The 72,089-nt window shown below is 34.4% G+C and overlaps 3 protein-coding genes and 2 pseudogenes across 7 annotated transcripts; 4 read left to right on the top strand and 1 right to left on the bottom strand.

Moving 5' to 3' along the window:
• Positions 1-5,121: 5,121 nt before the first annotated feature.
• Positions 5,122-13,618, top strand: LOC145954897 (protein FAR1-RELATED SEQUENCE 11-like; annotated as a pseudogene).
• A 5,461-nt stretch (positions 13,619-19,079) lies between these two features.
• Positions 19,080-24,725, top strand: LOC145954896 (ATP-dependent DNA helicase PIF1-like; annotated as a pseudogene).
• An 870-nt stretch (positions 24,726-25,595) lies between these two features.
• Positions 25,596-30,987, top strand: LOC109789872 (Pentatricopeptide repeat (PPR) superfamily protein). Of its 3 annotated transcripts, none has more exons than XM_083068133.1 (3): positions 25,596-28,673; positions 28,790-29,323; positions 30,768-30,987. In XM_083068133.1, exon 1 carries the CDS (start codon positions 25,807-25,809, stop codon positions 28,336-28,338), a length of 2,532 nt encoding a protein of 843 aa, XP_082924259.1. In that variant the 5' UTR covers positions 25,596-25,806; the 3' UTR covers positions 28,339-28,673; positions 28,790-29,323; positions 30,768-30,987. The 3 variants fall into 3 exon arrangements, with proteins under 3 accessions (XP_082924259.1, XP_082924258.1, XP_020204501.1); XM_083068132.1 differs by lacking the exon at positions 30,768-30,987 and adding an exon at positions 29,840-30,761; XM_020348912.3 differs by lacking the exon at positions 30,768-30,987 and having other exon boundaries at positions 28,790-29,591.
• Positions 30,988-41,577: 10,590 nt separating this feature from the next.
• Positions 41,578-45,554, top strand: LOC109789873 (uncharacterized). 3 transcript variants are annotated; one of them, XM_020348914.3, is made up of 6 exons: positions 41,578-42,133; positions 43,209-43,753; positions 43,887-43,945; positions 44,474-44,563; positions 44,690-44,866; positions 44,992-45,554. In XM_020348914.3, exons 1-6 carry the CDS (start codon positions 41,658-41,660, stop codon positions 45,031-45,033), a joined length of 1,389 nt encoding a protein of 462 aa, XP_020204503.1. In that variant the 5' UTR covers positions 41,578-41,657; the 3' UTR covers positions 45,034-45,554. The 3 variants fall into 3 exon arrangements, with proteins under 3 accessions (XP_020204503.1, XP_020204504.1, XP_020204502.1); XM_020348915.3 differs by having other exon boundaries at positions 41,582-42,133; positions 43,221-43,753; positions 44,468-44,563; XM_020348913.3 differs by having other exon boundaries at positions 41,582-42,133; positions 44,468-44,563.
• Positions 45,555-46,589: 1,035 nt separating this feature from the next.
• LOC109789874 (Mitochondrial transcription termination factor family protein) lies at positions 46,590-47,714 on the bottom strand. The gene has a single exon (XM_020348917.3). The coding sequence runs from the start codon at positions 47,650-47,652 to the stop codon at positions 46,759-46,761; it is 894 nt and encodes a 297-aa protein (XP_020204506.1). The 5' UTR covers positions 47,653-47,714; the 3' UTR covers positions 46,590-46,758.
• Positions 47,715-72,089: the final 24,375 nt, after the last annotated feature.

The following is a 72,089-nucleotide window of genomic DNA, read 5'->3' as shown; positions in this document are numbered from 1 at the left end:
CAATAAAATTAACCAACATAACTATTTATATTGGTATGCGTGATTCGATTAAAAGTGTGTTATAATAAGCTAGAGGATGTATAATTTGTTTACAAAATACAAAATCTCATGACAAAAACTGAAAATAAAAGGTGTATTTTTTTGTGTGTATTTGTATCACTGGCTCAATTTTAAAGTGTGTTTAGTAATGAGAATAGGAAAAAAATAGTAGAGTAAAATAGTAAAATTAATACTAATTTATTCTCTTTTTTATTTATTTAGTTTTTATCTTTATTTTAAAATATGTATTATTGGGACAATTTGTTTATTTATTAAATATAATATAAGTATAAAAAATGTTGTGGGGTCAATTGCCCCATTCGAACTAATCTACACTTGCCACTAGCACCATGAACACTTCAACACTATCACTCTTAGGTAGGGTAAGATCCACAAGTGACTCATCATGAATACAAAATCTTGCAAGGGTACTTCGAACTCATGGGATTAACATGGATTATATGAAAATTCGAAATTAAGCACACCCTGAAGGTCAAGATTCAATGGTCTATCCCAACTTCCTTAACATAGGACTTACATCATGTACCCCAAAAAACTTAGTTTCATGTATTGATGATGCATGGCCATACACATTACTCATACAATTTCAACAATTATCAAATATCTCAATATTCTCATAACATGTCACATTTTCTCCAAATTCTCGTGTTAGATCCTATTCCATTAAAATAGATCCTCTCAAATATCAAATGTCTCAAAAATGCACATTAAATGCTTCAAGGTTCTCATGTCCACAAGTATCTCAAGCTTGTTAATTATCTCAAATTCAATGCTCAATTGTCTCAAGTATTTTTATTATAGATTATTTTCACAAATCACATATCTTAGGTATATCTTACACTCAAGGCAATCATGCTTAGCGCACAAAGTCTCTCGTTTAGCAAGGAGAGATAAAAGAACAAAGGTTGATCTTTGGCTTTCTCATGCTTAGAGCGAATCACCTCATGCTAAGCATCAAAATATTTTTTGCTCATTATGGCTCTCTTGCATAGCATGACATTGTCTCGCTTAGTGTCTAAATATCCTATACTCATTGTGGGTCCTATGCTCAATGTCAAAATTCATTGTACTCGTTGTGGGTCTTATGCTTAGCGAGATCAGACCTCGTTTAGTGTCTAAACAGGGAGTCACTCTTCATGGCTCTTATGCTTAAAGTGAGGACACTCATACTCAACGTTAGAGTCACCAATTCTATTTTCTTTTTGGATTTCATGTTTAGTGAGAATCTTGTCTCACTTAGCACTAGAGGGTCAAAAATGAATCCTACAACTTTGGGAATCTTGCATTTAGCAAAAGAGACTTGGAAACTTGTGAATTACAGAAATTAGGATTTTTCAACCCCATCTCAAAAAACTCATCATTGGTTCAATCAACACAACTCTTAACATAGAAACCATTGTATCTCAATTCAATACAATTGTGTATGTAACATGCAAAATAAATCCAAATTGCACAATCAGAAGAATCTTAAATCACACATAAAATCATCACAAAAGTTAATTTGTCAAAAACCTCAAATATTTGAAACACACAACAACAAATCCCGCAATCACATGAGTAATCCAAATAACTAATAAAATAAGGAAAATGGGCTTCAAGATATTCACTATCTATATGAGAAAACCAAGCAAACAAATAAGATGACATGAAAACCTACAAAGTTGAGGGTCAACTCACTACCCATATTTCAATCCATGACCATAAGCGAGATAACTTAATTTCTCTAACATAAAAATAATCCTATCGTGGCAATGATTCCAAACTTTGATTTCAAACACTCTCCAACTTCTAGTTCCTCCATTTGCAATTCTAATGAAAAAAGCATTCCTAAGAGGCAAAAAAAAAACAAAAGGATCAAGGAAGACTACGTCGTATAACCCTGATGACTCTAAAGGAAGAGTTGGACTCACAAAGACAAAATTCCATACTTATTTTTACTAAAACACATTAGCTCATTTCTTGCTAAAATCTCACTTTTTATTTCTCTATCCATAAAATCCAAAATACATATTATTTAATTAAAAACCTCAAAATAACATTTAATAAATATCAATACATACATACATACTATTTTTAAAGGAAAATGGGGATGTTTCAACTCCTTCTTAAAAGAAAATTTGCCTATCAAATTCTACCTTTGGCAAATAAAGATGAATATGCCTCTTTCATCTAACTTTCAGTTAGCTATTAGACGACACTCTCATTAGTAGCTTATTCTTAGAAAATTTTAACTAAAAAAATTTTATTCCTCTTAGTGTTTCACCCTTTAGTCTTCAATTCTCAACATCAATTTATCATAGGTGAAATTTTCCATAACTTGGATGTTATAAAATTTGATGACATGGGAAGGACCTTGAACAATTTTTCCCAATTATAAAGCATGGAAGATACTATGAAGGTTTGCAAGAGAATAAGGTGAAACAATTTGATAAGTGACTTCACCTAAATAGTTGCTTAGTTTCGGTTGTAACTTTTTTTTTCCTTTGTTTCTTTCTTCCTCTACCAAAAAAGTATGAAATTACTTGTATCAAAGAATACTCCAAAAAAATATATAGAAAAACAAGTGAAATAATACTCGTGAAACATATAATTCCTTATAAAAAAAATCATAGGTGATAGTGAAAATTTTGGTGGGTAGCTAAAAATTGAATGTAGCTTGAACATCGACCAATATGGTGAAAAAAAATGGTGTTATTTTCACTTATTCTCTTATTTGTTTTGGATTAACTCAATAAAAAATTGATTATTTTTCTTGAAAGATAGTGTTTTTACAGAGGATTTTATTACATCTTCATATTCTAGTTAGAAAGTACATATCTAACATTTGAAAATCTCCTTTGTTGGTATGCTATTTGCGTTTTCCACCACTATGAAAAGTAATAAAAAAAATTTTAAAACATAATTCAATTATCCTATTGTATTTTTTATTTATCTTAATTCTTTAAAATATAATTAATGTAATAGACAATAAAAAGAAATTTATATAAAAAATGGTTAATATAAACTTAAAAAAATTAAAAGTAATACAAAATATAATATTATTTGATGAAAATAATATTCTTTTTTTTATTCATGTTATATATTTTTTATTGATAAAATAAAATAAGCATTTTATTGATAAAATAAAATAAGCATTTTATTGATGAGATAAAATAAATATAATAATGACTAGGAAAGAAATTAAACTAACACTATATTTATGTCACCATCGTCACTGTTGCAACCATTGCCACCATCATTGCCACCTATGAGTACAATTACTTTTCCCCGCTTCAATTATTAATTGGGGTTTTAATAAAAATTCATTAATTTCATCCAAATTAGTTTTTCCAAAAAAAATTTCATGTATTAAAAGCCTCTTTTCTTGAAAAAAAAAAGATTTAGTTTTGCAAAATTTAAAGGGTTGAAAAATTAGTTCAATTATCTAATCATTTAACATCTCTTAATTTCAATTATCTTCTAGGTCCACTATTTAATTGCAAAATGATCACTGACCAATTAGTTAATTAAGAGAAAAAAAAGGTTTGATCATTCCTCAATTTGGAATAAGTATGGAAATATAATTCAATTAATGACAAAGAGCGATAAATAATAATTAAATCAAGATTCCAACTCAAATCACTTGGCTACAAGCCCTAAAAATAATAATTTAGTTCTCCATCTCAAAAAAGGAAAATCCTATCATAAAAATATATGATATAAACAATAAAAATATTTGAAAGGTAAAAATATCTCCATAATAAATTGTCAAAGTGATCTCATGTGATCTCCTCAAAGCTAGAGCCAAAAGGTACTTCAAAGCTTTAGAGAAAAGTCTAGAATCAAAAAGAAAGAAAAAAAAATATAAAAGTTCAGTCTTTGGTAATGTGAAATTCCATTTTATTTATATATTTGTGTGTGTATATATATATATATATGTATATATATATATATATATATATATATATATATATATATAAAAGTATGTATGTATGTATATTGTCAAAGTGATCTCTTATGATTTGAGGTGTTGATCCTCAAAGCTAGAGCCAAAGGATCTTTCAAAGCTCTAAAAAAAATTCTAGAATCAAAAAGGAAGAAAAGAGTATAAAAGTTCAATCCTTGGTAATGTGACATTTCCCTTATTTATATATATATATATATATATATATATATATATATATATATATTATGTCTCCTTAAGGTTTTGATGATAACATGGACATTAAAAATTTATGCCAAGAGTTTTGATAAAGTGAAGTTTATAAAGAACTGTCTTTAAGAAATTCAAAGCATTCAATGTTGTTTTGCAAAGACGGTCCAATGACTTCTTTTACCACATAAGCATCTAGAGTTTTTCAATTTCATTTGTGCTCTAAGTGTTGGATGAATGCTTATTATGCTTAATATGGTGATCTTGTAAGTTGTATGATATATATATATATATATATATATATATATATATATATATATATATATATATATATATATATATATATATATATATATAGGGATTTGTTAATATATTCCCACGCTCTTTTTAAAGGGAGTACTTTGGCATCCTCCACCTTTTCCTTTTGACAAAAAAATCATTTCTCTTTTTTAAAAACAACTTACACTAAAAAGATAAAGGTGTAATTTCATATTTAAATTGCTCACTCCCTTTCCTGTTGAAGCAATGTTGATTTCATTGTCTTTTAAAATCCTTATTTTCCCATTCTCATTAAAAAAATTAAAGGCGCTCAATCCTCCAGCATTATTCCTACTATTGCAATTCTAAACTTGTATGTTATTCAATCATCCCTTGTGATTTATTTGTTTGTTACATTCTTCACCTTTTCTCCTTGAAATTTAATGGCTTTGCACCTGTTACTTCCATTTTATGTTTTTGTATTTGAGTATTTTTTCTTTCTTTTCCTTTGTATTTTAGAATTTTATACACTTTGTTGTTGTCTATCTGTGTTCAATTGCTTTGTTTTTTAACAAATTGCACAAATTATGAACATCGATTACGCTTATGAATGGCAGTTGTCCTATTTTTTTTATTTAAATATAAAAAAATAGATTTAAGCTAAGATCACAATGGCATTTGAAGTAAGAGATGGTGTTGGCGATTGGCCCTTAAAGTTTTTTAAAGACTATGCTTCTATATGTGAAATTGATGGAAATAAAATTTCTTTTACATCTCAAGAGACTCAAGACGAACCATCGCTTGAAGCCAATAATATTTATGATGAAGTCCCTTATGAAGGGAAAATGCTTAATAGCTATGATGAAGCTTATGAATTTTATTATGCATTTGCACAAAAAAATGACTTTTCGATTAGATGTGACCATACTTACAAATATAGTAAGAATCAAACTGAGGATAATCCATTGGTTATTTATAAAAAGGAATTTGTTTTTCATTGTGCTGGTTTTGTTAAACAACACAAAGTTATTGAAGAGGAAAGTCAAAGAAAACGGAAAAGTTCAAGATGTAATTGTGGGGTAAAAATGTTGATTAGCAAAAAGACAATTGGCTTTGAGGAAAAATGGGTGGTTAAATATTTCTATAATCACCTCAACCATGATTTGTTAGATGATAAAGAGGTTCAATTTCTTCTTGCTTCTCGAAACATCCTAACTGTTGATAAAAGTCGTATATTGTTATTGTCAAAACCTAGTTGCCTTGTAAGCCTCATAATAAGAATGCTTGAGTTAGAGAAAGGAATTGATCCAGGAAATCTGCCACTTTTAGAGAAAGATATTAAGAATTTTATTTAGTCTCAAAGTGGTATTGGTAAAGAAATTGATGCTTCAAATCTTCTCAAATTATGCAAAAGTTTGAAAGATAGGGATAATGCCTTCCAATATGATTTCACAATAGATGAAAATAACAAATCGGAGCATATTATATGGGCATTTGGTGATCCAATTTGAGCATATGAAGCTTTCAGAGATGTGGTTGTTTTTGATACAACATTTCAAATAAATCGTTATGATATGCCTCTTGGATTATGGGTTGGGGTTGGTAATCATGGGAATTCAATTTTTTTTGGTTGTGTTCTATTGAGAAATGAGAAGTTTTCTTCCTTCACATGGGCTCTAAAGGTAAATTTTAATTATTTATAGTTGTCAATTTTTACTTAATTTCTAACTTTGAGATTTTAGGCCATTATTTTAATTTTCTTTTCTTTTTTTCACAGTTTTTTAAAATTTTGTCAAAGGAAAATGTCCATAAACAATTCTTACTGACCAAAATCTTGAACTCAAGGAAGCTATCTCAATGGAATTGCCGAACACAAAACATGCATTTTGCATATGACATATTGTGGAAAAGTTATCAAGTTAGTTTTCTTTTCCATTAGGTTCAAGATATAATGAATTCAAATATGAGTTTTATAGGTTGTACCACTTAGAATGTGCAAATGATTTTGATCGAGAATTGATGGCATCCTCACTTGCATGGACATTAGATGATGGACAAGGAAGATGATGCCTCACTCCAAGGATCAAGTTCTTCAAAGGTGGCACAAGGTTTTAGGGTGGATGATGATAGAATGGATGAAAATGGAGGTTGGGTAGAAGGTGTTTGAGGAAATGCTTGAAAAGGGTACTCTAGGGTTGGCTCACTTCATGATGATGAAGGCCACTTCTAGGGTTGTTTCTCTCAAGGTGGAGATGGGAGGGAGGTGGCCGGATTAGCCAAGGGTGACTAAGGAAAGAATATTAAGGCACAAAGGCTCTCTTAATATCATAAATTCCAAAGTATTTACAAGGTGTGGGGTGTTGGATATTTATAGGAGGGGAGGCATCTAGGGTTGCATTTGGAGTAGGCAAATGCATTCCAAATGAAATGCAAATGAACCCTAGATGCAACTTGGTGGCCAAGGATGAAATCTTTGGGTTTAGATTGGCTATATCTAGGTGCATGATAAGACCATGCAACCTTTGCCCTCCACTTGGGCCTAAGCCTTTCTAACACCAAAAATAGACCCAATGACACCAAAAACATGCGTCACCCTCTAATTAACACCCTAGCCCAAAATTAAAAACCTAATTATCTAGAGCACCCCATAATACAAGGGCAAAATGGGAAATACTAGGGAAAATAAATTCTAAGTCCTAAGCACCCCAAAATACAAGGGTAAAATTGGAAAATAAAATAAAAATAAATGCTATAAAAACTTAGGAGCTAAGGCCCAAAAGTAGGCTTACTCCTCCTATGATTTTTCAACACTAACCCATTCCTCTTGCCTCCTTCAATATATCACCTCTTGGACTTCTCGGCCTTAGTGTTATTCCATCATTCCCTCCCTCTTGAAAAGGATTTGACCTCAAATCAAGAGGTTCCTCATGGTGGGCATCATGACCAACAAAAACATAAAAATAAGCATTAGAGGTAATAGTATATGATAGAAATGGAAAGTGTATCCTAAGAGGAGTTCTACTAAAAATGCTAAAAAGATTGTCTAAATTAAAAGGACTAGACTCTCTAATGTTAAGGATAGGATCCTCCCCACGGTGAAGTCTAGGTGTATAACTAAAACCTAAAAAGGTAAAAAGACTAAAACTATAGCACACTAATGTATTAGTCCTAAAAACTAAAATATCTTGTTGGAAGTGCCCAATGTAATGACCTAGGCATGTATTGGAAAATAAAGAAAACTTAACTAAAAAATTACCTAAACAACTTTGTATTGCATAATTTGTTAGATACATATGAGAAAAAGGTGTTAAGAGAAGTTTAGGAAACTCATATAATCTAAGTTTGTCTTGTAGGAAAGTATTCAAGTTAAGTTCAAATAAGTTTGAACTTCCTTCAAGATCAAAAATAGAAGATACAACACCATGAGATGTATCCAACAAACCATACAAACCAAAAGTTGGGTGCTTTATGAAGAAAACTAAAGTACAAAGAGTCTTAAAGAAAGAAGGCTTATCTTCCTTGGGCACCACCAAGGAAGTAGCATAAGAAGTGGGACTAAGTGAAGTCCACTTCTTCTTCACTAAATCTTGAAGTTGAGATTCTTTTTCTTTAAAAAGGATTTGTTTTTGAATCTCCACTTCATGACTAGTGGCAACGTGAGAGAAAGAGTTAAGGTCTTGATGAATGAAGAAAGTCTTTTTAAAATCATTTTCAATGGGAAAGTGACTCTCTTCAAGCATAAGCCCTTTGGAAGAAACATTATCCTCCTTACTCTTCTCTAAGAGTGTTGGTTGTTGTTTTTCATTTTCTAGCCATTCTTTAACCTTCTCTATACTTTTCTTTATTTTTTCTTTCTTTTCTATTTTCTTTTCTTTTTCTTTCCTTCTAAGTTCCTCCTCTCTTGTTGTATTTTCTTGCTCATGCATACTCCTAGGAACTCTAACTTCTTTGCCTTTTTGAGATCTAGTTGGAACAATCCTAGGTTGGGATCCACTAGTTTCTATCCTCTCAACTAATTTTGCAAGTAGTTGTTTTATTTCCTCATTATTTTTTTCAAACTCTTTTTCTTTTCTTCTCAATTCTTCCTCTCTTTTTATATTTTCCTTTTCTTTTTTTCTTAGGTACTCTTTGAGTTGCCTAATTTCTTCCCTAACACTAGACCTAGTACTACAAGAGTTATGACCATGGACACTAGAATGATCACTCATCTTTGATCCAAAAAGGTTTTCACAAAGTGTTTTCAAAAAGGTTTGAAAAAGTTTTCACAAAGAGTGAGTGATAAAAGGGTTTTCACAAGAAAGGATTTTCAAGGTGCAAGATAGGTATGAAAAGGCCTAAGTGTACAAAGTGAACTATCAAGGGAGGTGGACTACTAAGAATCACTTAAAAATCAAGCTTTTTCAAGTAAAAATCACTAAGCCTTTTCACACTTTTCTCACAAAAACAATTTTCACAATACTAAGGTGTGTGATGTGCACGCCCCCCTAGTAGGCAAATGAAGCCTTCTAAATGAAACAAATAAACAATGTAAAGTCCTAGGCAAATATACTACCAAAGCTTTAAAGCATGCAAAGGAAAGCACTTAAAGCATATGCTAGTCGGTTTCCTAGGTGAAGGTTTTCAAATCACCTTCAAACTACACGAAACTACCACCAAATTGAAAAGGTTTAAAAATGGCCAATTACAAACCAAAAATGAATGAAACCAAGGCCAAAAACACAAGAGGCCAAAATTTAACAAGAAAGAAATAAGTAGAAGAAAGAAAAAAAAAATAAGGAAGTCTCCAAGTCTTCAATTCTCCACCCCTTCACAATGAACACCCAATGTTAGTCTTGAAATGGTGTTTGCACTCTTTGAATTGGTGTGATCCTCCAAAGTTCCTTGAACTCCAATCGGACAACCCCTCCACTCAATCCACCAAGAAAGTGTGTAGTGTTTTAGAAGTTTTCCCCACCTAGATCAAGAAGAAAACACAACCCAAGAGTACAAGAGGCCAAGAAAGAAAAACTAAAAAGGCACAATTAAGAAAAGGCTAAACTCAAATGGAATTTATGAGATAAACTTAAGAGTAGAAGAAAGACTCAAAAACTGAAATTAAGGCACATTAATAAAAGGAAAGCACACAAAAGAGTAATTCCTAGAATGACACTAGCATAGAATTTAGCAAGTAGGCTTAAAAGAAAAATTATGCACTTAACATGTTTGATTTATTGTCTCATTCGGCCATTAAGTATTGTCCAATGGTCCAAGAATTAACTCCAAGTGCTATGGTATGAAAGTTGGTCCAAAACTCCACAAGTCTAGCAAAGGTTCCCTTTTTCTTGTTTTTGGTTTCTTTGTTCTTTTTGGGCTTGTCCAAGTCTTGGCTTTTTTTTTTTTTTGTTCAAAGTCCAGCCACTTTTCTCTTTTTTCTTTTGAATTTTATACTATTCCTTTGCTTGGGTTTTACACTTGTTTTTGGTGGTTTTGTTAGCAACTTTTTGGAGTATTCTTTTAGCAACTTACACTAGCTCAATGAGACAAAATTTGAGTGTTTTTCTTAAGTTTTTAATAGCCCACGTCCAGCAGCAAAGATAGGCATATTGAAATCAATTTCACACTCAAATTATCAAACATCATGTAGGCATACAAGTTCACCAAGGAATACACAAAAAATTGGTCGAAAATTTGAAGTAAGTATGTGTAAAGGAATTAAACACACATGATATTTTAAGTGATGTAGAACATGCTAGAACTAATTAGCATGCATGATTGACTCTCTAAAGCACATCAAGGACTCACGGCCATTTTATCAAACAAGTGGCATGCATGTCATTTTTTGTTCATTTCAAAGGCTAAGCATAAAAAACTTGGAATTTCTTTCAAGGTAGTTCAAAGAGACAAGTTTATGAAAAAACCGGATGGATTAAAAAAAATAAAAACATTAATGTATAACATGCAGCCCAAAATTTCCAGCAACTCAAAAATTTAAAGAAAAAAGCAAGAACCTAAATAAGAAAGCCTAAAATGCCAAGATGATTCACAAAGAACATATGGTATGAATCAACACATGAGAAGAGATTTATGGATCATCAAAATATGGCAATTAAGATGATTCATTTAGGCACACTTAGGAGACATGTAAGGAAGACATGACATGACCAAAAAATTTTAGAGATAAAGAGATTGTTACCCTTGAAGAACCAAGGCTCTAGATACCACTTGATGGCATCCTCACTTGCATGGACATGAGATGATGGACAAGGAAGATGATGCCTCACTCCAAGGATCAAGTTCTTCAAAGGTGGCACAAGGTTTTAGGGTGGATGATGATAGAATGGATGAAAATGGAGGTTGGGTAGAAGGTGTTTGAGGAAATGCTTGAAAAGGGTACTCTAGGGTTGGCTCACTTCATGATGATGAAGGCCACTTCTAGGGTTGTTTCTCTCAAGGTGGAGATGGGAGGGAGGTGGCCGGATTAGCCAAGGGTGACTAAGGAAAGAATATTAAGGCACAAAGGCTCTCTTAATATCATAAATTCCAAAGTATTTACAAGGTGTGGGGTGTTGGATATTTATAGGAGGGGAGGCATCTAGGGTTGCATTTGGAGTAGGCAAATGCATTCCAAATGAAATGCAAATGAACCCTAGATGCAACTTGGTGGCCAAGGATGAAATCTTTGGGTTTAGATTGGCTATATCTAGGTGCATGATAAGACCATGCAACCTTTGCCCTCCACTTGGGCCTAAGCCTTTCTAACACCAAAAATAGACCCAATGACACCAAAAACATGCGTCACCCTCTAATTAACACCCTAGCCCAAAATTAAAAACCTAATTATCTAGAGTACCCCATAATACAAGGGAAAAATGGGAAATACAAGGGAAAATAAATTCTAAGTCCTAAGCACCCCAAAATACAAGGGTAAAATTGGCAAATAAAATAAAAATAAATGCTATAAAAACTTAGGAGCTAAGGCCCAAAAGTAGGCTTACTCCTCCTATGATTTTTCAACACTAACCCATTCCTCTTGCCTCCTTCAATATATCACCTCTTGGACTTCTCGACCTTAGTGTTATTCCATCAAGAATGAAACTTGATGGTTTCATAATTTGGTCTAAGTATGGATAGACATATTGACTTGTTTTATTCCTATCATCAATTTTGGGCCCTAGCCTATTTGAGAGACTTCTTTTTTGCTAGGATGACAACAACTGGACGTTCATAATCTATGAATTCATATATAAAAAAAGATTTTTGGATGTCAAAACGATTTGATTGATTTTGGAAATCAAGTAAGAACTTACATGGGTACCTTGATGTAAGTATATTATTTTGGAAGCAATTAGCTTTTTAGTTTCTTATGGTTAATGTACTTTTATGTAGGTTGGTGTTGTTGTCAACATTAGAAATCAAGGTGGAGAGGAGGCAAGAATGTGTATAAAGTACCATAATCCTCAAATTATACCAGGTTTTCCTCTTGAGGAACATGCTGCATCTATACTCACGCCATATGCCTTTGAGTTGCTCCAACATGAGTTCCAATTATTTACAAAATATGCAACAATTGATCTTGGCAATGACTCATGCATAGTGCGACATCATACCAAAGTTGATGGAGGTCGTTTTGTTAGTTGGATAGATGAATAAGAATCAATTCATTGCTCTAGTAAACCATTTGAATTTTTTGAAATATTGTGTAGACATGTCATTTGTGTGCTATCGTTGAAAAATTATTTCCACCTCCCAGCAAGAGATCTTTCTTTCCAATGGAGGCAAGAGAGTTCATTAATTATAAAATATAGTCACATAGTCAGTTGCAATGATAACTCGTCTATTGTCTTATGGTCTCTAGTCCTATGTTTGGAAGTTGAATCTTTGAAGACAAAAGATTGAGTTAAAGTTGCTACCAAAGAATTAGGCAAAGTCATTCAAATTATAAATGTCATGCCCGAGATTCAAGAGAAATCAACTGAGTTGGAACATGGTGTACCAAATAACAGTGGTTGTGAGGTTGAAGTTGAAAATCACATCATTTCTAAGACAAAAGGTAGACCAAAAAGATCAAGGCCAAAAGGAAGAGTTGAAGTTGCAAAAAAAGCTCGTCGTTGTCATTTTTGTAATTGTGGTGGAACCAATCATGACTCACGAAATTGTCTAAACAAAAAGAATAACATTGAGATATTTCCTTCTCAATCTCCTAATAAGTATGTGTTAGCTATTATATATTTTTTAATTGATGCCTACACTTTTTGAGTCAAGAAATGACTAATTGAGAGGTTTTTATTTTTTTTTCTTATGCTTTAATAGGATAACAAAGGGTTGGAGAAAGTAATCTTAAAAGAGAATGAGGATTGGTCAATGATTTAGCTACAAGAAAGAATACTTTTCATTTTATATATTTTTCATTTTTTCATTTTTAAATATGAACTCAATGACTAAGTTGCACAAAGAGTTTAATTTTTCTGAAGTATCAGTTATGGTTAAGAAGTCACTGTTGGTTCTGGTTTGTCGAACCTATTTTTAGTTTTTGATTGTTATTGTGCTATTATGGTTACTATTGTGGTATCTATTTGAGCCTTGTTAATTTGAATTTGGTCTGACACCTATTACATTTTATTACTATTAATCTATTATTATTAGTTGGCTACACATTTGGTCTGTTGTTATTACTGGTTGGCTACACCTTTGGTCATTATTATTCCAATTAGTTGTTAATATCATAATCAATTTCAAGAAGCTTAGAATAGAAAATGGGTGGCTGCACCTTCATTGTTATCCTGACATGGAATGAATGATGTATACCAATGTTGAGAAGGAAAATAGCACCAAAGAGATATTTTTTCCCAAAAAATTTAATAATTGACTTTAAGCTAGACATCTAGATCATAATACTTGTATATCTTTATGCATTTAATTAACAAATGCACATTATTTAGATATAGAATAATGACTATTCTTTTGTCTTATGTGGAAAAGTAGGTTGATTGTGTATTGGTTACACTTATATGGAAATGAAACAAAAAACATTTTGTATATGCTTATCCAAAAAAAGGTTAGTGCTCATCGACACCCTGTTAATATAATTGTAGTAGAGTTCTCTCTTATACATGTCATAAAAGAAAAAAGACTCATGTACCTCACTGCGACATGTAAAAGGATTGGCTGCCCGAAATGCTTTGTCCCTTGTTTTTATGCCAATATTGGAACGAAGTGTGGAATTAAGAGAACATTCATCAAGAATCATGTTCGTGAAAGTGCTTATTCTCTCGAGATCAAAAATACCTAGCATTATCATATATACTCAAGCTATCTTAAATGGATGATCTTTGTTGGGTGACCCTTATAGTAACCTAATGTTAGTGAGTGTTAAGTGATCCTAAGTGTTCTGTAACCTTCATATAAACACTAGTAAGTGTTGATAAGTCTAGAGAAGCTTATTAAGAAAAATACTTAGAAACTCCAATATTGTGTTCTAACTACAAATTTGTAATGTCTAGAAAGATCGAGAATATTTGATTTATACTTAGTGGTTGAGTAATGAATTCCTTTAATGAAAAGAGATTAGATGTAGATCTTAGATAAATAGTGAATGAATATAATCTTTTATGTCCTTTCTCTTTTTCCCTTACTCTTTAAGTTTATACGCTTTGTTCATTTGTTTTATATAGCTAACGCACTTAACTTACTTGGGTTGAAAAAGTTTTAAGCAAATTTTTTTAAGCACACAATTTAACTACTCTTCTTGCATGTTATCTATGCATTGCAAACCAAACTTATTTTTTGAGCACAATCATCCTTGTATTGAGCTTGACCTTTCTTACTTGAATGATGTGGAAGTTTGAAATTTGAGCTAGGTCATGTTTTAGCTAAAATATCGTGCTTCTTTTATAATAAGTGACCTCACAAGAATTAAGGACTACTATGATGTCTTGGATGGATGTCAATGGCCTCCTCCTTATCTAACACAATCATGCTTAAATTAGTATGACCATGCTTCTATCTTGAATTGACTTTTTGGACTTAGTCTTGGGCTTTTTCCTGTGAGTTGGAATTTTTTTCTATCTTACACACATACACCTCATAATTTGGTCAAATTACTCAAATAATATAATAATTGACCTAATTTGACCCAATTCTAACATATAAGTATAACAAAAATATGGTTGATCAATCTCCCATCAAAGTTGTGTGTGTTTCACCATCACCAAAACCCCCCTTTCCACATGATACATTATTTTCAACTAGCTAGTCAATGTGACAAAATAAATAACTTAAGAGTAATTGAGACTCATGTGTGAAGAGATAGAAAAGCTAAAAAAGAATACAACTTACATGCAAATAGGAAAACAAGATTAAAGAAAGATAGTACTCTAAAGAAAATAGAACTAAGAAAGAAATGAAATAATTGGATTTAGAGATGTAGTTTTTTATTATTTTGTTTATAATTAAAATTAATGTAATCAAATTAAAATTTAATTATTTGTTAATAAATATTTACTTTCAAGTCACCTTATTGTAACTAAGTCACGAATCAATGTATTATTAATTTTTAAAAATTAGAAGAGTAAATGTGTTCTATTAAAAATCAAAGGCTAAATTTATATATTAAAAAAATATGAGATAAAAAAAATGGAATTGACCTAAAAAATATATAATAATATCTTTCTTTATTTTGTTGGGGTTATTTTATGGTATTTGTCTGAGGGGATATTTTATGAGGGTTATTTTTATAAAGTTATTATACAAGCATACTCCACAATGATGAGATATTATCCGTTTTGGGCCTTAGTCCTCACGGTTTTGCTTTTGGTCATCACCTAAAAGGCCTATAAATCATTGACGTATGTTTTGTGTTATATAAGTTATTATTTCTTGTCTTATTTTATCGATGTGTGATTTGTTTCTATCCCAACATATTTTTATGGTAACTATACAAGTGTTCTTATCATCATTTTTCTTTTATTTTGAGACCTTAATTAAATAATCTAGTTTAGTTTCACTCAAATTAATATAATATTAATTTTTTTATAAATAAAATATGCTTTAATGTAATTTGTTAAATTTTACTATAATTATCTTATAAATTAATAATCTATAACTTAATATAAAAGGGATATAAATATTTGGTCTCCACTTTTCATCGTCCAATTTTGTCCCTTCATATAACTGTATGAAAAGTAGTTATTTCCTCTAAAAACAAATAACTGCACAACCCTCTGTCTTTAATCTTTTCTCTCTTTTTATCATTTTCTTTCAAATTAATAACCACATAAATAACCTTTTGTCTTTATCATTTCTATTCACAAATCAGCGTATCCTCAGTTTTCAATCTCCAAAACAATAATTCCTTTCTTCACGGGTTTCAACCATTTGGCCACGTTCATAATTCCACTTTAAAGGTATGATGATGTTATCAACTTCACTGCCTATTTTATGCTCTTCACATAAACTATTTTCTAAATTATAATATATGTTTACAATATTGTAATGCATTTATACAAGCATGCTGCTTAAATCCAATTAACCTGTTAACCGAACTAGCCTAACCAATTTTACAGTTTTTTCCAGTTCAGTTCTTTTTTTTTACAAAATTAAAAACAATATGGCTACCCAAAAAATAATTAAAAGTTTGATTCAAATTTTGTGAACCATATTTCTAAACTGAAATCATCCATGACGAATCCAAATCACTGTGAATTTTGCTACCTCTGTTGACAGAAATTGGGATGATTCTGTTGTGCATTTTGAAGTGTCACCATCCCAAATTGTAGATTATGAGCATTTGAAGATCACGTGGTGTTAAAAATTTGGATTTTTTATTCTTCGCTTGGGAACTTGATATATTTTTTGTCTGATCCTTTTCTTTTATATGTTCTAAGGTGTGTAATTTTCAGGGATGATTGTGATTGCCTTTTCAACTATTCATATCTCCATATTTTGATTTCAACCGTCCACATCTCCTTCCCTAAAGTTCCCATTTTCGTTTTGGTGTTTTGACAGAGAATTTTACAAAAAGTTGCATGGAAGTTTCAAGTGAGTTTTTATTTCATTTATTCGTGTGCATTTAATAATTTAATTATGCATACTTTTGGTACTGATTTACTTCTCTTTACTTCAATTTCTTTTCTAACAAAGTTCATGTTTATGCCTTTTTCCTTTTTGTTTTTGTGTTTCTATTTTTTTATGGTGGTTGTAGGTGTCAATAGTTTCAATTTAAATTTAGTTTTGTTTTATCTATAATTTTGACTAACTCCTTTGCTCAAATACTAAAATTATTATTAATTTTAGATTTTAGATATTGATGCATGGTTATTCTTTTATTATATTTTATGCAGTCATCTTTATTATTTTCAAAATTTTGGTCTGCATTATGGTTTTCTATTTCCTACTATGCACGATACATGGTACGTATTATACTTAACTGTTCTTATCAACCCTCATTCTTTTTGTTAAATTTTTATTTGTTTTTTAAGATTTAACAGCTATACCATCTTCAATTAGAATTTATGTAAAATTTTGTCGTAATAGCAAAAACACATAATAGAATAAATGAAGACAATAGACATAAGGGATCCAAAATTAAAATTCCATATGTACATGTTTTCAATTTTATGTTATTACAAATTGTAATCAACACAATAATTATATATCCTTTTTCATAACTGACAACGTTTTATTCTTCCTTCTTTTTCACCAAACTATAATCAACAAAACAATCAGCCCTCTTATCCTTTTCCTTTTTTTAAATTCTAATGAAACATATTGTTTGAGTTGTGCTTATGTCTATTTAATTTTACACCTTAAAATTCAAGTTTACTCAACCTTTTAAAAATACATATTTAAGACTTCTTCATTTATGAATTTATAATTCTTTTCTAAAATCTATTTATTTTTTAAATATTATAAAAAAATAATTTTAAAAGTTTGTATCTTAATACATTTAATAAGTTAATTTCATCATATAAGCGTATTTCAATAAAATTACAAATTTATAATATATCTGTGTTTTACTTTGAACTTTATTTTCTTTTTAAAAGTTTTATAATTATTTATATTATTTTTAGTCCTTTATTCAAAGTTATATTTAAATTTAAATTTTATATAACTGTACATACAAAGTTTCAACTGGTGATATCTATTTTCATCCCAACAAACATATAAAGAAAGAAAAATGAAAATAAAAATAAATTATAATAGCAGCATAGCAATTGAGACATTTGCGAATAAGAAGAAGGAACACAAAGGTTTTAACGAGTATCATCATTCCTGGGGCCAAAGTGTAACCCTTTAATATCACATTCTATTTCAAATTCTGAATTCATTTTTTCCCTTCCTTTTTTTTTTTTCGTTCCTAGAGTATCCACCACCGACAGCAGTGACTAATCTCCTCGCTACGTTGGAGGCACCTCAAAGGGTGGGATAGCTGGCCCCAAGATTTAACGCGACTGCATACACAAGGCAGGATTCGAACCCCTGACCTTGCTTAAGCGTGGATCAACCCCTTACCTTGCTTAAGCGTGGATCACCTCAAAGGTATTTTTTCCCTTTAGACAAAGAGGAATATATAATCATATTTTATTAAATATTTAAATTTAATAGATTTAAATTTACAAAATACATTTAAAAATTTATAATCAAATAAGTTTAATCAACATGTTAAAACTATATCAAAGTTATTTTTATTTATTATTCAGAAAACTAATTTATTTTGAGTTTTTTTCAACAAAGTTTTTTACAAAAAATCATCTTATTCAAAAAATCTGTTTACATTTTTTTTACAATGATTTTTTCTTAGTATTATTTTTACAATCATTTTAATTTTATTCAAGTTTTTAAAAATCCAAATTTAAGATATCTCTATTTTTAAAATTCATTTTTTCCCTTTAAAATGATTAATTTTCATATTTAAACTTACTATCTTAATAGATATAAAAATTTGAATATATAATCATATTTTATTAAATATTTAATTTTTTTCCCTTTCAATTTTTTACAAATATTTTGCATTTGTACGAATTATTTCATTTGAACATATGTTTTTAATTGACACATATATATAGTTAAACCTTCTTTTTTTTAAGGTTAGAATCTTGACTTTGAATATAAAAGGAAATTTAAAATTAGGCTTAATTTAAATTAAATAATATTCAAAATTATTTGTTTCTTAACAAAATAATACTTTGACCATTTATTTAAAATTGATTAATAGTGATTATTACATTTATTTATTTATTTTCTTAATAAATATGAAATATATAATTGTCCATAAATACTAATTGACAGATAATTATATAACAATATGCAAAATTTATATCCTCAAGCACAAGAACAACAACGAGAGAGATGAAGACAAAACTATAGAAATAGAAGGATTCGAATGAACATGGAGCAAAGACAACAATAATTGTCTAGGCGACGAGCAAATTATCAACAAAGGAGACAACAACAAAATCAACTACACACATCATGTTCAACAACTTATCAAAATAATTCACATATGTGTACAACCACGGAGATGTTAAATAATTTGACAAACAACCCTTTCAAGATTCCACAAATGCTAATTTGCATAGTAGAAGAAGACTGACATATGTACGACAATTAGCTCGGACTACTAGATTTCAAAGAATATCTGACATTCAAACAGATGCAAGTTTATATTGGTCACTTTGGTCATGGTTAGTCGTGTAGAATTTTTTTTATATATTTTTTAACAAATAGTATTTACGATTAATAATATTTTTTAATTTTTTTCATCAGGGATTCAAGGAACAAATGACAATGAAGTAGGACCGAGTATCAGAAATAGTGATCACATAAATATTGGTTAGTCATGATTAATTTTAAATATATTCATAATTGTTTATTTCATTTATTATAAAAAAATTGGTCAAATTATCTATTTAAATTTTAGATTTTATTTAATTAATTTAATAAATTCTTTATAATTTTTTTATTGACACATTTTCTTTATTTCGTTTATATAATCATGCATCATAATTATCCACCAAGGTTTCAAGGAACAAATGATATTGAAGTAGGGTCGAGTAATATACATATTAATAACAATGTTAGTGATTATTACAAATTAATTACCATTATCAGAAATATCATATATATTCACACATTTTATTCACTTACATATCATAACTAACAATTTACAATTTAAAAATGCTATTTCTTTTACAATAATACAGATTTCATGGAGGTGGAAAGATCAAATGTGAATACTGTAGAACCAAATATTCAAGGTACATTAAATAACTTTATGACCCTTATTTTGCATTAATTTTCATTCACTTCACTTGGTGTTCATCTTGATCAAACTTTTGTGGCAAATGAATGTGGTATATATAGTTCTCGTGCTCAAGGTTCAATATATCACAACATTGGAGGATTCTATCCAAATGAGGGTTGTAGGTCACGTTTCTTGCAATTGTACATCTATGACATAGATCATGAGTGACAAAATAGGATGCTTGAAAACCCTCAACTTCATCAATCCATAGTTTATAAGTTGCAACAAATATTACATCAGTGTAATCCTTTTATGCATGTTTTTAAACAATTTTCACTACGATCAAATGTTCACAAATGTAGTCTACTCATTAAAGAATGTCTTGTTAATCAATCACAATATCATCTTCCAATCGCTTCACAAGTTGCAGCAATTATTGTTGGTGGAGATACAGAATCAATGTCACGTGGATGAGATATCAATTTGGTCAGTCATGATGGTAATTTGGTGAGGATTTAAGAAACAGTAGGATATTATGATCCACTACAATATGCTTTATTATTACCTTTTGGGACATATGGTTGGGATTTCAACACCCAAAATGATTATGGCCAAAACTTCTCATGTCGAGAATATTATAGTTACATCCTTCAGGTATTTTTACTATATATTTTAAACATATTTGTCAAAATTCAATTATGAAGTGCTAACTAATACCTTTATTGTAGATTCGTCCAAATGATCAATCTACATTGTTAAAGTTTGGTAGAATTTTACAACAATATGTTGTAGACAACTATGTGAAAATTGAATTAGGAAGGTTAAGGTGGATTCGAAAATATCAAATGAATATTCGTGCTGAAGTATACCAAGGCTTGCAAGATGCTTTACATGGAGGAGAAACTATTGCAGGTAATTAACATTACATTGATGAATGTCATATTTCAATAACTTTAATTTTAGATTTAGCAACACCCACAAATTCAAATTATTATTGTAGAAAATGTCGGTCAAATAACAATATTACCATCATCATTTATTGGTAGTCGTCGTGACTTGACACAACGTTATGAAGATGGCATGTCTATTGTGCTTAATGATGGTAAACGAGACATTTTCCTCACAATGACATGTAATCCTTATTGGAGTGAAATATCATCTCAACTCGGCTCTCATCAAATGCCACAAGATCGTCCATACTTACTAACAAGAATATTTTGATCAAAATTTGAGCAACTAAAAGTAGATGTGATTAATAAAAGGGTCCTTGGAAAGGTAAAAGTTCTATATATGTGACAGAATTTCAAAAGCGTGGACTACTACATGTACATATGTTGTTGATCTTTGAAAGTAATGAAAAATTACGTGACCCAGGAGATTATGATAACGTTGTGAGGGCAGAAATACCAAAATTTGAAGACGAACCACAGTTGCATGAGGTTGTACTAAAACACATGATTCATGGACCTTGCAGAACTTTGTTTCCAAATTATCCATGTATGAAGAATGGTCAGTGCAAAAAAAGTTTTCCAAAACAATTTGCCCAAGAGACATGCCAAGGTAATGACTCATATCCGCAATATAGAAGACGATTTAACCAGCCAATATTTGTTAATAGAAATGTGACTATTGATAATAGATGGGTGGTTCCTTATAACCCTTGGTTACTTTTAAAGTACAAATGCTATATAAATGTTGAAGTATGCAGTAGTATCAAAAGTATGAAATATTTATATAAATATGTCTACAAAGGTCTAGATCGAATAACAATGGAGGTTCGTACATGTTCAAATGTAGATGAGGTTCAACAATATATTGATGCAAGATGGATTTGTGCTCCATAAGCTTTGTGAAAGATATTTAGATTTACTCTTTATCGAATATATCCATCTGTTGAAAGATTACAAATTCACTTACCAAATCGTTATCAAGTGCGATTTTACAAGCATCAAAGAATCACAGATGTTCTAAACAATGACCATAACTCCAAAATAATGTTGACATAGTTCTTTTCCCTAAATCACAGAGATACAAATTCAAGGAGTTATTTATATATAGAGATTCCAGAACATTATTGTTTGCATAAGGGTGAAAAGGAATGGTACCGAAGAAGGTCCCAAAAGAGAGTTTGGTAGGATTTATACAGTATCTCCTTCAGAAGGAGAAAAATTCTACCTATGTGTTTTATTATCTCATTTAAAAGGTCCAATGAGTTGGGAAGATTTGCTTTCACCAAATGGAACATGTTTTACCATATTCAAGAAAGCTGTGGAGCATTGGGACTTTTTAGAAAGTGATAATAGTATTCATGAATGTTTAGTTGAAGCATCAAGTCTACGAATGTCTTATGCTTTAAGGAGTTTGTTTGTAACTGTATTATTTTTTTGTGAACCTACTAATGTTAAGCAACTTTGGGATGATTTTTACACTTACATGATGGAAGATTATCCTTCAACAAGCGTTACTGCAAGACCAAGTTTGATTAACATGTTATTAAAGGATTTGAATGACCTTTTGATTCAACATGGAAAACAAATCACAAATTATGATTTGCCAACAATAACAATGGAGAATACTCAAAGTTCTTTGATGCCAAGGGTTATACAAGAGGAGTTATCCATCCAAGTAGGTATGAAGATGTGGAATCGGTGCATAAATTAAATAATGATCAATTATTTGTATTCAATACCATTATGGATGTTATCAATAATAAACAAAGTCAAGTTTTTTTTTATGGATGGACCAAGAGGAACAGGTAAAACATTCCTTTATCCTACTTTAATTGCAAATTTGAGAAGCATGGGACAAATTGTTTTAGAAACTGCCTCATCTGGTATAGTTGCAACACTATTACCAGTTATGCTGTCCTGGTGTTGGGTTCTACGGGTCATTGACCATGCCAAGAGGTGTATGATTAGAGTTACCTGTTGGTTTCAGCCTTTTGCCGGGCAGAGATACTGATAAGAAGGTTAACTAATAACACAGTCCTGGCTAAGCCATTGATGGTCTTGTAGGTTTTTTATTACGGCCATTGCCGTGTCCGAGAGCCATCTCGGTGACTGATAGGCTATCACGTGTCGAGCCACGTGGTCGATAGGACCCTTCCGGTACAAGAAGCAAGGGACAAATTGTTTTAGCAACTACCTCATCTGGTATAGCTGCAACACTATTACTTGGTGGTCGAACTGCACATTCTCGATTTAAAATACCAATCAATGTAGAGGCAGATTCATTCTGTTCAATAAGTAAACAATCTGATCTTGCCAAGCTAATTAGAGAAACAACATCAATCATTTGGGATGAAGCACCCATGACAAATAAATATGCTTTGGAAGCATTAGACAGATCATTAAAGGATATTCTAGATTGTGATACTCCATTTGGTGGTAAAATCATGATATTGGGAAGGGATTTTTGTCAGGTGCTTCCTGTTATTCAAAAGGGTACTAAGGCACAAATGATATATGCATGTATTGTTAAGTCTCATTTATGGCCTATCACAAAGGTTTTACATTTAAGACAAAACATGCGATCATTACAAGATCATAATTTTGCTGAATATCTAATGCGTATTGGAGATGGTACTGAACCTACCAAATATAATGATATGGTAAAAGTATCCCATCAAATTGAAATAACATGGGGAGGGGAGAATTCAATATAAAAACTTATTCATGATACATTTCCCCAATTAGAATCTCATACATGGGATGCATCTTATATGGTAGAAAGAGTCATACTAACACCAAAAAATGAGGATGTTCAAAAAATTAATGACATTATCATCAACCATTTCCTAGGAGAAGAACGTGATTTGTTATCATTCGATGAGGTTGAAGGGGACAAACACAACTTATATCAACAAGAATACTTGCACTTTATTACTCCAGGTGGTTTGCCACCACATAATCTAAAGGTTAAAAAAGGTGCACCATTGATGTTGTTGCGAAACATAGATCCTAAAGCTGGCTTATTTAATGGAACAAAGTTCCTATGCCGTGGATTCTTTATGAATATGTTGGATGTTGAAATCTTAACAGGTCATAATGCTGGAAAGAGAGCTTTTTTTCCAAGGATTAAACATAAGACAACAGAAAATACAGGACTTCCATTTGTACTTATTAGGAAGCAATTTCCTGTAAAACTAAGTTTTGCAATTACCATAAATAAGTCACAGGGATAAACAATACCCAATGTTGGAATTTATCTTCCGCGACATGTTTTTAGTCATGGTCAATTATATGTTACTTTTTCAAGAGGTGTTTGTCAAGCTTCAACGAAAATTCTTATTAAAGAAGGAAAACTTGAAGGGGAAGATGGAAACATTACGAAAAATATTATTTTTCAAGATATTTTGTTATCTCAAAATCAGTTGTTGCCCCTTTTAATTTATAATATTTATCAATTTAGCTTAATATTTGATAATGATATACAAAAACTAATATTTGTTTCTTTTATTTTTTATCTACAGTCAAATTAAGATTCAAGGAAATCTTCTAGTTATATGAAGAGATTAATAGAAAGAATTTGAACATGTATTTTGACAAACAGGTAAGTGATAACATATTTATTCACTTTTTATTATGAAACTTTATTATCACCTATTTTTCATTATATTACTTATATTTAATAGGAGGATGACTTTGAAAAATTATGGAATATTTGGAAGGACCAATATTCACTCTCAACAATTTCTCTCATTGACAACAAGGTTCAATTTAATTTAAAAATGACATCTTCATATTTTGTTATTACTTATTTATTTAATTTTAAATTTTTGTTGTTGCAGGTTCATCATTTAAAAGTATATTCTATTGGATGGAGTTCTACAGTAATAGTAGATAAAACCCAACTTTGAAAAATGGTGAAAAAAGAATTGTTGTCTCAAAAATTAGAAAAGGTAATATAATAATATGATTATAATAATATTTTATATGTGACAATTTGATAGATATAAAAATATAGTTGTAATATTTCCTCATTTAAATCAATTCTAACTCATATTTTTTCACAATGTTAGGACACTTGAAAATACAACATCGACTAATATTTGTCATATTAACAACTTTTGTACAAAACAAAATATCTCCATTTTTTAGGTTGTGGTTATTTATTTCATAAACTATAAAAATTGAAATGAAATGTTATATATATCATATTGATACTTGACATTGTATTATTTATTTTCGTAGTTTTTTAAAGTCAAGAAATTATGGATGATGTATTGTATAAACAATTGAAATTTATTCTTGAAAGGTATGAGATTATTCAATTTAATTATTTTTTAATTATGATATATATTATTTCATTGTTACAAAATGACATTTAATTTCTTTCATAAATTATAGGAAAGCTAAAAATCGTCCTGAAGCGAAATCATTATTTAGTCTTTTTATTAAGAAAATTTTATGATTACAAAATACCATATTGTACAGTACATAAATATGTGTGTATATATATATTACTTTAATCGATGCTTACAAATATAACTATGTAGAACATTTTATCTTATATTTTATGCATTGTTATATATAAAATAAATAAAACAAAATTAAATTGTATTTATTAAATAAAAAACAATAAAAACAAAATTAAAAAAGTTGACAAGTATTTAAAATTTTACAATATTATAATATAATTAATATGCACTTCATCAATAAATAATAATTAAATTAATCATTTAAATAATATAAAATTATTTATATAAGGATATATCAACAGATGAATTCAATTAAATCACGAGTTATTTTAAATTTGAAAATAAAATATATATAGAAGCACGTTAGCTCCGCTAGTAAGTTGTAAAGCTGTTCCATGACCATTAAATTTTTTTATTATTATTTAAACAAACCGAAAACATAATAAATTTTAAAAAATAAAAACTGGTAATATTCTTTTCACTATCCCGTTAATATAAAATTTGAAATTTGTTTTTATCGTTTACCCTGATTCCCCTTGGTTCCCTCCTGAACAAAAGGTAAAGAAAGCCGTCCTGCATTTCCCCGCACACTGCATTTGTTAACACCAATGGTTCTGGAGCTTCTTCTTCCGCACCCTCACCAAGCACCACCAATTCAAAGTCCAAATCCAACAACACCCTAATGCTGTTGTCAGCTACGACGTCGTTTCCACCCAAATGTTCCCTCTCCTCCGCAGACCCATTCTCCCCTTCCCCTCACGCAGAACTCTCCACCACTCTCGCAACCTCCCCCCACCCTCCCCCGCCCTCCTCGACCAAATCTCCCGCCTCCTCCTCCTCCGCCGCGCCGACGCCCTCCGCCGCCTCCCCTTCCGCCACTCCGACTCCCTCACCGACGCCCTCCTCCGCCGCCTCCGCCTCCACCCCTCCGCCGCCCTCGCCTTCTTCACCCTGGCCTCCCGCCACCCCCACTACCGCCCCCACGCCGCCTCCTTCTGCCTCCTCCTCCACATCCTCGCCCGCGCCAAACTCTTCCCCCAGGCCCGCTCCGTCCTCCACCAGCTCCTCTCCCTCCACTGCACCAACGCCTTCCGCACCTTCTCCGTCTGCAACGACGTCGTCTCGTCCTTCAAGCTCCTCGGCTTCTCCCCCACCGTCTTCGACATGCTCCTCCAGGCCTTCGCCCACCGCGCCATGACTCGCCACGCGCTCCACGTGTTCGACCAAATGGCCAAGCTCGGCAGGCCGCCCACCTCCCGCTCCTGCAACTGCCTGCTCGCTCAGCTTGTCCGCGGCGGCGAGGCCGCCGCGGCCCTGGCCGTTTTCGAGCAGGCTTTGAAGATGGGGATTGTGCCTGATGTTTACATGATTAGTATTGTTGTGAACGCGCATTGTCGGGAGGGGAGTGTGGATTGTGCTGAGAGGTTTGTGGAGAGGATGGAGGGGATGGGGTTTGAGGTTAATGTCGTGGTGTATAATGCGTTGGTTGGAGGGTATGTTTGTAAGGGTGATGTTGGAGGGGCTGAGAGGGTGTTGGGTTTGATGGAGATGAAAGGGGTTGAGAGGAGTGTTGTTAGTTGGACTTTGTTGATGAAAGGTTGCTGCAGGGAGGGCAGGGTGGATGAGGCTGAGAGGTTGCTTCGGCGAATGGAGGGGGATGAGGGGATGGTTGTGGATGATCGTGTGTATGGTGTGTTGGTGGATGGGTATTGTCAGGTGGGGAGGATGGATGACGCGGTTAGGATTCGAGATGAGATGGGGAGGGCGGGGTTGAGGGTGAATGTGTTTGTTTGTAATGCTTTGGTTAATGGGTTTTGTAAGCAGGGTCTGGTTGGTGAGGCTGAGAAGGTGTTTAGGAGGATGGTGGAGTGGAATGTGAGGCCGGATTGTTATAGCTATAATACGCTTTTGGATGGGTACTGCAGGGAAGGGAGAATGAGTGAAGCTTTTGAGCTTTGTGAGGAGATGTTGAGGGAGGGAATTGAACCGTCGGTTGTGACATATAATATGGTTCTCAAAGGGTTGGTTGATGTGGGGTCTTATGAGGATGCTTTGAGCCTTTGGCGGTCGATGGTGGAACGAGGCGTGGCTCCGAATGAGGTCAGCTATTGTACTCTGCTTGATTGCTTTTACAAAATGGGAGATTTTGATAGGGCTAAGGTGCTTTGGAAAGAGATTTTAGGCCGGGGTTTTAGTAAGAGCACAGTTGCATTCAATACAATGATTGGTGGGTTGTGTAAGATGGGGAAAGTGGGGGAAGCTAAGGCTGTTTTTGATAGGATGATGGAACTTGGATGCAAGCCGGATGGAGTAACATATAGGACTTTGAGCGATGGATATTGTAAAGATGGAAGTGTTCTTGAAGCTTTTAGAATTAAAGATATGATGGAAAGACAGACAATTTCTCCTTCTATTGAAATGTACAATTCCCTTATCAATGGACTTTTTAAGTCTAGGAAGTCAACTGGTGTCGCCGATCTTCTTGTTGAGATGCAGACAAGAGGACTATCACCAAATGCTGTTACTTATGGTACACTTATTTCTGGTTGGTGCAATGAAGAGAAGCTGGACAAAGCTTTTAATTTATATTTTGAGATGATTCAAAGAGGGTTCTCTCCAAATTCGGTGATCTGTAGCAAAATAGTCAGCAGCCTTTATAAGAACGATCGAATCAATGAAGCAACTGTGATCCTAGACAAGATGGTGGATTTTGATCTTCTTACAGTTCATAAATGTTCTGATAAGTCTGTTAAAAATTATTTCACTAGTCTAGAAGCTCAGAGAATTGCCGATTCTCTTGATAAAAGTGCTATATGTAATTCTCTTCCCAACAACATTGTGTACAACATAGCTATCTATGGTCTTTGTAAGTCTGGGAAAATTGATGAAGCAAGAAGCGTTCTGTCAATTTTGTTGTCTAGAGGTTTTCTTCCAGATAATTTCACATATGGTGCCTTAATTCATGCCTGTTCAGCTGCTGGTGATGTGGAGGGTGCCTTCAACTTAAGGGATGAGATGCTGGAGAAAGGTCTTATTCCAAATATTACTACATATAATGCATTGATAAATGGGTTGTGCAAAGCAGGAAATATGGATCGAGCACAGAGACTTTTCCGTAAACTTCCTCAAAAGGGCTTGGTTCCCAATGTTGTTACCTATAATATACTAATCAGTGGTTACTGTAGAATTGGTGATCTTAATGAAGTCTCTAAATTGAGAGAGAAGATGATAGAAGAAGGGATTTCTTGAACCCATTTTCTGCTTTGATCAGTGGTCTTTCTGGAAGACTCTAAAGTTTTGCGATCAAATTATTCTGGCATACTAGTTAAATTCTTGCCGGATGCTAAATGCAAAGTCGAGCTGCTGGCTCGTAAATACTCATCTGCAGCCAAGTTCTGATGCATCAATTTCCAACCAAATTTGGTATAGAAACAAATCATTTCTTTCAAATGATTTTTAGGTTGGTAATGGACTAATGGTCATATTCTCTTGCCTATTCATTCGTAAGCATCATATTTGAAAGTCTAGAGTCTCATTCTCTTTGTTTTGGAAGCCTGACACTGGGAAGCGAAGCAAGTTAGAAGGTACCAACTTTCTTGCTGATAATGCAACTAAATGAATAGGTTGCCTTCAATTAGGGTGATGTTATCAATCTAGAATTTTTATAGGTAAACTGATTTGTGTATGTTGTGCAACTCAGGTAAGATGTTGAAGAAGCTAGATGGCATGTCATTTTGTGCCTTGTAATGTTGTTGGAAGCTGAGTTCTTATCAACTCTGCATCAGCATGTCATCTATTTGAAAGGGGAAAAGACTTCATTCATAGGGGAAGCACCATTTTCATTTAGACATTCCCCACCATGTTGGGAGATATAATGGCTAGACCAATAACCAGTGCAAGTGTGGTCTATATAGTACCCTTCGGGACTTCACAATATCGGGATTATAGGAAGATTTCTAAATTGAAGGTTCTAACTTAAATTACTTTGTAGAGTAATTCTACATACTTCAAAAAGTAATAGCTAGATCATGGGTGGTTGTTCAATAAGATTAAATTATAGGGATAACTCATTCATTCATCAAACACAAGCAGTCAATAAGCTTGCCAACTCATTTTGTTGAAACTTATGACAAAAGGATTCTGGACATGAATTCCATGTCATTTCACCAATAGGGGGTGGGGGGCTCTCTTGGTTGACCTTCTGTTCTGATCGTGACAACTATATATTTGGCAGGTAATTTGTAATCCTGTTGTAAATACTCTCTAAGATTGCTGGTTTTGTCCTGGCATTAGAGTGGAAAGAGCCTCCTTTCCCTAATGTTTTTCTTATACCCAAAAAATATTCCTCGCCATTCTTTTGAAACACGTAGTTTGGCCTGCAATTATTAGAATGAGGCTAAACCACGTAGAAACAGCTTTGGCTGTGAAATGATTCTTTTTTATTTTATTTTATTCATTTATTACTGTTTTGGACAGGTTGAATAAATTTCCATTTTTATGGATCCTTTGCACCAAAATAATATCAGTAATTATATCATTATTACTATTTAGTTTCTTCTTTGATCTAATACTGTGGCACACTTGTATGGCATCTGAGTATGGAATTGAAACTAATAGGAGCATGAAAGCATCCTAAATTCCTTGGACCGTCTGATGTGTCCAAACTATAGACATGTACACTTAACTATTCATTGAAACTGTTGAGGCATTATTTGAATTGATCAGGATTCAAATGCTATTGTGTGGACAGGGTAAGCTATCAGATCGTTGTATAAAGATTGAGACTGAAGCTGATATAGTATAATAAGAGAAAGATTGGAGGTTGTGACAAAGATGAAAGAGAGAGCAAAGAGTGGAGGACTAAGGGATCCTTTACTTGTGTTTCCATTTTTTATTTTGGGTCCGCTTGGATAAACTTATTTAGAAAGATTCTTCGAAGAGCAAAATACAAAAAAAATAAAATGAAATAAGTTAATTTGGAGAAATTCATTCCTATTAATTTCTCAAAAATCTTATTTTTAATTTGTATAAATTAATTTTAGCTTTGGAAAAGTTAATTTTGATTTTTTTTTCCTTAAAAGTGTTTATGAAGAAATTTATCCAATCTGGCCTTTTCACTTTTTAATTACAAAAGTGACACTTTGTTTTCATGTTTCTGGTTTTCAAAGATTTTTACATGAAACAATGAAAACGGCTTTTTTGCTTTCTCGGTTTTCTGTATAAATATTTTAAAAAAGGAAATATATCGAAAAAAAAGTGATAGTTTTGTAATTAATAAGTGAAAACAAAAACAGAAAATGGAAACACGAGGAAATATATCGAAAAAAAAGTGCTAGTTTTGTAAGGTAAAGGATAGTTTCGTTTCCAGGTTGCAGACAGCTAGGCTGGGGAGGTCTAGCTGAATTTCACTAAATGCTTAAACTAATCTGTTACAGCCATTGGTTTTCAGTGAAAGAATCATTCATATGGCACATATTAAGATGCAAGAGTAATGCTTTTCCATTATTGGACTGGCAGATTCTTGTATCAAGCATGCTAGACTTAGTTTAGCAACATAGCAAATTCATCTGCTTTACTTTCTGCAATGATAAAAATTAGAGTGAGATTGCATTCTGCATTATTTCATCTCATGCAGATACAAAAGCAGTTAAAATCATTGCCTCTTCTATTTTGCACAGTAATAAAGTACTTCGTGTAATCAGTTCAGAATATGGACAACAAAAATTGGAAGGCTTCGTGTTGATAGTGACCAATCTCTGCCTGCAGATACAATGGTCATGGTGCCAGCTGCATATTTGTCTCAGGTCCTTAATTAAGGATGAAATTTGTATATTGGCACTTGGTTATTCCATAGAATATTTGCTACTTGCTATTGCTAGTGCTTTTATTGTTGTGCGATTGCAACTTGTTTAATATATGCATATTTTTTCTTTATTTTCTCTGGACATTTTCATTTCTATTTTATTCTTTTCATTACAACATTTATCAAATCTTTTAATTTTTTAAGATTAAATATGTTTTTAATCTTATTAAATATTAGTTAAATTTGTTTTTATTCCTCAAATTTAAAACTGATTTTATAGTATAATAAATATTAGTAGGAAAAGACATATTCTGTGTCTTTATTAAAAATAAAATTTAAAAGTAAAATAAATAAGTGGTTACATATTCTGTATATAATGGTCTCTAAAGTAGAAATCAAAGAGGTAGTAATAGAAAGGTATATATTTTTGAAGGTATAATTGTCTCTAACAAAAGTTGAAACTAAAATAATAAGCAAAAATATTTCTTTTATTATAGTTATAGATGGTAAAATTGTCATTACCAGATATGATGGGGTGGAGTTAAGGCGGATAGTGATCTCGTAAGCTGTTTTGTTTAGGACATGTATTTATGAAATTTTTGTATATCCATAAATATGTGTTAATATATAAAGTTCTAAATAAAAATGTAAGTAAAATTAAATAAACAATTGACTGAATTGTATTTTTGGTCTTTTTATAATATCAAATATACAATTTTAGTTTCTTAATTTTTAAATTGATAATTTTAGTCTCCCAATTTTATTAAAATGTTTGTTTGAATTTGTGATTTCAATTTTACATGAATGAATATAAACAAAATACAAAGTATATTGAAAAAATATGTTGGTTAAGACATTAAGGAATGTAAAGATTCAAAATTTCGGCTATTAGTACCTTAAATGTGGGTTTTTATATCGGTTTTAAATTTGGTGTAAAAATATCTTGCCTCCTATATTAGTTATATTTATGTGTTTGGTAGCGATATAGAATGATCAAAATAAATAATGAAAAAAAAGGTGGCTTGTAAGTGTTTTTTAATGGGATACAAAACAATAGTTTTCATTTTCCATGTGCAAAGGCCATTAGAAGAGTCTAACGTATTTATCTATCTATGTTCGTTAAAACTGCCAATAATTTTGCATTGCATGATCACCCATGTGATGTTTAATGATATTTTCTTTCAACAGCCAAACTATATATATGTAACATAAATTTAGGTACAAGGGTTTCAACTCATTTACAACGAACCCTAAAAAAAATGAAAAGGTAAACACCTTTATAGATTAATGTGATTATTTTATATTTATCAGCATATTAAGTTTGTTAGTAGGCAAACCAAATTGTTAACTTGTTAGCTATATTTTTTTAATCGAAAATACTTGAAAATTTCTATCAACACCAATCATATTATATATATATATATATATATATATATATATATATATATATATATATCAACTTTTATATATTAAACACGAATTTTCATTTTATACGAAAATATTTTTAAACTTATTTTTAAGAAAGTATTTTTTAGGGATTTTTTAAAATTTTTTTATCTAATTTAATTTATTATTATTATTATTATTTATGAATTAATTTTTAATTTTTAAAAATAAATTAGCAAATAAAAATAATATTATACTATAATAAATTATTTGTCATAAAATTAAAATATAATTTATATATTACTATCAAAAAATATAATTTATATATTAAAAATATTAATTTATTTAAAATTTAAATATAATTTATATATTTAAAATAATATTTATTCGTATATATAACTTATCACAAAATTTTAGTTATATATAATAAATATTAATCTCTACATCACACAAGAAATACTAATATAATGAATGTCCGTTCTAAGAAAAATGTGTATGAATTTCACATTTCTTTTATATATATTACTTAGTTGATTAGAATTCCTGAAACTTCCTCTTCTCATCATCTTAATTTCTTGAACTTTTCGATAATTTATTATTATTATTATTGATATATTATGAATTGCATAACTATCCGAAAATGTGATTGTACCATACCAATAGAAAATAAAATATAAGTTGGTTAGATAGAATGGCCAGAGGCGGAGTCAGAAATTTTTCTTCAGGAGGTTAAGATTTTTTATTTTAACGTTTATGTGTAAAATACTCTAATATCATAAATAATTTATTATTATTTATATATTTTTTTAAACATTTTTTTATCACATCATATATCAATTACATTTATTTCTCTTTTTATTTTTTAAAATATAAATTAACATGATAATTTTTATTTCAATCATAATACTTTTTTAATACAAATTTTAGGAGACCAATTTTTTTAAAGTAATTTTAATTAAGAGTTAATCACCTATACACTGCTAGTATAAAGTTTTTTATACTGATAATCAATCAGAGTCGTTAATAAATTTTTTTTTTATCTTAATTTAATTAAATAAACAGATGAAAAAGTATTATTAACAGCTCTGATTAATTACTAATATAAATTTTTTTTATATTAATAGTATATAGATGATTAATTCTTTAATTAATGTTAAGAAAATAAAGGATAAGACGCGTCCACGTCGTTCCCCTCCCTAGGCCTCCACCCCTGAAAATGACTAATATTATAATTAAGTGTTGAATTGTATACTACTATACTTTAAATTGTTTTCTTGGATTTTAATGTTTAATAATAGGAATCGAAATATAAGTTAAAACTATTCAATTTGGAAAACAATATGTTGCTAATTTGAATAAAGTGTTTTTACATAGTTTTTGGAAAATTATTGGTCTCGTTAAATAAAAATCTTATCCATTTAAGATATTTGTCCGAAGTTATCATTTAGATAATCAACATCATGATTGATTCTTGAAAAATAATTTTGGTCATAAACAGTAATGTAATAAATAAAGATAAAAATATTATGTAAACTACTTTCATTCTTACATGTTAATCAATTGGAATAATATTGTTTGTTAAACAAGTGATTTTAAGTTTAAATGCATTTAAATATTTAAACCTAATTTTATCTGAGAATTTAGAGTAACTAATTTTAGTACGTGGACTTGTTTCTCAACTATTCATTATTTCAATTACAAAACTCAAATTTAAAACTTTACTTAAGAAAACTACTTCTCATATTAATAACTTAAAATTTATTGTAATTTTTTTTTTTTGAGTTTGTTCTTGGAGTATCCATCGTCGATAGCAATGACTAATCTTCTCGCTACATTGGAAGTACCTCAAAGAATTTACATTAAAAGTACCTCAAAGAGTTAGATAACTGGTTCCAAGATTTAACGTGACTGCATACACAAAATAGGATTCGAACTCCTGATTTTGCTTAAGCGTGGATCAACCCCTACCGCAGAACCACACGCTTGATGTTAAATTTTTTTTGAACAAATTTTGTTTTCTGCTTAGGAAAAATGTAGATTATACAGAAAATAAATAAATTGTACGTTAGTAACTACCACCGCCATTGCATTTATAAATCACAATCACCTCATCGAAACAAGAAAATTTATGACATGATGTATACGTCAAATACTACCTCCTCTTGAGCAAACACACCACCTGTATATTTATACGATCAAATTTATATGATCAACCCATATCATAACACAACCATACCTTTCACATTAGGAATCAAGGGATCCAATTTCCAGAATATAATTGTCAAATATCTTCTTTTCTCCTTGTTACTCAAAATAAAAAAAAATAACTTCATATATATATATATATATATAGGACTCTCGAACCACAAACCAAAAGAACATTAGTTGAGCTTTGAATCCAAACATACTTAAAATGAACAACTTCATTTGATCAACCATGTGTACATTCATTGTATTATATATATTATAGCTTTTCACTTGTATATATACCGACAGAAATTTCTTTTTCCTCTCGTGGATGCTTGTGAATCATGGAGTACTACTCCTATTGTACCCTTTTTTCCCATTACTTGGTGCTATGAAACTAGACATGATAATTAATATTGTGTAGCAGTCTCTATCAATGTAAATAATTAGTTGTTAAACGATGGATACTCTCGTACCTTGCATGGATACGGATATGACCTATATATAGATATGGGTTTTAAAAAATAATTTAATTACTATAAGTAATATATGAACTTAATGTAGAATCGCAAGAAAAGGGCAAGGGGAATTGCACCTGAAGAAAGGAATCATATATAGTGCTAATAAATGAAAGTTGCGTAGACTCTGCAGCTACGTAGTAAATACTGTTTGTCGCTATGGGATTTTCAACCTTAATTAAGAGCGTGTTTGTTTTATAGTAGTTGAGAAATTTGAACCTACGTTGAATTCAAAATTACAATACTCGTGGATTAAGTTGAACGGATTTTAAAAAGTGTACTAAGTTAAAATAAACACATACTAATTAGTGGAAATCATAAAATTATGTTTAAAGAAAAAGGCAAAAAAAATACTCACAAAATTACATTTAATGTAAAGGTTAAATACCTCTTTTGGTCCCTTACAATGTTTTTTTGTTTCAATTTAGTCCCACTTTAATTTTTGGTCTTAATTTGGTCCCCAATAATTTAAATCGTTCCAATTTGGGACTTCCGTCTAAATGATTTAAACAGAGTTAATTGGTGGCCACGTGGATGCTAGGTGGATGCCACGTAGGTAAATCAAAAAATACTTGAATACACCTGGAACCAGAACGACCCATTCTGAAACCAGAACGGCTCGTTCTGGTTACATTATTGGTGTGTAAAATTTTCACCTGGAACGGGCCGTTCCAGGTCCAAAATTAACACATCAACAGTATAACCAGAACGGGCCGTTCTGGTTTCAGAACGGGCCGTTCTGGTCCAGAATTTCGTGCACAAAAAAACCAAAATACAAAGCATTTTTTTTAGGGAAAATACAAAGCATTTCAAACACTAGATTTAGTAATATTGTTAATGAGGATTAATAACTTCAATCGCTAAACAATTTGGGCTATACAATATATCATTAAGGATGATACAGTGTATCACTAAAGACAATGGTAACAAGTTTTATTTCATTGTTAGTCAAACTGGAATGAACCACTTACTACCAAATTGACACTATACAATCAAGGATAAAACGAAACAATATTTTTTCTTAAATTCATTGACGATGTACCCCAACAATAACAACCTGTTCTTGAGGAGGTACCCCTAAATCCTGAATTTTATTTTCAATTTTTGAAATACATTGCGGCATTTTAGTCAAGATTTTGAACTAGATAAATTCAAATCAAAGAAATATTTTGGAAGGTCTTATCTTATTTGATTTTTTTTATAATTTTATTCATAAATGAATATTAATTTATTGTATTTTATATTTATTATATATTTATTAATATAGATATAATAAAAAAAATATAATAAAAAGCATGGCGTTCTGGAACGGGCCGTTCTGAATTTAGAACGGCCCGTTCTAAAAGCAGAACAACCAGTTCTAAAATCAGAACGGCCCATTCTGGTTTCAGAACAGGCCGTTCTGGTTTCAGAACGGGGCGTTTTGGTTTTAAGTTTTTTCAGGCATTTTGGCGTCCACGTGCGCATCCACGTGGCATCCACGTAGATACCACGTGGCCAACAGTTAACTCCGTCTAAATCATTTGGATGGAAGTCCCAAATTGCACTAATTTAAGTTATTAGGGACCAAATTGAGATAAAAAATTAAAGTGGGACTAAATTGAAACAAAAAAACATTGTAAGGGACCAAAAGAGGTATTTAACCTAACGTAAAAGACAAAAAAAAAATATTATTTCTTGATTAGGTACTTTGTAATGTGTGTTTTTTTTATTTAACGAAATTTAATAATAAAATAATTATGCTTTTATTGTATGTTTGTTTTCAGTTTAAACTCGTGTTTAATGAAAAAAAAAATACCTTTCGTTTAAAAAAATAAAAATTTATGAATGTAATTTCTCTTTCAACTTCTAATTGAGTTCAACTCAATTATTTTTCAATCACACCCTTAATTGTGATGGGAGGGATAGTGAGTCATGAACTGTGGTTACCCTAAACCTTAACTAATACATGTGAGAATAGTTAATTAGTTGCATCAAAAATTTAAAAATAAAATTTTAGAACATACAAATATAGTTATATATATGATATTAAGATTTAAATTATTTGTTAGTCAGATTTTTTAAAAAGTTACATATATTTTTCTTTTAGTATTGATCATTTAAAAATTATTTATTGACCTAAATTTATAATTTTTATTTTGTTTCTATTGGAAGTAAAATAGAGGGAAATTAAAAATTAAGATAAACATAAATAGAACTGAAAAGTTATATTAATTTTATAAGTGATGATAAATAAAAAATTAAAAATAGATACATTTCTCTTCGTAATTTAAATGAATGAAAGAAAAACCATTAAATTTATATTTGAATTTTTTTGTTGTTATTGTAATTTTGATTGATAAAAAATAAGTGAAATTAATTAAATAGATTATATAAAGAAAATATGTATACTAAATTTAATGAAGTAAATAAATTTTTACTATATTTTTGTACATTTTTTTGAAAGCATTTTTTTCTTATCATAAATTTGTTTGTTAAAAATTTATTAATTAAAAAAAGAAGTTGGCGTGATGATGAAACTCATTATATGCATGTTTGAATTTCAGTAAAAATCAAAACTCATAAAGTAATTTTACACCAAAAACAATAAATTCTTCATTTGTGCATTAAAATTTACAATTGCATGTGTATTAGAGTTCACAAAATTACTTATCAATTGAAGTACTACTACACATGCATATGCATCTTTGCCATTTCGCCTCTCTAATAATAAGAGTAAAGTTTGGTGCATAAAATATATAATTTACTTTTTTCCTATTTTATTTTTTAATAAGAGACTATAAATCTTTCCCATCTCAAGTCTTATATAGAAGTAAAATGATATCTTCAATAATAATTTTATATTCAAGTGGAGAATCAAACTTCAGTCATTAATTAAGAAAACTTTTGGTTCCTCCATACTATTTGAGTGCTAAAAAACTATGAAAAAAATTATTTTCTTTTCATCCTATAACAAGTGTTAAGTGTTAGAAAAAAGTTTCAAGATAAGTGTTCTTTTGTTCTTTACTAAAATATTAATTTTTTTTTTCTATTTATAACTCTAATAATACTTATTTTTAAAACTTATTAAATTGCATTGTTTATAAGAAAAAATCAATAATAAGATTAATTTTATACAAAAAGATATTCATCTATTTATTAACTTTTTAAGGCCATTATACTTATTATGTAGAAGAAGTAATTTTTTATATATATTTCTCTGTTTCATCACATTCCTTTCCAAATCATGCAAAACAGTGTCAGTGACACTGTTTGTCACGAAATGAGAAAAGCCTTAACAGGCTATGCACGTGGTCCTTTTTCAAACCGAGGCAGGTTGTTGAGTCCTTAAAAAACTCGTCACATTGAATACATTTTATAGAGATGCTATCCTCTGATGTCTGCTATTGTATAGTAAATCATCTAAAACTTATTTGAATTCGGGAACTCCTTATCTTAGATTCTGGCACAGTTCTTTTACCTTCAAATTTCTCTCCCTGTTACAAGAAAGAAAAATAAATATGATTCATATGCAATTTTATTCATAGGATTTGTAGTACAGTGTGCAATTTGTGATGAAAAAGTTGTGTTTTGTGAAAAACTATTTTTACGTAAGTAATTTAAAGTCTTTGTTTTGTTCCTTGTGCCATTTCTTCCTTGTCTTTACAGAACACTGACATTGGCGTGCGTCCTATAAACATATCCTTATGTTCTTTGTACAGTGTATAGACTAAGCCAATGATATATACTAAACAATAATTGAAACCTTCTTAAACTCATTTTCTAGAATTTTTCAAAACCAAATTTAACATTCTAAAAGTAAACTGATGTATACATTATACATATTAATTGATTGATGTAAATTATAAGACACCTTTTATCTTTACAAAAACAGCATGTTGTAATTCACCTGAATTAATTAATTCACATATACATAAGTAAGATATAAAAATTTCTATCTTTAAGTGAACAAATTTACTATAAGAAATTTTACATATAGTGACATACAAGAAGTGTTATTATAAATATAACATATATAAATATAAATTTAATTAATGTATAAATATATAAAAATTAAGTGTTAATTTTGAATGAGATTCAACAACATATTTTGTATGTATCACTATAATTTATATCTATATTTTTAAACAAAATATCAACATATATATATTGTATTTATAGTGTAGATAAAAATAATTTTTAGTGATAAATAATATATCATTATAGAATGTGTTACTAAATGACAATTTTTTATAGTATTTTTAACGATTTATTTCTAGTCATGTGTTATCATTTTTATTGTAGTTAATTATAGGGTAAAATTGAAAAACAAATTATAGACAATAAAAAGTTTCCTTTTATTATTAATATAAAAATATAGGACCAACCTACAAATATACTAGGGTGAGCACTTACACTCCTCAACTTAGTAAAATCATTAATAGTTATATTGAGTTTTAATATTTAAACACCCCTATTATATATATTAATAATCATGTATATTTTAATGTTAAATTATACCTTAAAACAGATAATTTCTTGGGAGTAATTTTAAGAGAGCACTCTAGTACTCCAAAATCCGAGTAGAGCATGTTGAACTTATTGGGAAAAGCGAAACAAATTGTGAAGACAGAACAAGTAGGATAATTACAAAATATAGAGAGAAAAAAGACCTTGTTCCAAATCTGAAACAATCAGGAAGGGAACAAGCACGCTTTGCGGAAGAGTTAGTGTTGCTCGAATTGACACTTGCACACATGGCTTATTACTTTGTGTTAAATATATTATCACCTTCAACATTATTATACTTGCACGGGGTCACCTTAATTTGTAATCAATCTAATGTAAGTATTGAAAAAAGTGATCCAAAAAATTGACGTGCAAATCAAAATATATACCCACATATATTATTATTATTATTAATTAACACATGATCGAATAAGTATAGGCTGGAAAAACAGCACCTGATAGCTTCTTTTGAATGGCTTGCACTCCAGGACAGATTGACAAAAGCTTTGTATCAGTGAACAGAAATATCTGATGGACCCATAAGCCACACAAGACTATAGCTAATTGCATTGATCCATGATTATCTAAAATCATAAGTTTTTAATTGGACATGTTCCCCTTTACCTACCACACTCAACAGTAGGGTTAACTTAACTCACTTACGTACGTCTGAATTATGTTATGCTTTTGGACCACCACATAAAATAGCTTATTCTTTTCCTAATTAAAAACAAGTTGTAGTTCTATACTTCTAACAAGTACACATTTTAGAACTTGTTTGGATACAAGTTTAGAAATATATTTTTTTATTAAAAGTACTTTTCACTTGTATCTAAATAGGTTTTTATTGATATTCAATAAGGTGATGCTTGTGTGACTGAGGTTGCTTAAGAAAATTAAATAAATGAAAGAGCTAAGAATGATTAGAGTCTCACCTGAAATGTATTGATTATGAACCCTAAATGGAAAATTAAAGTAAGGTTAAGGCATAAAGGGTGTGATCAGAAATGAAGTTAGGGCATGCATGCAGTGTCCCCTAGTGAGGTATCAATCATCCTTTCCCTCACCTGCCCCGTTGGCAACTTTATCTTGAGCCATACACATAATTCCATATATGGTTTCTGACACCTTGATCAAATTTCCCTAAGATACATACACACACACACAGTAGATTCCATAAATGAATTTTATCCTCTTATTCTTTTGCTCAGTGTCATGGTTCTACATACTCATAGAGCATGCATGAGGACAACCAAAAGAATAGAACAAAACCACTTGCCCCCACCCAAAAAGAAAATTAAAAGCATAATGTAAATCAAGCATGATGATGTCTGTGGGGACTTCCATTCCAGCCTATGCATCTTTCCAGGTAATCAAAGCCATTGCCACATTATTCCACTATGCATTTCCCATCACTAATCATTCATATATACAAAGCGAAAATTGATCATTCAACAAACAACCCACAATAATGGCTAGGCCAAAATATTAAGCAACCATCTTAATTTGCTTACTATTTGACCCACTACGCCCTTTTGTTTTTATCTGAATTTAAGCCCCAAGTATTTGATTAATATATAATTGTCAAGTGACAAGACTAACAACTAAGATATCAATATTCAACTATAGTAAAATAATCTGGAAAAATATAAATTCCATTTCCATTTAGACCCTCATCATACTATTAAAAAACTCTTGTAATTTTTCTATTTACATATAAATATATGGCTCTGGTGTTCAGAAATTGTATTTAACATTTGACTAATAATTTGGTTCCACTTTATAAGACTATACTATATTTTATTTATTGCAATTTGCAAAAAAGACAAATTGTTTACATAATAATTAAAATTCATAATAAACAAATATTTTTAAATCCAGAATTATTAATAATAATTCTCTAGAAACGGAAGTTGCAAAATTTAAAATCCAGAATAGATGGACGCAATCAATGGTAAGTAACAGTAGTGATTATTAGAAAATAAGTAAAGCCGAAAGGAAAAAGAGTAAAAGTCAATGAATGGCTTTTTTCACAAAAACCGTTCTTCTTTTTATTTTTACATTATCTTTTGTTTTATGCTCTCCAACTCTATATATAAGCGCAACCCACACTTTGTTTCTTCTAGTGAGTGAATATTCCGGTCACTGGAGAGAACGAAAGCCTCGCCGGAGAATCTCGCCGGAAAATGGACGAGTCGTGGAGAATGCGAATGGGACCGTCGCCGGGCCTCCCTCGCCGCCGATCCATGGAGGACCGCACGCGCCGCTCCATCTTCGCCGCCGCCGCCGAGCCGGAGGCCCTCGACCCCGACGACTTCGCCGACGTATTCGGTGGACCGCCGAGGAGCCTCCTGGCGCACAAGTTCTCGAGGTCGAGTTCCTTCTACGAGGAGATTTTCCGGCCGCCGGAGTTCGCGTCTCCGGCGGCGGCGAAGGGCGGCCGGAGCTTGCCGGTGTTCCGGATTCCGGCGAAGAGTGAGGCGTTTTACAGCGACATATTCGGATCAGACGAGGAGCGGCGGTCGCGGGAGCGGTCGGGGCCGCAGTCGAAGGCGAAATCGAAGTCGAATTCGTCGTCGGCGCTGAGCTCCGAGGAGCTGAGCCCTCTCCGGCCGATGACCGGCGATGACGTGGCATTGTCTAACTTCGCTTCGAAGCTCAGGTACTGAAATGAAATCCCAACCAACTAACTGTTTTGAGATTCGGTCTGTTATGTTGAAATTGACGTTTATGCCCTTCGTGATTAATGTATTTGCAGCTGTGACTTGGCGTTGGATGGAGTCTCTTTATTTGTATTTTTTGGTTTTTAAGGTGAATTTGAGAGATAGTGTGATATAGATATGGTTTTCGTGGTGTTAGTTGTTGAATGTGTTTGTAGACAAACTGAATTGTTTGAACTGTGTTTTTACTGAGGTAGATTACTTTTTTCAGCCGTTATGCATGTGTCCATGGTTGATTTTGTGATTGAGATTATTTACTTACCATTTTAAGTGAGTTCTTGTTCACATTAATGGATCAGGTTCTCTTTCAGCCAAGGAATTACTAGCAAGTAACTAAATCTTTCATGCAAGTTCTGTTTGTCCTTGGTGGTTTCTTTGTTGTTTTGCTCTCTTCTTTGGTTAGATTGAGTTGTGTGGTTAAACTTCTCTGAAAACACTTGTTGGTGAGAAAAATAAGAAGAAAAAATGAATTAAGTTTCTCCGGGTTAATTTTAAAAGCTCTCTCATATAGTTTCTCAATAAAAATATCTTTAACTTGTATATAAAGTCTGTTTAGATATACTTTTATAGAAGTATTTTCAGTTAAGTGAAAAAATAGAAAAGAAAATTAAGGTAATTTTTTTCACAGGTTAAAACTAGTTTTGTGTAAATTAAAAGAAAGATTTTGGAGAAGGTAATACAACTAGAAGAGAGCTTCTACAAATTAGCTATTGCATAAGCAAATTTTAACTTGTGGAAAAACTTATTTCATTTTTTCTTTTTATTTTTCTCTCATTTGAATTGTTTTTGAAGATGTTTACCCAAACAAACCCATAAACTAGTTTTAGTTTATGAAATAACTTTTCCATTTTTTTACTTGTATTTTTTCTCTTAAAAATAATTTTGGAAAAATTTATTCAAACAGGTCTATAGTTTTTTTTCCCCTTCCAACAACAATATGCGGGGTGTTTTAGGATAATTGTATTGAAGATTTGATTTAATGCCTTCTCAAACTATAGTAATTCTGAGGCTTCGTAGTGATTGTTACAGGCCAATCAATGTCCCATGCAGATGGAATTCATGCACTATGATGCCTGGGGAACACCCAATTAAACAAGGAGGGGCATTTTTTCCATGCAATAGTCAGTCATTTGAAATTCAGTATCAGGATAATGAGTACAAGGAGAGCTTCAAGAGTTCTCATTTAGGATTCTCAAGAAGAGTCTCATCCCCAGAAACAATAAGTCTTGAATCCAATTCTTATCAGAGCATGAAGGTATCCGCTGATGACTGGGAACTCAGTTCCCCGTTTTCAGCTGTCTCTGGACTTTGTCAAGAACCTGAGGCAAAATCTTCAGTTCATGATCATATGCTTCCGGAGCTAGTAATGGAACAGGATGATGATGACGAAGTCATGAGCTCCTATGTCATAGAGGTCAACTCTAACTTTAGAGAGGAAAGTTGTGGAACAGCAGACATTGATGAAGCAATAGCATGGGCCAAGGAGAAGTTTCAATCACGAAATTCGGATGAAGAATCAAGCTTGAGAAATGAAGGCAGTGAGCAAACTACTGGGGTGGGAGGTGATTGTCTTAACCAGACGAATAAGATTTTGTGCATGTTTTCTTCAGCTTTCTTTTTAAGAGAGTAACTGCCTTGTTTAGAAAAAAATTATCTCTGAAATAAACTAATTCAATCTTGCACAATAAAATGCAGGAAGGTCTGATGCAGGCGAATGCCACGGTGATGGAATACGAAAAGTTATATCTTCGAAGGTATTCTATTGCATTGGATAAGCATTACTGTGTTAGTAACTAAATAACCATGTGCATCATATTTATGATACAATCAACTTTTAGATTTGTCTATAAGACCTTTATAAGCTATTTACAATAGTGATTTTGAATTAGAATCCAGAAAATACGTGAATTATTTGATGACACCACTTCCATTTAGACAAGATCATTTCACAAGTTGATAAAAAAATTTGCTCTAGAAAAGGAATGATAAAAATTAGTTCAAGTTGAATGATGTATGGACAGGATGTGATTAAAACAGTCCATAATAAACTAAATGTAAGAAAAAAGAACCAAAAAACTATGTGATTAGTAATAAGTAAAAGTTGAATGAGTCTGCAATCCACTTTATGTAAAAAATAACGTCTTATTTTCTAGCATCTGAGACTTCCAACTTCGTAATATACATGACTCATACTAGGATTTTTTTTTTAAATTTCCATTTCTTTTATCTGAGAATCATAAAGATTTATATTGGTTGTTCTGTTGTTTCTATAAAAGGTACAGACAGAAACAGAGAAGTTGGACAGAGATATTAGATTGTGGTCATCTGGCAAGGAAACTGACATCCGGCTACTCCTTTCAACACTACATCATGTAACATTTTCTTTTGTTGCTGAGCTCCTATTATTGACAAATTATTGAATCTTTTGTAGTTTTATACCCCTTCCAACGTATGCAGATAACAGGAAAATTGACATGATTGTATGTTTTTGCTAACAGATTTTATGGCCTGAGAGTGGCTGGTATGCTGTTCCTCTTACGAACCTATTAGAAAGTTCACAAGTGAAGAAGGCTTATCAGAAAGCAAGATTATGCCTCCACCCTGACAAACTGCAGCAAAGAGGAGCAACACTCCTACAGAAGTATGTAGCAGAGAAGGCTTTCTCCATTCTTCAGGTATGTGAAATATTCAAAAATATGTCATATATTGTTAAGTTCCACCATTATGTATTTCGGAGGCGATAAGTTATGGGCGAAGGATCAACGCACAGATTAAGTACACATCTTCTACTTTGGAACAGGATGCATGGACAGCATTCATTTCTGAAGACGTTTCCTTCTAAACAGCATGTGACTCCAATTCCTGAAAACTCAGTTTTGGTTTAAAGCTCGTGGACAAACATCAAGATAGACATTCGGAATGACAGGCGATCATTTCCACGCGGAAAATACACATGATGTACATGAAATTTGAAAACAGGATGTCCTTTGTACAAACAGTTGACTGATGGAACTACTGTTTTGTGTTTGTATCATAAGTTGTTTGATGCTTTTGTAGGTATTATTTTGGAAGTAGTTAACAAGAAGTTATCTGGTTGGTTTCAGTACTTGATTTGTATATGATGACATGAAACCTAGAAATCAGCCTTTTGTTATTCTTTTGGAACCCTATTCCATTCAGATCTCATCAACTGCAGCCCCATTACATTTTGAACCTTCTCTGCTAGATAAGCTTATCCTTACATACTGTCAGATTCCTTTAGCCTTTTTTCCTACGCCAGAGATTTCTTGGCGTGTCTACATATGGTCAAATTGTAAAATTGAAACATTTCACGAATCATGCAACAGTTACTGCTGTGAACAATGCCTCGCTCCAACTGCAAGCTACATTTAAATTTGCATTCTTGCACCTACTAGCTAGTGATAAGAGAATATGACAATTCTTACACCTACATGTAATATTTCTTTGTTGCTTTGGGTCTATAGCCATGATTTATGTAATATCCTATATTTAAAAACTGATAATAATCTATATTTGTATTTGCAAGACATAACTTTTATTGATTAAATATTATTTTGATATTAAGAAAATCGATCTTAGAAGTATCAAATCAACTCCATATTTCAAATCAGGGCTTGCAACCAACAGCCAAACTCTCTCATCTATGAGAGTTTATTAAAATTCAATTCTTGCATAAATTGCTTTTCTATCTGCTGATCCCAATCATCTACAGTTTTTTTTCAAAACTGTACTGAGTGCAGTTGTAATTGTATATCCAGCTGTTAAATTTAATAAAATTTAATTTTTAATATTAATTTACTAAGAGAAGAGATCAAATGACTTCAACAATAATTTTTAATATAGTTATTCTACTCAATAATTTATACTGTATGTTGAATTTTAATGATCGAATATTAAATTAAAAGTTCTTAATTTTTTAAAAATTTTAAAAAATATTTGATACTTCATTTTATTAATTTTAATTGACGAATAATTATAAAATCATTTTATACATATATTTGTATTTATATAATGAAGTATCATATGATTTTTAAAATTTTTAAAAATTTTGTAGACTTACATAGTAAGAACTTTTAATTTTATTGTTGGATCATTGAAATTCAATATATATAATGAGTTAATGAGTATAATAACTTTACCAAGAATTACTTTCGAAGATATTTGATCTCTCTCCATTTATTATAAAGTAAAATAATGATGTATGAATGAGATTCATGCAGTTTACTTAGAAACTCTACAGGATCAAAATCCTCTAACTACTAGTGCTCATGTAGATGATAAAATGTGCATGTTCCATTGACAAATATGAGATTACTTAAACTTATCTCACCTTTGCTTCCCAGTAACATCAATATATATAAAAAGGGCAGCTAGAGATTTGAAATAGCAACTTACCAACATTATCTGTTATTTCGCATAAGAAGTCTGTACAAAGGAAGTCCAAAATACACAGCATATAAACAATTTATAAATACTACAACTCCATTGAGAAACTATACATTCACATAAATAAATAAATACACACAATAGAATGCTCCCACTATAGTCATCCACCCCCCTGCTTTATCAGCTCCCTAAATTCTTCATCAGTGCTTTTAAGCATAAGTGACAAAGGTAAAGTGACCCCATTTTGCACAATCTCCGTGTGTCTAGGCTTTATCCTGTTCTCCAAACTAAAAGCAAAGTACTGAGGAAACCCTTTCAGCTCCTCCAATTTTCTCCCCATTTCCCTAGCCAAATACTCATACTTTGGCTGAAAATTATTTTCTATGCTGAAAGTGAGAAGTGCTGGACATCTCAACACCATACTCCTAACCTCATCCCTAGAAAGTCCTATAGTCTCCAAAAACTTCAGTTTAGGGATGAGGGTGTTTTCTACATTAGACACCAACAGAACAGAATCCTGATAAGCCAAAGCCCCCAAATCCTTGAACCCAAGTCTCCTTAGGTAAATGAAAGCTGGCCTAAGCTGGTCTTTGACACTAGAAGTAAGCAATCTTGGGCACTTATTGACAACCCTCCTGAAGCTATGTTCAGGGACTTTGAGTTCTTGCAAGAGGAAATCAAAAACTGGGTTGAGATCAGTTTTGATGTCAGAAGTGAGAATCTTGGGGCACATGCCAATGATTCTGGGCAGGTCCTTTTCTTGAAGGCCTTTGGACATGAGGAAGGAGATGATGGAGTGAATGGATTCCATGGTGGCTGTGCGGAGTTCAGGGTTTTGGGACAGTGCTTTGCCTGCATCAACACCCATCACCTCAAGGCAGAGAATTTTCTCTTTGAATTCAAGGGAGAGTTTGGCATGGGTTGGGGTGTAAAGTGGGTGATTTTGGAGGAGGCTTGTGGGTTTGGGTGCCACATGAAGGGTTGATCTTAAAGGAGATGGTTTCTCAGAAGAGATGGAGCAAAGGGAAGAGTGTAAGGCTACGGCTTGGGGCATAGTGGAGTGAGAGTGAGTGAGCGTTAGAGAGAGAAAGAGAGATGGGGCAAAGATGAGATGCACTATTATGGAGATGTCATGCCATTTTGGAAGGACACGTGGGGATATGTTCGAAATTTCATTGGCCCTAAAGGGATTTCAAAGATTGTGCTATCATCCAATAACAATCCTTCTTTCTTGCCTTTTAAAGTTCGGGATTTTTTTTTAATATAGAGATCACAAGTAAATATATATTTTTAAGTAATTTTTGAATTTATTTTATCTTTAATAAAAAATAATTAATTTAATTGAATATAAATATAAATATGAATAATATTTGATTTATTAAATCGATTATTGAAAGAAAATGAGTATATATATATATATATATATATATATATATCATATTTCATACCTTTTTAAAATTTTTAAAAATTTAATTTATTTATTTTATATTTTACTTAATATTTTATGTAATTGTTACTCTATTTTAAATAAAATTTAATTAATATAATTTTGTAATTATTATTTTATGTTAAAAAATTATTTTTTATATGTTTTTTGCAAAAACAAATTAACTAATTTTTAGGTAGGTACAAGTATATTTATTGCTCGATAGGAGCGGGAATAAAACGTAAATTTCATACCCGTCGATTATGAGGATAGAGATGAGAACAAGGACAAAGACGATAATATTGAAACTTGTTTTATCCTATTTCCATGCCTACTAGGATCATCATTACTAATAATTATAAATTTAAGAAATTATGAATTTTTTTAAGTTATTTTATACTAATTGAGAAAATTTATTTATATCTAAAATAATTTTTTTTTAAAACCATCCTTCTTTAAAATTTGATATCAAGAATAAAAAGAGACATTGAAAATGTAGTTTCAATTAAATGAAAAGGTATTTTGAAAATGACAACATTTAATAGAGTGAAATTAGTTGAGATTTGTTTATATTTAAAACCAACAAATATGAAGTATTTTTTGTTCATATTCATAATCAAAAAGAGTATTTGTATGTTATGCAAAAATTAAATATTTTTACTATATTATATAAGTAAAGGTAACAATTATATTTTATCAAAGTAAAAAATTTCTTTTTAATTAAGGAAGGTTAGATTCTCACATCTCTCATGAAAAAATTATTTAAAAAATAATTTCTAAAATAATATTTTTGAGGAACATTAAATTTAAATAATAAATCAAACATATGAGTAAAAAAAAAAGTAAAACATAAAATTCACATTTGCAATCTTTCTATGTACCAAACACCTCTTTGTGTAAACAAACATCATAGTACATGGAGAAGTGAACATTTTTACACTAATATTTAAAATTAATAAAAATATTGAGTTAAATACCATTTAGGTCTTTGAAAGTGTAACTCATTAACACTTTGGTCTCCTAAAAACATTAAAATACATTAAAATTTTTAAAATATAAAGTCCTCAAAGTGTCAAGCGTTACTCATGTTATTCAAATCGTTAGTTTATCATTGTTAAAGTTAACACATAGGTCTGCATGACATGTTATTTGTGAACATGACAATTGACGATGTACACTATAACAACACAAGTCATTACATTGATATAACTCACACCATCCATCATATAATGCCTCACAAGCAAAACTTACATATATATGACCTAATATATATGTCATAACCGTCACCTCGTTCTCCAAAACGTGCAGGTGGCATGTTGATGAGCACTGACGGTTTTGCAATGATGGTCGTACCCATCATAATGGGCTTCATTTAGTGCCTATCATTTTTGTCGTTTATGTGCCATGTGCCACGTCCGTTTCAAATTTTGAGACTCCTTTTCTCTCTCCCTTTCGCGCGTCCTTCCATATTCATTTTACCTTTTCTTCTTTGACGCTTGGCATGATCTCGATGCTTTCCCTTTCTCTGCCCATTCTTCGTCTTCTATCCTTCTTGTCTCCGTCGTCGCTGTTGCCGGAAATCGGGTCTCCGACGGTAATCAGGTCCCCGTTTTTCATCACTGTTCTGTCATTACCAAAGGAGTACCAGGTACTTCGTTCTCTCTGTCCTCTCTTCTCGTTCTTCCTCTCTGTTGGTCTTCCTCCCCTTCTTCTTCGTCTTTTCCATTTTTCGGGCCTTTATGTTTTTTATGGCTGGTGATAGCGGCGCCGCCCTCTCTACTCTGGCCAAGGGTAAGGGCAAGGGGTGCGACAAGGCGGTGGCCGTCGAGACGGCCGCTGCTGAAAAGAAAAAGGGTGGGAACCAACCCAGGGAACCCTTCCCCGTCATCTCTGGCTACGAGTGGGTTAGGGGTGACGTTGGAGAGTTCCAGAGCGTCTTTAAGTCGTTCTTGGAGATCAATGCGATGTGGAAATCGCACAGGATCTGCCAATCATCCATCTCTAAGCTCATCCGGCTTGAACCTTGTTAGCCCGGCGAAAGTGTATATATGGGGGGGTACTTCTAATCCTCCTTTTTTCTACATGTACCAGTGTTTCTTTAGAGATTTAGGCATATGCCTTCCCTTTACCCAATTTGAGTGCAATTTTTTGAATTTTGTCAACTCGGCTCCTTGCCAGTTGCACCCCAATAGTTGGTATTTTTTGAGGGCTTTTCAAGTCCTGTGCTCGACCCTAGGGGTAGGGTTGTCTCTGCCTGTTTTCCTTCATTTTTATCAACTGAATTTGGGCATACCTCCCTATGGTTGGGTGTCTTTGAATGGGAGTAAGGCTGGGGGGCTGTTTTCTCTTTACTCCTAGTCTTACAAGAATTTCAAACAAGAGTTCTTACGAATTCTGCCCAAGGAGGTCGACCCACTGAAAGATGAGGTGTTCCACTTCGGTGGGTTGCCGAGGTTCCCTCTCTACTGACAGCAGGCTCCGGTCAGGTTTAACGGGTCAACCAACCTTCAATTGATGACCTTGGACGCTGCTGCCATTAAAGACCTAGAAGCGCTTCCTCGTCCCTTGGATTGCAAGCTCGTCTTGTCGCTTTCTAACTCGGCGTACAAGGAAAGGGGTCTAGAGAGTGAGTACCTTGTCCTCCTTAGTTGTCAGGGTTTGTAAAATTTTCTTTTACTGATGTACTTGGCTTTTGTTCTTGCAGGCATAATGGGAAGGAGCAAGTGGCGCGAGTTGAAGTCTCGCTATAACGTTGCCGAGGTCGAGGTCCCTGAGCCTCAAGAGGAGGAGATTGCCCCCTTGGAGACCCGCATAAAAAGGAAGAGGGGAGAGAAGGAGATCGGGGGACCTCTGCCCCTCGAGATGCGGAGGAGGTGACTTTGAAGGCTGCTGACGCCGACGCGGTCGACCTCACTAGGAGTCCTCCGCCTGAGGGAGTTTCCCAAGTGGTTGCTAAGGAGGTATCCCATGCTACCGAGGTTTGTGCCTTTTGTCTTGCTGTCTTTCTTTCCTATTGTGTGGTTTTCTTACTTTATAACTTAAGGAATTGTTGTGTTTTGTAGGTGGGGCCTAAGAAGACTACCGCCGAGGTCCGACTGGAAGCGAGCTCGGGAGCGCCAGGGCTGAACACCCCCACTGTTGCTCAGGCGGCCTCTGCCCCGACTCCCGCCGGGGTCTGTGGAGAGGGGTCGAGCTCTGAGCTCCCAACGCCCACCCCTACAGCCACGGCGCCGCCGTCTCATCCATCGAAGGAGGCCCCCAAGGGTAAATACATCGCTCAACGCTTCGACAAGGAGCGCCCTTTGACACGGTTGGATCACGTGAGCACGTCTTCGGATGTGGACTCATTGTGGAGTTCGGGGGTGACCGTGGAGACCTTTTACCCAAGGGGTTCGCTGCGCTCGGTTGATTAGGCAATGTTCGAGAAGGTCGGGCCAATAGAGAGTCTCGATTCTGCAGAGGTCTTCATGCAGCGGTCGCTTGCTATCGTGGACCATTGGAAGCACAGGTGGGCGAAGCTGCAGGGGGACCTCGAGAAGGCGAAGAGCCGAGTCCAGCATATGGAGGAGGAGAACAAGGCCTTAGGAGATGCTCTCGGCGAGGCCAAGAGGCAGAATGAGGCCGAGCTACAAGCCACCAGGAGGGATCTCGCCAGAACTCAGAAATCTTTGGAGATTGCTCTGAGGGCAAATGAGGTCTACGCGGCTCAGGTTGGCGAGCTTCAAGAGCTTTCCAGTTCCTCTCAAAGTCGCGCACGCTCCCTAGAGGACGAGGTCTCTACGTTGAAGGCTGACCTGACGAAAGCGACCGAGAAGTGTCTGTGTGATGAGGTGCTTCTTGGTGGGAAAGAAGAGGAGGTCGCAGCTCTAAGGGCAGACCTGGACAAGCTGGCCGTAGCTAAGGTAGAGGTGGAGAGGAGGCTTGTTGAGACTGAGCGAGCTGTCCTACTGGAGCATAAGAAGGGATTTGTCAAGGCAGCTCGTCAGGCGAGGTTGCTGGCTCCTAGGGTCGACTTCTCACCCTTGCATGTGGAGAAAGAGGTGCGCTTCGGGCGGCTGGTGAAGGAAGACGACCTCCCGTACATCTCAAGCGAGAATGCCTCTGCCTAGGTTGCTGGGTTTTGTAATAGCTTAGTTTGTTTTGTTCTTTTTTCTTTCCCTTTGGATTCATGCTTTTGAACTTGCAAACTTGTTGTGTATATATTATTTTTCGTCTAGCGCTTTTGATGGTTTTATTTTTACCTTTGGTTTTGCGCTCATGATTTAGGCTTAGTTTTTGCCCGTTTTTTGTGGTTTGAAAACACGTTTAAACTTGGCTTAGTTTAAAGTGATTGGCGCCAGGGTTCGAATTCGACCTCAGCATAGGATAGGATAATTCGCACTAAGGTTCGAACTCGACCTTGGCTTAAGATTACGCATCAGTGTTCGAACTCGACCTCAGCATAATGATAAAATAATTCGTACTAAGGTTCGAACTCGTCCTAAGGTTTAAGATAGAACAATTCATACTAAGGTTCGAACTCAACCTCGGCGTAAGATGAAACAATTCATACTAAGGTTCGAACTCAACCTCGGGGTAAGATGGAACAATTCATACTAAGGTTCGAACTCGACCTCGGGTAAGATAGAACAATTCATACTAAGGTTCGAACTCGACCTTAGTGTAAAGTGAAATAATGTGTGCCGACGTTCGAACTCGACCTCGGGTTAAGATTTTGTTCTTAAGGTTCGAATTCGACCTCAGGTTGAGAGTTCGTATCATGGTTCGGACTCGACCTCGGCTTGAGATAAAACTATTCGTATCAAGGTTCGAACTCGACCTCGACTTAAGATAAAACTATTCGTATCAAGGTTCGAATTCGACCTCGACTTAAGATAATGCATTTTATAATAAAACTGGGTAAACTCAAGGAGTCATGAATGGAATGAGTCATTTTATTAATGTTATGGGTGTGCCTCGTTAAAACCCCTCTCAGCCAAAACCCATTTTTCTGTTTCTTGGGACAAAAGACTGAGTTGGGAAAAGAGTGCACAGCTCATTCGTACAATTTCAACTGAAGTAGAACTTTAGATGCGTGGCATTCCAAGTTCTTGGGATGGCTTTGTCGCAGAGCTTTTCTAGTCGATATGCTCCATTTTCTAAGTTTTCTGTGACTCGGAATGGGCCATCCCAGTTAGGCACGAGCTTCCCTTCTGACGAATCCCTGCGGGCGTCTCCTAAAAGTTGCCATACCAAGTCCCCAACCCTGAAGGAGCGAGTTCGGACTCGCGTGTTGTACCTTCTGGAGGCTCGGAGCTTACAAGCTTCTTCATGGATCCGTGCTTCTTCTCTGAGCTCGTCAATCAGGTCGAGGTTGGCCGCTGTCTCCTGAGCGTTTTGCTCACTGTCGAAGACACGACGTCGGTGAGACGTCTCATTGACCTCCATTGGGATCATAGCATCGACTCCATAGGTTAGTTTGTAAGGCGCTTCCTATGTTGTTGATTGGAGGGTACAATGGTACGCCCAGAGGATGCTGGGGAGCTCGTCGACCCATTGTCTTTTGGCGCATCGTAGCCACTTCTTGAGCTCTCGGAGTATCACCTTATTTGCAGCTTCGGCTTGGCCATTGGTTTGTGGGTGCTCCACTAAGGTTAGGAGATGTTTGACTCCGAGTTCATGGAGGAAGTCTTCGAAACTCTGCGCAATGAACTGCTTGCCGTTGTCGGTGACCAGGGAATGTGGAATGCCAAACCAGCATATGATGTTCTTCCAGGTGAATCTCTGTACGTTCTCGGTGTGATCTTGGCGAGTGGGCATGCCTCGATCCACTTGGTGAAGTAGTCTATTGCCACCAGAAGGAATTTGAGTTGACCTTTTGTGGAGGGAAATGGCCCGAGGATGTCCATTCCCTACTGGGCAATGGGCCACGACGTCATCATCTGGTGGAGGGCTTCGAGCGGTTGTCGATGTGCATTGCCGAACTGCTGGCATTCCTTGCATTTCTGTACGTAGGCTTGACAGTCCGACTTCAATGTGGGCCAGTAGTATCCAGCTCGAAGTACCCTGGTCGCCATCGAGCGTGCTTCGGAGTGCATACCACATATCCCTCGATGGATTTCCTCGATGAAATAAGTGGCTTGAGGCTCTGTCAAGCATTTGAGCAATGGGGTGGAGATGCCGCGCTTGAACAGTTCATGATAGACCATGGACCAAGGGCCCAGTTACTAGAGCTATGGCCAGAAGAATACAAGAAGAGTTGGACCTCTTGAAGACTAGTGGGCTTATCAAGCCCAAGGTATTCTTCACTTGGACTACTCTATCATAAAGAGAAGGACTAGTTCTACTTGTGAATATTGTATAGTTTGTACATAGTCTCTTGTATAGGTTATTTTTGCCTTTGTATTTGTGAGGCACTTTACTTGCTTTTTCTAGTGTTTGTATATTGATTTTAAGGTAGGCTACTTGGAAAATTTAACTCCATTTAACCTTCCTAGTTGATACATTCATTTTATATTATTTCAGTAGGGAAAAGGGGTGACATTTAGCAATGCTTGAGGGTGTGACTAGTAAATGGGCCAGAACTGGGCCTAGGCAAAATTTTGCATATTAGACTCATTTTGCTCCTAATTTTTCATAGATTTAATTTAGCTAGGTCTCATCATCATATGATAAACCTAACTAAACCAAATCAAAGAATTTCAAAATAATTCATGGAGCATTTTGGAGCCTTGGCCGCCTAGCTCTATTCTTAGTTTTTGGCCGAAATTTGCTAAGTCTCTCCTTCAAGTTTTGAAGCTTCTCCTCCAAGTTTCTAAACCTTGGTGTCGCCACCCGCCGAAACAGACGTTGGCATTGGCGGCGATGGTTGGACTCTTTTTAAGTTTTGAAAGATGATGGATTGTTAGAACGACTTATTCTCAAACTGAGACCTCATCGAACTAACAATTTTATTAAATGATTCACCAATCCATGTTAATCCCAAGCGGGACCCTCCATGGATTAGTGGTTTTCGCAAAAAGAAGGGGTTCTTGGAGTCGCCACCAATGTTTTACTCAAAACATTGGAAAAAGATATAAGGCAATTGATTTTCGCAAATCAACTTCGGCCATTACAACCAGAGTTGGGTAAGGGATTCGGTTACGTGTGAGGAAGGTGTTAGCACCCCACAACGCCCCTTTCGGGTTCCCTATGACAGATTATTTCATAAATAATAGCGTAAAGTTACTAAATTACCCCTATTTATTAGAAACGATTATAGATAAAATATTTACATGACGAAAGCTCTAAACATGCAATGCAATAATCAAAAAGCAATAAATAAGAGCAGTAAAAGAAAGGATTTAGAAAGAAACCTTCGAAGCGGGCCTTTATATATTCAAAACGAAGTTTAGGAGGCTTTTTGGCGCTCCTTCCCACTACACGTCCGCTCGCTCCTTTCCCCTAAAGATAATTTTTACTATGGAAATCAAAGAGATTTCCCTTCGACTTGTTCGAATCTCAAGCTAATGGCTCATGACTCAAGAACTTCGTCGGATCGGCTCCCGGAGAGATATCTAGGGCAGAGAATAGCTCAAAAACCCAAGAATACTCAGCAGGAGGGTTGAGGAATGTGTAAAAAGTGTGAGAGGACGTGCAAATGACGTCCTATTTATAGGATTGAGGCGCAATACGGCCTGGGAGGTCAATACGGCCCGTACTGGGTTTTTGAACTACAGTACGGCCGTATTGAATTTGGTACGGCCGTACTGAAGTTCAAAAACTTCAGTACGGCCGTATTGATTTCACTACGGCCCGTACTGAGTTTTTTGAACTACAGTACGACCATATTGAATTTGGTACGGCCGTACTGAAGTTCAAAAACTTCAGTACGGCCGTATTGAGTTCACTACGGCCGTATTGCAGTTCAAATGGCTCAGTACGGCCGTACTGAACCTCTGGGAGGGTGTATTGAGCTCCAATCCTCGCACACCCTTATTCTAAGCTACTCTAAGACTTCTAGACCTACAAAGAATCATCCTAGGGTCTTCCAGGAGTCCTTCCGGCTGACTTTCCTTCGGTCTTCGAGAGTCTTTGAGTCTTATTTCCGACCCGGACAATTTTAGGGGTCTACAGCTGCCCCCCCTTTACTTAGTCGAACGGCTTTTTGGTGTACCGGTTGACAAGTAAAGGAGTTGACCCAATTTTCCGGGGAGTAAGCCATCCTTCCGACTTGTAGTGTCTTCAGGTGGGAAAACTGTTGAGTAGCCTCTCCAGGTTGAGTATTAGTCGTCGCCTCTCCAGGCTCGTTGCATACCTCGGTGTTTCTGACAACCTCGGTAGCGTGAGTTTGCCCTCTCCAGGGTCTGCATGCCTCCATGTTTCTGACAATGTTGGCAGCTGCATACCTCCGTGTTTCTGACGACGGGGTAGCTGAGTATTAGTCGTCGCCTCTCCAGGCTCGTGCATACCTTGGTGTTTCTGACAACCTCGGTAGCGTGAGTTTGCCCTCTCCAGGGTGTGCATGCCTCCATGTTTCTGACGATGTTGGCAGCTGCATACCTCCGTGTTTCTGACGACGGGGTAGCTGAGTATTAGTCGTCGCCTCTCCAGGCTCGTGCATACCTCGGTGTTTCTGACAACCTCGGTAGCTGCATACCTCCGTGTTTCTGACGACGGGGTAGCTGAGTATTAGTCGTCGCCTCTCCAGGCTCGTGCATACTTCGGTGTTTCTGACAACCTCAGTAGCATGAGTTTGCCCTCTCCAGGGTCTGCGGTTTGCCCTCCCCAGGGTTGCATGCCTCCGTGTTTCTGACGACGTTGGTAGCGTGAGTTTGCCCTCTCCAGGGTCTGCGGTTTGCCCTCCCCAGGGTTGCATGCCTCCGTGTTTCTGACGACGTTGGCAGCGTGAGTTTGCCCTCTCCAGGGTCTGCGGTTTGCCCTCCCCAGGGTTGCATACCTCCGTGCTTCTGGTCACTTTGGTAGCGTGAGTTTGCCCTCTCCAGGGATTTGTGATGATTTTGTCTCCACAGTCCACGATGCTGCTTCGACGGTTGTTTTTGATTTTGGTGCCGCTGAGGGCTGGATAGCGCAGGGATCCGTCTAGGGGATGTGCAGTTACTCATAGGTTCTTGTGTCCCAACTTTCCATTGCGTAGTTGGTGTCCACTGGGAAATTCTGATTCCTTGGGGATGCAGACACAAAGATGCTCTTTCTGAGGTGAGCGATGCCTTATGATTGGCTGACGTCCTTTCGACGTTGGTGGAGTATCCCGGTTATCCTTATTCGGGTGACTCTTTTGATTTTCTGGTTTTGTTGCCTCTGCGTAGGCTGTTATCCGCTGGGGGATTCTGTTGTGATGATTTTGATTGGCCTCTTCTGTTAGGCGGATTATCTTGACGTTCGTTTTTTGGTTGAATACCGAATTCCGCTTGGGGAATGGGTATTGATCTTTTTGGATTTTCTCTTTTTGAAGGAGTGCCTCTGAGTAGGCGAATGGGAATTGAAGATCTTATGTATCCCAGAGTATTATTCAGAAAGCCTCTGCAGGCTTAGCTTCACTCATTGCTTGAGTTGGAAAGCTATCTTCCACTGAGGAAGTCTGAGCCCTTTGACTCGGATATTTTGCTTGGATGATCATGCTTCCATTGGGGAATCTTGCTGATCTTGCTCTGATAGCTTTCACTGGGAATTCGGCCCAAGAGTGTAAGTTGAGATGTCTCCGGGGAGTATTATTTCGGCAAGCCTCTCCAGGCTCAATTATTCTATATATTTGTTGGATTTTCTGAATTTTGCCTTTTTTGTCGATTTTCGGCTTTTTCTGTACGGAGGGATCTCAAACACACTCACAGATAAAGTATGCAGAGCAATAAAGATGTTGTGATGAATGAGAGGAGGAGGGACGTATTTATAGAAAAAAGTACGGCCCATGTTGAATTCAGTACGGCCGTACTGATCTTATTGTTGATGTACAAAAGAATGGGCCAATACGGGCCGTATTGAATTCAATACGCCCGTATTGGTGTGGACGTTATGGCCAATACGGCCGTATTCATTTCAGTACGCCCATATTGAGTTGAAAATTTGTTCATAACCCTAATTTTAGTACGAGCGTACTGAACATGGTACGGGCGCATTGTTTTTTCTGAAGTTTATTTTATTTTATTTTATTTTATTTTTTTTATTTTTTTTATTTTTTTATTTTTTTATTTTTTTATTTTATTATTATTATTATTTTTTATTTTTTTCAATAAACAGAGAATAAGTGATCTTCCAGTACACCTATCATCTGTATGCATGTATGCGGTATGATGCACCTAATTCTATTTGATTTATTTTTCAAAAGAATTAACCGATGCGTTTCTTTGCTTGGATTTTTGTCATTCCTCTAGACGGGCTGTGCGCTGCCGATTTCTGTAACCGAGGAATGATGCGTGTTATATCGAGATTGATGTCATCAACCCAGTGATCATTCCCTTCCTTTAGAAGATGTATTAACCTTCCTATTGACCACTATATCTCCATGTTTCCACTAGATTATTCTAAAATCGTTTGGGACAAGAGAAAAGAGGGGAAGAGATATTTTTTGTTCAAAAGTTTGTGTTTTAGAGGGGATTATTATTGTTTTGAAAATGGTTTTTGTAAGAATGGCTGGCCAAGGTAGGTTTATGTGTTTAGGCTTGTTTGATTAAACACTTATGAAGTTAAGAAAGTCTTGTTATTGACGTTGTGATTTGACAACTTAGATAGTTTCCCTTGAACCTTTCTTTTTGGATTCAGCTCATGGTACCATCATGGATTTCTTTTGTTTTTTGATAGTCCTTATTTTTGCCTAAAACACCCCTTTGTGGCGTTTCAGCGGACCTTTGTTTTTGTTCATTTTTGCAATCCTAACTTTTGCCTAGGTCACCCTTTCGTGGGATTCCTAGCGGGTTCTTTGCTCTTATTTTTGCGCAGCCCCCTTTTTGGGTTTCCTGCCGAGCTTTTTTTTGTTTTTATGATTTTTGTTTTTAAAGGATTTCTTTTTTATCCATGATGGCACTTGTCGAGGCCAAGGAATGGTGCTCCAAGTTGTCATACACACTTCCACATAAAAATGATGCGGGTTTATTGTTATTAAGACAATTTTAACCTCATTCATGCTTATTCAAACAGGGTTAAAATAATGTGGTCTAGAAATTTATTGCAAGCAAGAAAAGAAGCAATAAGAAATAATAAAGAACGATTTTATTATAATTATAGCGGAAACATGTGCCCTATCGAGGCTCGGGGGTCGGGCTGTCCCCGAGGAGTGATCTCTAACAGTCATCAGGTCTATACATCCCTATCGGAAGGAGAAGAGCACTTGATGACGACGACCGGCCTTGACGCTTGTGAACCGGCCTTCCTAAAGATCTGGCTTAAAGAACGTCGAGAAGGATCTTGGTTCCTCTTCGTCCTTTGATCTTTATTAGGGTTGTATCCTAACCCTTGTTTCCCCGGATTATCCTTAATAATGGGTAGCTCGGGAATTCCTTGGGAATCCTTGCCAAGTCCTTGTCCAGGCAAGTATCCGTTCTTGATGAGCATGTAGGCTACCTTCTTCATTTCTCGGGGAAACGTTTCGACATTGGCAATCTCCAATGCTTGGAAGGCGGTCTCTAGAGCTTCCTCTGCTGCATCCACGTAAGGTATGGCAGATGGCTTGCTGATGAGTATGTCATCTTCGGCTTGTACGGTCACCAGCTTGTCACCCACTATGAATTTGACTTTCTGGTGGAGCGTAGAGGGAACAGCTTTCGCATCATGAATCCAAGGTCGGCCGAGGAGACAGCTGTACGCGGGAGTAATGTCCATCACTTGAAATTCGACATTAAAGATGGTGGGTCCAATTTGGATTGGAAGATTAATTTCTCCCACCACTTCTCTTTTAGAACCGTCGAAAGCTCGGACGATCATGTTGCTCGGGCGCATTTGGATTCCCTTGATTGCCATTTGATCGAACGTTCTTTTTGGCATTACATTCAAGGAAGATCCGTTATCCACCAAGACTTTAGCGATGTGATATTCCTTGCACTTTACAGAGATGTGCAAGGGCTTGTTGTGATTCGGTCCCTCAGCGGGGATCTCTTCATCGGTGAAAGTGAGGTGATCATTAGCCGTGATGTGACTAACAATCCCCTCAAACTTATCTTGGGAGATAGTGTGCGACACGTATGCCTCGTTCAAGACTTTCAACAGAGCTTGCCGATGCGGTTCGGAGCATAGGATCAACGACAACAGAGTAATCTTTGCTGGCGTCTTATGAAGTTGATCCACGATGGAGTACTCGCTCTGTCGGATATATTTTAACAGCTCGTCAGTCTCCTCCTCGGATTCTTTATTTTTCTCGGTTTTCTCTTTTTCTTTTTCCTTTCCTTTATTCTTGGGAGCTTTATCATGAAGATCTTCGGGAGTGTAGATCCTGCCACTCCTAGTCATGCCCCCAAGTCCAGCGATGTTAGAGATATCGCTGTCGACAGAAGAATGGATGTCGTATATCCATGGCACAGCCTTATTCGATTCGTAGGGAAAAGGTCTTGGAGTAGTGATCCTTAACGGTGTCGGACCTTCCCCTTTATTCGTCTTGATTACCAACAACGGAGTTGATGTGCGTTCGCTTGGCGCGGTTGTTGGCTTACACTTAATAACAAACGGCGTGCGATCCATTCTGAACATACGCATCGATTAATCCTTTCTTTTTATTAATGTTATTTAATGAATTACTAGGAGGAATGTATGAAATGTAAACCTAGATCCCTCCATGATCTTTGATAAGAATGCATGATATGAGATGATGGCGTTGAATATGCATGCATTGTGTTTATTCAACTAAGCATTATCATGTTTTCAGGATGCTCCTAAGATGATGCATGATATTGCTAGGTTTGGATAAATGATTTTTTTTCTTTTTTTGGGTATTTTGTTTTTTGTATTTTTTGGGTGAAAATGGAAACTACCTACATGAATGTGATGAAGGTAGATGTTAACACCATGTAATGGAAGATTCTTATTCCTATTTATTCTTATTTTAAAAGGGAATGTTGTATGTTTAAAGAATGCAATGTATGCTCAAACAATGTCACATAAACAATGCACAAACAATTCACTCATCCACGAACAGTCACGAGCGAATCACGAGGTAGGGGTATCCTGCAGAAAAGTGCATATTCAAGGAGGTTCTAACTGTTCTCACCGGTCCAAGGCCCCCAAGGTGCCCCCATTATAGGGACCCAATTCCTCTCGTCGTAAGTCGATGGAAAGCTCCAACGCACTGTCGGACTCGAGTTCATGGTTTTCACCTTGAGTGATGTTTTCCGACAACGGTATACGGGCACCTATAGACCCATTCGACAATCGGCCGTACTAGCATCCACTCCCTATGGCTTTCCACTCATGCCCCTGGGTATAGAGGGAACTGTTGTGTGCAAAGGTTCGTGTGCAGTTTGTATTTCAAACAATTGCGAAAATTTAAACATTCAACAGTTATTAAAGCCAATTAGATAAAACATATTATCATACAAGCGAGGGGTAATGAAGTAATTTTAAACTATTATTTTAGAAATAATCCATCACTAAATGGGACTGACTCTCGAGGCTTCCCCAGCGGAGTCGCCATCTGTCGCCACCCGCCGAAACGGACGTTGGCATTCGCGACGATGGTTGGACTCTTTTTAAGTTTTGAAAGATGATGGATTGTTAGAACGACTTATTCTCAAACTGAGACCTCATCGAACTAACAATTTTATTAAATGATTCACCAATCCATGTTAATCCTAAGCGGGACCCTCCATGGATTAGTGGTTTTCGCAAAAAGAAGGGGTTCTTGGAGTCGCCACCAATGTTTTACTCAAAACATTGGAAAAAGATATAAGGCAATTGATTTTCGCAAATCAACTTCGGCCATTACAACCAGAGTTGGGTAAGGGAGTCGGTTACGTGTGAGGAAGGTGTTAGCACCCCACAACGCCCCTTTCGGGTTCCCTATGACAGATTATTTCATAAATAATAGCGTAAAGTTACTAAATTACCCCTATTTATTAGAAACGATTATAGATAAAATATTTACATGACGAAAGCTCTAAACATGCAATGCAATAATCAAAAAGCAATAAATAAGAGCAGTAAAAGAAAGGATTTAGAAAGAAACCTTCGAAGCGGGCCTTTATATATTCAAAACGAAGTTTAGGAGGCTTTTTGGCGCTCCTTCCCACTACACGTCCTCTCGCTCCTTTCCCCTAAAGATAATTTTTACTATGGAAATCAAAGAGATTTCCCTTCGACTTGTTCGAATCTCAAGCTAATGGCTCATGACTCAAGAACTTCGTTGGATCGGCTCCCGGAGAGATATCTAGGGCAGAGAATAGCTCAAAAACCCAAGAATACTCAGCAGGAGGGTTGAGGAATGTGTAAAAAGTGTGAGAGGACGTGCAAATGACGTCCTATTTATAGGATTGAGGCGCAATACGGCCTGGGAGGTCAATACGGCCCGTACTGGGTTTTTGAACTACAGTACGGCCATATTGAATTTGGTACGGCCGTACTGAAGTTCAAAAACTTCAGTACGGCCGTATTGATTTCACTACGGCCCGTACTGAGTTTTTTGAACTACAGTACGGCCGTATTGAATTTGGTACGGCCGTACTGAAGTTCAAAAACTTCAGTACGGCCGTATTGAGTTCACTACGGTCGTATTGCAGTTCAAATGGCTCAGTACGGCCGTACTGAACCTCTGGGAGGGTGTATTGAGCTCCAATCCTCGCACACCCTTATTCTAAGCTACTCTAAGACTTCTAGACCTACAAAGAATCATCCTAGGGTCTTCTAGGAGTCCTTCCGGCTGACTTTCCTTCGGTCTTCGAGAGTCTTTGAGTCTTATTTCCGACCCGGACAATTTTAGGGGTCTACACTTGGTAGGTTGGTGATGGAAGAGCATGGGCCAAAGGCCCAACCACTAGAGCTATGGCCAGGAGATTACTTGAAGACTTGTTTGCTTCAGAGCTTAGTGGGCCCAATGGGCTTGGTGGGCCTAGGGTGCTTATCACTTGGACCTTGATTGATTAAACACCATGTTTTATTGCATTTTCTTAGTATAGGAAGTTACTTTGATGTTGGTCTTGTATTTTGACCATAGATTAGGGTTTAGACTTTTTGGGCTTATATTTGGGCTTCATGGGCTTTGGGTTTTTGATACCCAATATTAGGCTCATTCTTCTTCTTATATTTTTTTCTATTCATTGTATTCATTAGACCAATGTATTTCGGTCAATAGCATAGGATTATATGAAGTATACATTAATAGGAGAAATAGGTTTCATTTAAGTATCATTTAGAAGTAATTTGATTTGAATTTGAGTCACATGGATGGCATGGAGTGGATCCGGCCATGTGAGCTTCAAATTCACTCCAAATCACTCCTAAATGACACCTAAATGAAGGTAGCAACCGGATTAAGCTTGTAGGATGCCAAAGTTTGAATTTCAAATTCAAATTTGAAATTCAAACTTGGCGCCAACTTTGCTAGTCTAAGTTGCCGTCAATCTTAACCTAGTTTCCCTCCTATATATGTAACACTTCCCTCCATTGTAAAACACTTTTGATATATGATAATTCTGAATTGATTTCAGCCATCAAGAGTCACCGAAAATTCCAAGAGAGAGAGCCATTGAGAATGCCTTCAAAACCCTTAGGACATCCTAGTTTCCTTATCTTTGAAGTGTGCAATCCCTTGAGTTCTTGAGCTTGGATACTTCCATCCAAGGCTTGAGCCTTATCTTCATCCGTGAATCCTTCATCTTCTTTACTTGAGTTTCGGAGTTCATCTCCTTGAGGAAGATCCGTGCATAAGGAGAGCTAAGGAGAAAAACATCAATCTCTCCTCCTAATTTCTCCATCAATTTTGGTATCAAGAGCAAGGTTCTTCAAGGAGATAAGTTTTTCCTAAACTTTTGTGTTCGTTTTCTTCTTGTGTTCTTGCGCTTTGTCTTGTCTTGTTTGAGTTTCATTTTTGGATCTATTTTGTTGATGTTCTTGTGTTCATAGATCCATTGTTGATTGTTCTTGAATTTCTTCCTCAATCAACTTGTTAGGAACTATTTGTTTGTGCTATTTTTTGATTTTTTTTTTGAGTCTCTCAATTCCTTGTATGTGTCCGTGATTGGACCTCATGCATATACATTAGATTTTGTTTTTGAATCTTTTTTTTGTCTTAGAAGTTTGTGTTTAGTCTTTATATGTTGCAAATTCCTTGAATAGCATGTTTAACCTAGTTTTATTTTGAATTTTTTGTGTCTACATATTGCTCTCGGATTATACTCATTGTTGCCTACCTAGATGTGCTTTTTCTTTTGCATTATTGTGTTCATAATTTGCTATTAGTCCTAGCAAGTTTCTTTAGAGTTAGGTTTCCATTGTGTTCTTAAGTTTTCAAATCACATTCCATTGAAAATCTTATAAAAAAATTTTGTGACTCAAAATTTCAAGTGTAATCCTACTTCTAGTGCACTCTTCTTGTGGATTCAAATTAAAAAAAAAAAGTGAGTTAAGAGGCTGGAAAACAGAGTTTAAAACAGAGCCTAAAGACCTAAAGTTCAAAAGAAAAGAGTTCAAAAGGAATCGAAACCAAAACCTAAAGACTAGTGCACTAGTTTCTCATTTTCACTTGAATTTTGACCTAATTTTTGGCTAACTTGTAGTCTCGGTTTCTATAGCTTGGAATCATAGAAAAATTTGAAACAAAAGGCAAACACCTTCTCTGGAGTCTTAATTTGAGACTAGAAAAAGAAAGAATTAAAAAAAAAATATATAAGACATTTTAATTTGAAAAAGTCGTGAGGTGTGTATTGATAAAAAATCACTTGATTCCTTGTTATTGTTTTGACTACTACTTGTTCTATACTCATCCAATTGCTTTGAATTTTTTTTTGTTTTGTTCATCTACTCTAGTACCTATCTAGGAATCTTCCTAACTGAGTGCTATCTTTATTTTGGAGTCTTAATTTTCAGTTTTAATTGTTGAACCTCTTTGAGTCTTGTCTTACACATATTACTCTTAATGTTTGGTATAAGCTTTTCAAATTGTGCTTCTATTGCTTGTCTAGTTTTCTTTCAATAATTTTCCTGTGCTGGAAGTGGCCTTAAATTCTTGCTCAAGGATCAAGCATTGCTCAACAAAGAGTAGGAAAATTTTGGACACTACAATCACCAAATTTGACCTAATTTTGTGACCAAAATCCTCTTAAACTTCCTTTACTTGAGTGACCAATTCCTTCACCTTGTGAGGCAGCCACATTAACCTCTTTGTTGTGTTTCTTTTGCAGGTCCAGGAGCAACATATTGAAGGATTAGTGGCGGATTAAACACTTGAATAAGTGTTGGAAAACTTGAACATCAATCCGTCACTAATTGGTTGCCAAAGCCGCCACTTTATTTTTTTCTAGGCTAGTTTACATTTTTGCCAAATCTTTTGTATTTTAAACCAATTTGTAAAGCTTGGAGGGAGTATTAAGAAGCTGGTCAGGTATATCTAAATGCTTGTTAGCAGCCTCACGTGTAGTGCTAGTGGAAGTGGCTTGGAAATTTCATATGTTTCAAGCTTCCACTTAGGATATCCGACTAGTTGCTTACATTGTTTCCTTTAAGTTTCTTGTCCTTAATTGTTTAATTTTGCTACCTTGAAACATCTAGAATTGTGTAGTTTTATTTGTTCACGCTTAGTTTAAGTGTCAAAACAAACCAATTGTGAAAAAAGCATTCAAAATTTTTGTGAAAAGTTTTGGGGAATTGGAAGTACCACAAAGGAGCTTAGTGATTTCCACTTGAAAAGGCTTGGTTATTAAGTGGCTCTTTGTAGCTCACCTCCCTTGATAGTTCAATTTGTACACTTAGACTTCCAAGTGCTATTTTCATTCCTAGAAAATCCCAAAAACATTTTATATCTTTTTGCATAGCATATAAATTCTCTTGCTTAATCATGAGTCATATTTCTCAAAGTAGTAGTGACTTTGAATCTCCTAAAAGTTTTAGAAGAATTGTTAAGGAGGTTGAGGCACTAAAACTTTGAAAGCAACAAGAGGTACTTCAAAAAGAAAAAGAGAAAAATTGAAAGAGAAGTACAACTTGTTGCTTTGGAGGAAGAAATAAACAAGATCAAGCTAAGAGAAGAAAAACTTTTGAAAAAAATTCATAAACATAAAAGCCAAAAAAGTTCTTCCACTAAGAGTTCCAATGACTCTCAAAGCCAAGAAAATGATGGTAGTTTGAACATGGATGCATACTACCAACCTCATCCTAGGAAAGTCATTAAAGAACACAAAGTGAGGGAATCAAGGGTTGATCTCCCTTACTTTCATGGCAAAGAAAATGTGGATGCCTACTTGGATTGGGAGATGAAAGTGGAGCAAATCTTCACTTGTCATCAATTAGGTGAGGAAATAAAAGTTCCTCTAGCCACCCTAGCTTTTCAAGGACAGGCCATGTATTGGTGGACATCCTTGGAAAGAGAGAGAAGACTTCACAATGATCCTCCCATCACTTATTGGAATGAATTGAGGAGTGCTATGAGAAGAAGGCACATTCCTTCTTATTATAGTAGGGAGCTTATGGATAAGCTCCAAAGACTCCAACAAAAGAATATGAGTGTTGAGGAGTATAGGCAAAAGATGGAGTTGTATCTCATGAGGGCTGGGATAAGGGAGGAAGAAAGATTGACCATTGCTAGATTTTTAAGTGGTCTCAATTTTGACATAAGAGATAAGGTTGAGTTACTCCCTTATAGGGACCTTGATGATTTGGTCCAACTTTGTATAAGGGTGGAACAACAAAACTTGAGAAAAAGCTCTTTTAAAGGCAAAACTCAATCTAGCTCTTATGTTAAGAAAGACTACAAGAGGGAGGGTCAATATGATTCTTCTAAACAATTTGGCAAAGGTCTTGAAAAAGAAAAAGAAAATGAAAAAGAGAAAAATAAAAATGTTGTCACTTCTAGTAGTAAGACTAGTGACATCAAATGCTTTAAATGTCTTGGGAGAGGCCACATAGCTTCTCAATGCCCAACTAAAAAGGTAATGATTTTGAGAGGGCAAGATGTTTATAGTAGTGTTGATGAATCTAGTTCCACTACTTCAAGTGATAGTGAAGCAAGTGAGGAAGACCATCCAATTGAAAGTGCATATCCTTGTGATGGTCAACTTCTTATGATTAGAAGGCTTCTAGGAAGCCAACCTCATGAGTCTCACCTTTCACAAAGAGAGAATATTTTTCACACAAGGTGTAAAATTCTTGATAATGCTTGTTCTCTCATTGTGGATAGTGGGTCTTGTTGCAATTTTTGTAGTACAAGGTTGGTGGAGAAGCTTGGTCTTACTATTATTCCCCATCCGAAACCATATCAACTTCATTGGATTAATGAAGATGGGGATATCAATGTTGATAAACAAGTGAAAGTCAAGTTCTCTATTGGTAACTATGAAGATCAAGTGGTTTGTGACATAGTTCCAATGGAGGCTTGCCATATTTTGTTGGGAAGGCCATGGCAATTTGACAAGAAAACCATGCACAATGGCCTTACCAATGAAATCACTTTCACTCATAAAGAGAAGAAATTTGTACTTCATCCTTTGTCTCCTTCACAAGTGATAGAGGATCAAGTACAAATGAAAAAGAAAAGAGAAGAAGAAAAAAAAAACTTAATTAAAAAAAAAGGAGAAAAAGCATAAAGCTTCAAAGAAGAAGGAAGAGAAATCTATAGAAGGGATTCAACAAGAAACTTTAAAACAAACCCTAATTGTTGAAAAACCTTCTTACCTTCTTCTTTGTAGAGGTGTGCTTAAGTGTTATAATTTAAGCATTGAGCTTAGTTCTTTACCTCCTCAAGTTTCTCATTTATTAAAAGAATTTGATGATGTATTCCCTATTGATGGTCCAAAGGGCCTTCCTCCTTTTAGGGGTATAGAACATCAAATTGATTTTGTGCCTGTGGCTAGTCTACCCAATAGACCAGCCTATAGGACAAATCCGCAAGAAACTAAGGAGATAGAGAACCAAGTCCAAGACCTTTTAGATAAGGGGTGGGTGCAAAAGAGTTTGAGTCCCTGTGCTGTGCCTGTATTGTTAGTGCCCAAGAAAGATGGAAAATGGAGAATGTGTTGTGATTGTAGGGCCATTAACAATATCCAAATCAAGTACAGGCACCCAATCCCTAGACTCGATGATATGCTTGATGAATTACATGGTGCTTTTATATTTTCTAAAATTGATCTTAAAAGTGGTTATCACCAAATAAGAATTAAAAAGGGTGATGAGTGGAAAACTACTTTTAAGACCAAATTTGGATTGTATGAGTGGTTAGTCATGCCTTTTGGTTTAACTAATGCACCAAGTACATTCATGAGGCTTATGAATCATGTCTTGAGAGAGTGTATAGGAAAATTTGTTGTTGTTTATTTTGATGACATATTAATCTATAGTAGATCTCAAGATGATCATTTAGGACATCTTAGAGAAGTTATGATGATCCTTAGGGAAAACCAATTATTTGCAAATCTTGAAAAATTTACTTTTTGTGTGGATCATGTAGTTTTCCTAGGGTTAATTGTAAGCAAAAATGGGGTTCAAGTGGACCCCGAGAAAATCAAAGCCATTCAAGAGTGGCCCAAGCCTAAAAATGTTAGTGAAGTTAGGAGTTTTCATGGACGAGCAAGTTTTTATAGAAGATTTGTGCCTAACTTCTCTAGCATTGCTTCACCCTTGAATGAGCTTGTCAAAAAAGATATTTTATTTGATTGGACTTCAAAGCATGACCAAGCATTTCAACTTCTTAAGGATCAACTTACTAATGCACCCATTTTAGCTCTACCAAATTTTGAAAAGACTTTTGAGCTAGAATGTGATGCATCAGGAGTAGGTATAGGAGCTGTGTTATTGCAAGGAGGACACCCCATTGCATATTTTAGTGAAAAACTAAAAGGTGCCTCCCTCAATTACCCTACCTATGACAAGGAGTTGTATGCATTGGTTAGAGCCTTACAAACTTGGGAACACTACCTTGTGTCCAAAGAGTTTGTCATTCATAGTGACCATGAGTCACTTAAGTATTTAAGAGGTCAAGGTAAGTTAAATAAGAGGCATGCCAAATGGTTAGAGTTCCTTGAACAATTTCCATATATCATTAAATTCAAGAAAGGAAAATCAAATGTTGTAGCTGATGCTTTATCTAGGAGACATACTTTGCTTGTGTCTCTAGGTACTCAAATTCTTGGATTTGATAATGTTAGGGAGTTGTATGAGGAAGATCTTGAGTTTGGTGATAATTATAAAAAATGTCAACAAAAAGCTTTTGATGGTTTCTATATGGTTGAGGGGTACTTGTATAAAGAAGGAAGGTTATGCATACCCCAAGGATCCATTAGGAAATTATTAATTAAAGAGAGTCATGAATGATGGAATCATGCTTTGGAGTGCAAGAGGTGACATACTCAAAGATCCAAGAGGAGTGGGCTAGACATGGAAGATTGGGCCAGTCCAGGCCCAATGGGCCCTATGGGCTTGGAAGGCCCAAACCAAGTTTCAACATGGGCCTATCTTATTATTAACATCCTTATTATATTTTTGTTAACCTAGTTTGAATATATTTTGGTCTTGTATTTTGGACCATATAGAGTAGCATTTTAGGTTATAGGCTAGTTGGGCCTAGTTTTGGGCTTCATGGGCCTTTGGCTTTTGGTACCCAATATTGGGCTCATTTTCATTCTTGTAATTTTTCCTTTCCATTGTATTTGTTTGGCCATTGTAATTAGGCCATTAGATTAGGATTAAAGGAGGATTACTAGTTTAGTTAAATTAGGGTAAACTAGGTTTAATTTAGCATGCATTTAAGTTGCATTTTGAGTCACATGGATCATGCCACCTTGGTTGAACATGTGTGACTCAAATTCAACCCTAAATGCACACTAAATCAAAACCAAATGCACCAAGCACTCATGGGACCGGTCATACACATGTGTGACAAGATTTGAATTCAAATTCAAATTTGAATTCAAATCTTGGCGCCAACATGGTGACCACTCATGTGGCGCCAAGTGTATTCATATTTTCGGATGCATATATGTTCCCTCCTTCACCTATTGTACTCACTTTGAATATTGAATGGAAATTTGAGAGCCTTTGGCCGAGTTTCTCCCCTTCAAAGTCACCAAGATTACTCACCTCAAAACCTTAGGAGTTCATCTTCTTCTTCTCTTTGAAGTGAGTAATCCATTGCTTCTTGAGCTTGGATACTTCCCTCCATAGCTTATGAAACCTAGATCCGAGTTTCTCTTGTCTTCAAGTTTTCTTCATCACGGTTTCTAATCTCCTTTGAAGAAGATCCTAGCATTGGCGGATTCAAGGAGGAGGTCTTACTTCACTTCTCCTAGTCTCCTCCATCAATTTTGGTATCAAGAGCAAGGTTCTTCAAGGAGATAAGTTTTCCTAAATTTTTGTGTGTCCGTGTCTTTTTTCATTGTGTTCTTCTTGTCTTCTTTGAGTTTCTATTCGGATCTATATGTTTTGAATCACTTTTTGTTCCATAGATCCATTGGTTGATTGTTTTTGAATTTTCTTCCACAATCAACATGTTTAGGAACTATTTGCTTGTGCTTATTTTGAGTTTATTTTGAGTCTCTCCATTCCTTGTATGTGTCCGCGATTGGACCTCATGCATTGCATTTAGATTTTGGTTTTGAATCTATGTTTTGTCTTAGAAGTTTATGTTTAATCCTTACATGTTGCAAATTCCTTGAATAACATGTTTAACCTAGTTTTATTTTGAATTTTGTGCCTACATGTTGCTCTCGATTTGTGTTCTGATTGTGCCTACTTATATGTGCTTTTTCTTTTACCTTATTGTGTTCATAATTTGCTATTAGTCCTAGCAAATTTCTTTAGAGTTAGGTTTCCATTGTGTTCATTAGTTTTCAAATCACTTTCCATTGAAAATCTTATAAAAAAAAAATTTTGTGATTCAAAATTTCAAGTACTTCTAGTGCACTTCTTTTTGTGGATTCAAATTTAAAAAAAAAAAGTGATTAAGAGGCTGAAAAACAGAGTTTAAAACAGAGCCTAAATACCTAAAGTTCAAAAGAAAAGAGTGCAAAAAGGAATCCAAATCAAAACCTAAAGACTAGTGCACTAGTTTTTCAAGTTTACTTGAATTTTGACCTAATTTTTGGCTAACTTGTAGTCTCGGTTTCTATAGCTTGGAATCATAGGAAAATTTGAAACAAAAGGCAAATATACTCTCTGGACTCTTAACTTGAAACTGGAAAAAGAAAGAATAAAAAAAAAAAATAGAGAAAGCAATTTAAAAGGAAAAAGCCGAGAGGTGTACAAGCTGAAAAACCTACTTGATTCCTTGTTATTGTTTTGACTACTACTTTTGCTATACTTATCCAATTGCTTTCAAATTTTTTTGGTTTTGTTCATCTACTCTAGTACCTATCTAGGAACATTCCTAACTGAGTGCTAGCTTTATTTGGAGTCTTATTTTCCAGTTTTACTTGTTGAACCTCTTTGAGTCTTGTCATATATACATATTACTCTTAACTTTTGGTATAAGCTTTTCAAATTGTGCTTCTATTGCTTGTCTAGTTTTCTTTCAATAATTTCCCTGTGCTGGAAGTGGCCTCAAATCCTTGCTCAAGGATCAAGCATTTCTCAACAAAGAGTAGGAAAAGTTTGGACACTAAGACCTAAAAATTTGACCTAATTTAGTGACCAAAACTTCTCCTAAACTTCCTTCACTTGAGTGACCATTCCTTTTACCTTGTGAGGCAGCCACCATTAACCTCTTTGTTGTGTTTCTTTTTCAGGTCCAGTAGCATCATATTGAAGGATTAGTGGCGGATTAAACACTTTATTAAGTGTTGGAAAATTTGCACATCAATCCGTCACTAGTTGGTTGCTAAAGCCGCCACTTTATTGCTTTCCTAGACTAGTTTACATTTTTGCCAAATCTTTTGTATTTTAAACCAATTTGTAAAGCTTGGAGGGAGTATTAAGAAGCTGGTCAGGTATATCTAAATCCTTGTTAGCATCCTCACGTGTAGTGCTAG

Source organism: Cajanus cajan, chromosome 2 (assembly GCF_000230855.2).
Source record: "Cajanus cajan strain Asha chromosome 2, NIPB_CcT2T_4, whole genome shotgun sequence".
Lineage (NCBI taxonomy): Eukaryota > Viridiplantae > Streptophyta > Magnoliopsida > Fabales > Fabaceae > Cajanus > Cajanus cajan.
This window is presented reverse-complemented; position numbering and strand designations above follow the sequence as displayed.

Coding starts and splice junctions, on each gene's coding strand:
- LOC109789872 (XM_083068133.1), top strand. CDS start 25,807: ATGTTCCCTCTCCTCCGCAGACCCATTCTCCCCTTCCCCTCACGCAGA.
- LOC109789873 (XM_020348913.3), top strand. CDS start 41,658: ATGGACGAGTCGTGGAGAATGCGAATGGGACCGTCGCCGGGCCTCCCT. Junction 42,134..43,208: donor AACTTCGCTTCGAAGCTCAG/GTACTGAAATGA, acceptor GAGGCTTCGTAG/TGATTGTTACAGGCCAATCA. Junction 43,946..44,467: donor GAAAAGTTATATCTTCGAAG/GTATTCTATTGC, acceptor TTTCTATAAAAG/GTACAGACAGAAACAGAGAA.
- LOC109789874 (XM_020348917.3), bottom strand. CDS start 47,652: ATGCCCCAAGCCGTAGCCTTACACTCTTCCCTTTGCTCCATCTCTTCT.